The sequence below is a fragment of the Homalodisca vitripennis genome, unplaced genomic scaffold (assembly GCF_021130785.1).
Source record: "Homalodisca vitripennis isolate AUS2020 unplaced genomic scaffold, UT_GWSS_2.1 ScUCBcl_2185;HRSCAF=6691, whole genome shotgun sequence".
In the NCBI taxonomy this organism is placed as follows: domain Eukaryota; kingdom Metazoa; phylum Arthropoda; class Insecta; order Hemiptera; family Cicadellidae; genus Homalodisca; species Homalodisca vitripennis.
Genome location: NW_025778313.1, coordinates 1 through 72,089, shown reverse-complemented (window position 1 = coordinate 72,089; position 72,089 = coordinate 1). Strand labels below are relative to the sequence as shown.

At 33.0% G+C, this 72,089-nt stretch overlaps 1 protein-coding gene across 4 annotated transcripts; it reads left to right on the top strand.

Annotated features, from left to right (window-relative positions):
* The first annotated feature begins 40,201 nt into the window (after positions 1-40,201).
* LOC124371883 lies at positions 40,202-71,190 on the top strand. Of its 4 annotated transcripts, none has more exons than XM_046830252.1 (9): positions 40,202-40,304; positions 46,734-48,245; positions 54,203-54,326; positions 58,216-58,289; positions 60,893-61,033; positions 63,391-63,546; positions 66,349-66,446; positions 68,194-68,445; positions 70,804-71,190. In XM_046830252.1, the coding sequence occupies exons 2-8, from the start codon at positions 46,756-46,758 to the stop codon at positions 68,241-68,243; spliced, it is 2,133 nt and encodes a 710-aa protein (XP_046686208.1). In that variant the 5' UTR covers positions 40,202-40,304; positions 46,734-46,755; the 3' UTR covers positions 68,244-68,445; positions 70,804-71,190. The 4 variants fall into 4 exon arrangements, with proteins under 4 accessions (XP_046686208.1, XP_046686205.1, XP_046686206.1 ...); XM_046830249.1 differs by having other exon boundaries at positions 70,801-71,190; XM_046830250.1 differs by having other exon boundaries at positions 40,220-40,363; positions 70,801-71,190.
* Positions 71,191-72,089: the final 899 nt, after the last annotated feature.

Here is a 72,089-nt window from a genome sequence, read left to right as displayed (position 1 = left end):
CATACAAAAAAGAGCAATGTAGCATTTAGACAATTTTGCGTTTCTTCTAGTACTTTCTTTAACAAGAAAGGGACCAGCAAAATCCAATCCAACGTTGGTGAAGCATCGCGTTTGCTTGAAGCGAGAGGGGGGCAAGTCTGCCATTAGGGGTTTGTGTGGGTTTTGCTTTCATTCTAAAGCAAGTGAGACATCGAAAAATGCGTTTTCGGATGAGATTTCTCGCACCAGGAATCCAGTAGCGGCGTTGAATAAGAGATTGAACTATTTTGGGACCACCATGAAGAGAGTACAGGTTGATAGTGATCACACAATAGAGTTGCGAAGTGACTTTGAGAAGGAATCAAAACAGGGTGCTTCGAAGACTCAGACAAGGGAGAAAACTTCAGTCTACCCCTCACCATGAGGGTATCAGATGATAAAAATGGTGTGAGTTTTCTTAGCGAAGGAGAGCATGGCTTTCCTTGATTGACTGCTTTTATTTCTGGAGAATAGTGTTGCTTTTTGAACGGAGTTTTACACATTGAGCAAGGGCTTCGGTTCGTTCATTTACAGATAAAGGACCAACACGTTTAGCAGACTGTCTGGATCGGATGTTATGAATGAATCTTAGTACATAACTCATTGCATTTTGTAGTTTAGTGAGTGAAGAAAATCGATTTATCCACTGGTACAGATCGTTTGGTGGTATAACGTTAGTTGTTAGTGTATTGCTAAATGGTGTTTTCTTGATCTCAATTACTTCAGAGGAGCTTTTTCCAGGTGATACAGGCCAAGAGGAAATTTCATTTAGTAGAAAAGAGGGGCCATGCCACCAAAGCGGGTGATCAAGTAAGCCAGAGGGCATCAGACCTCTAGTGCCACGATCTGCGGGATTGTTGTCTCCTGAAATGTGACGCCAAACATCAATAGACGTGATTTCCGTTACTTTACAAACACGGTTTTGAAACGAAAGTTTCTAGAAGGTGCGGAGGTGTTCTTATCCAACCAAGAACATTCATTGAGTCTGTGAATAAAAAGATATCTGATATCTGTAGTTTGGTGATATGCTTCTGGTTAGCTTTGACCAGTTGGGAGAGGAGCAACGCTGCGCATAATTCCAAGCGGGGTATCGTTAGTGGTTTGAGTGGAGCAACTTTGGTTTTAGAATGCAATAGGCTACATCCGGTAGTTTTGTTTTTCACATTCGACTCTTAGATACAATACCGAGCACATGCCTTTCTGAAGAAGAGTCTGAAAAACCTATGAGTTGGACGGATATGTACGTACTGAGGATATAGCGAGGGATATTTATTTGTGACATAAGTGGAAGTTCTTTGACAAATTTATCCCAAACAATGTGTAGATGTTTTGGGAGTGGATCGTCCCAGTCTAATTTTCCAACCCATATTTGCTGAAGCAAGTGTTTTAGTGTGAAGATAACTGGACTGATGAAACCGTTGACATCATACACTCGGGCAACTTGAGATAAGACATTTCGTTTGGTCGGAGTTTTATTTACAGGGGCAATAGCGTAGTGAAAACAAATCCGTGGAAGGGTCCCATTCAAGTCCTAGTACTTTGATGGAGTGAATGGATCCAAGGGGATGTGGTCTTTCTCTGTGGTCAGAAGGGATGGTGTTGAGAACGGAAACACTTGAAACTAGCCCATTTGTGAAGTTCGAAACCACCAGATACGCAGAGTTGATTGAGTTCATCAAACAATTGAAGGGCTGCGTGTTCCGAAGAGGCACCACAGACGATGTCATCGATGTAGCAGGACGAGTTTAGCACTTCTGCAGCAATGGGGTAGTTAGGACCTTCGTCGAGAACTAGTTGCTTCAAAGTTCGAAGGGCGATGAAAGGGCTTGATGATAGACCAAAAGTTAATCGTTGAAGTTCCCATTCTTGGACAGGGCCAGAAGGGTCAGAACGCCAAAACAAATGTTGGTATTTGCGGTCAGAAGGAGCAACTTTTATGGCTCGATACATTTGTTTTATATCGCATGTCAGAGCGATGGGGTGCAATCGAAACATAGAGATAACAGTTCCGATGTCGGCTTGGAGCTTGGGTCCAGTCAACAGCAATTTATTAAGAGACTGATTCGTGTCACTTACTTCAGAGGCGTTAAAGACAACTCGAAGAGGTGAAGATGAAGATGATTCTTTTACAACTCCGTGATGTGTGAGGACATATGGAGAGGGCTGAGGGGCGAGACACATGTGACCTAGGTCAACATAGTTTTGTAAATTGTCTGAATAGTGAGCGAGATTTCCCGGCTTTCTTTCAAGCCGTCTTTCCTGTTGGAGATACTTGCGAAGAGCTATTTCTCGTGTGGAGCCTAGGTTCAGAGGGGACGCCATTTTTGAAGGGTAATGAGGCTACATATCGTCCGGTTTCGTCTCTAGAGATGGTTGATTGATAATGATCTTCACAGAACTGATCAGCGGGACTGAGGGGTTTTGGAAAATTGATTTCTTCCATTTCCCAGAATTGTTCAAGGAGTCGATCAGTGCTTAGAGACGATGAAACAAAGAGAGAGTTTCGTTGGTGAGAAGGTGATTCCCATGGGGACATCACCCATGAGAACCCAACCAAATATTGTGTGCAGCGCGGTAGGCTGCCCTTTGATGATGGAAAGTTCATTGGTAAGCATGTCTGTGAAGGCTTGAGCTCCAAAGAGAATGTCAACTTTAGCAGGATGATTAAAGTCAGGGTCTGCTAGATTCAAAGAATTGAATCTCTGCCTTAGAGATTCTGAAAGCGGGGCTGTAGGAAGATTAGATGCTATCTTAGAAATGATAACTGCATCCAACTGTAGTTGGACGTCGCTGTTGTAGCGAGAGGCTATGTTGCAAGTAACGAGGCCTTTTGTGTTTATGCCACATTGTTGACCAATGCCTGAAATGTTAAACATTACACCTTTTGATAGGTAGTCGTAAAGTCTGAGCTAATGATTGAGTGACAAAGTTGATTTGACTACCTCCGTCAATGACAGTTCTGCACGTTTGCCAATGACCTAAATCGTCTTGAATGAGTACTTGAGCGGTGCCTAACAAAGCAACATTTCTTGTGTTAGTTCGCTGAGACTGACAGGACAGTGTTTGAACGGGTGCGGTTGTCTGAGGTGTAGGCGCGGCGGCGGAAGCGCCGACTACTGAGGGGGGTGACGCAGGTGTAGAGATGTGAGAGTGAGGTGCGTCTGAGTGGACGGGCGGCGGAGTGGAGACCCGCTTGTCATGGAGTAGAGAGTGATGTTTCTTACTTTTAACAAAATCTACAACTCGCATTTGAAGTACACGCAGACACATGGTGTGACCCAAGACATGAAAAACATCGTTTAAATGAGCGCACAGAATTATAACGTTCATGTAAGGGCAAAGCAATAAACTGGTCACAGCGGTAAAGTTGATGGTTATTTTTACACATAGGACACTGAGAGGCAGGGCGACAAGGCGACGAGTTAGTCTTCTCTGAATGTGAAGCACCGTGTTGAGCTGAGAACAACGCCTTGCGGGGAAGGGGTGCGGGTGGTCTTGACGTAACTACACTAGCTTTGTGTGTTTCTTTGGTGAGTTCATAGACGGTACACTGAGCGCGAAGAAACTCCATAAGGTCTTCCAATATAGGAAACTGTTTGGATTTCACTTCTAGTTCAAACGCTTTTCTAGTATTATTGTCTAAGAGGCGTAAAGCTAGTTGCAAGAGCATAAAACCAGACAAGTCACTGATATTTAGACTTTTCAATGCTTGAACATTTATGTGAAACACATCTACGATCTGTCTTAGGCTACTTAGACTAGGGGTCTTTACAGGTTGTTGATCAAGTATTTTATTAAGATAAAAACTAGCTAGGAGGCGTGGATTAGTGTAGCGTTTCCACTAGAGTGTCATAGGCTAGAGTGTAGTTAGCTGGATCAAAGGGTATGGCTTCAACAATGCACAGAGCAGGGCCTTCCAGTAAGCTTTTTAAATAACTAAACTTTTCAATAGGGGCCATGGAGGTATTGTGAATTAAATTATCATACAGAGATCTGAAGGAATTAAACTGCTCTAACTGTCCACCAAACTTACTTATATCTATTTGCGGAAGCTTAGGTTTTACAAGTGAGGTTTGTGAGAGCTCTACATCGACAGTTTTAGTCTTAGTAGCTACAATAACATCATAGGTGGCTTTACATTTATAGTACATGGTATAAAACTGCTTGAAGGCGGAACTAGTATCTACAGTGTCCTTGGGGTCATCTAATTCAAGATTAAGATTATCCATCTGTTCTGAAAGGGCTTCAAAAGTCCTGAGTACAAAGACTTTAAATTTGAATACCTAGCGACAAAATCATTAGTTTCACCTGGAAGTTCCTTGATTAAATCAAAACACAGCTGTAAACCTTTGAAAATACCTTTCTCTCTTTTTCACACATTGTTCTAGTTTTGTAGAAGCCATATTTTTTAAACACTAATTAGATACAAAATATGAAAAACACCCTACAGAAGAACAGAATCCTTATTTAACTAAATTAAACCTGCTTACAAACTAATTTAGTAAACCTTGACAAAAATAAAAACAAGTAATCTTCAAACAAAACAGTGACACAGAAATAAGATTAGATTGAGTGATTAATAAAATAAGAATGATTTCCCTCAGTGATAGAAAATTATTAGTTTTAAATAGAAACAGCTGACAGATAAGTTGCTCAAAATAGATAAGAGCGTCCGGTCGGCGGACAGAAATACTCGATCAGCTGAGCGACAATCAGATAGCGGCCGATAAGCAGCGCAATCAATAAACATAACCTGCAGTTCTGTACCTGTCTGTCCTGGCTCTATAGTTCAGTTCACGAAACATAGCTTAAATGCTAATTTTATTTTTAATGCTAATCAGGTTTGTTTCATGAGGCGGTTGAGTTTTGATTTGAACTCAAATTAAATGTTAAAACTTAGTGGACTGTTTTTTGCATGAAACTGAAGCGTTCGTATAGGACCAGCTGATCCGGCCCGGAGGACCAAATGTACGGTCTTTGAGGAAGAGCCGTAAACCGCGGTATAGCCGAAATAAAAACGACTGGTGATGTACCTTGGGGGAGTCTCGTAGAACGGGGTCGTCGAGGTCCTCGGCCAGGGCAGCGGGGAGTCCAGGATCACCAGAAGTCTTGGGTAGGTCTTGTAGATGGAGAGCGGTGGACAACAAGGGGAATGATTCACTCCGAGAGGGTAAATAAAGTAACTATATTGACTTGAAATACATAAAAACAAAATAGAGCTTTATAAACGTGAAACTGTTCATGTATTGGGGTGGAATGCGGGCAGCAGCGTGTGTCCAGTACGCCGCCTGCGGAGAGAATAATGAGCCGCGTCTTCTTATCTTGAAGGGGTTGGAGAAGGGGCTGCGAGTCGGTGACGTCATCTCGGGCCAGAAACAACACCAGCCGTTAATTAAGAAATAAGTACTGAACAATAAAGAATAAAAAAAAACATTATCCGACCTATCAAAACTTAGTATTAAACCCAATTAAATATAAATAAAGAGTGATATAGCATAATAAATACTAATCTTACAAAAAAATATCTAAAAGTGTAAATATTAAACACATAAACATAAAAACCATAACAACAACAAAGGAGTAACATTTACAGCAGCAAAAAAACATTTTATCTACGGGACAAACAACAATACTGTAATAACAAACTACGAGTATTAACGTTGTAAAATAAATAAATTACGGTACAGTCATATCACTAATCGTGTTCTCTGACTTCCCTAAATCCCTTTAAAATCTAGTTATCTTCCTATCCTTACCTTAACTGGTGATGAAAGGGCTGACAGACTAAAAGGTAAAATAATCGAATGAAAATATAAATTTAAACTACATGTTTTGTGGTGCAATAATAGTTTTCAAATTAATTCGAAAATTCTAAATATTTTTAAGAGTATTAGATGTTTTAAAACAATTCAGAAGCGTTGCAGTCTCGAAGTAGTTCGAAGGGTGAAATTAACAATTGAGCTGATGGAGTAAATCCCTTCGTAATCTGTTTGGACAAAGACCTTTGTAATCCGAGCTAAAATACTCTCAACAAGACCACAACTTAATTAGTCTTTGCTAAGATTAAATACTCAATCAAAAAACAATCTCCTCTGGAAGGAAGTTATATTGCGTCATGTTCGCACTGAATTTTACACACGTGACGAATATCATTTAAATTTAGTCTCACGATATTTAATTGCTTATATTAAAAACATATCATTTTCGATACATAAGTTGCAATTAGCTTTAGGAAGCTTGTGCATAATGACTTAGAGTGTAATGGATTTTTGGTTAGGAAAATATTTATTTACTGTTAATTCATAGCCCTCAAGGTAACTTTTATGAATAAATAGAATTTAGAAAACTCCACGATGATATCAGACATTACGATAACAAAATTTAAGTGACTTTTTAATTACGTCCCAATAAAAACTGAAGGAGATTAAAATTTGATTAAAATTCTGCTTCAAACTCTTACAATTTCTCTTGGAACGATAAAAAAACTCCCTTGTTTCCTATCTTCACAAATGGTCTCTTAAAGGAATATCCCAAAAAAGTTTTCCCTTAAAAATTCCGACCAAAAAAGGAATTGATTATCTATAAATCAGTATCGCGTTCATTGACTGAGTCAGTAATATTCCGTGTTTGATTTCAACACTGTAAACAAACACAAGAGCAATTACTACACTAGAGAATGTAATAACTGAAGACGACTTCAACATTCCTTACATTCCAGGAGAACTTGTTAGCTTGGCCTCATTTACTTGACCTCATTAAATGTTCCTTTCAATCACAGCAAGTAAACACTTAGTTACTGAGCTAGTTAATCGTTTTCAGACCTTTACTTGTACAACAACGATCTATTAATATCTGCATCAGGCAAATACAGTATATTAATTCAACTTCGTACTTTGTGCCTGGCTATTTATCCACTGGTTTGAATCTAACTAAAATATTTATTTTTTAGACTATCTAAGACTCTGGCTAGGAGCAATTTATCACTTCCACCTAATAAACAGATGATTGTCAGGTAGGGCAATGCCAGGCCCTACTCAAGACACGGAACCGGGATAGTGGGGGCGGGCGATGACCTAAGCACTCTTCAGAGAAGGCTGTTTTTAATAAACTGGTGAAATCAAACAATGTACCTAATGGTAATAAGTTTTAGATAGTAAAAAAATGTACATTCATAACAGATGTACATGTGGATGTACAACCTGTAGATGTACATACATGTCAGGTGGAAAATTTAGCTTGTTTATTTCTGCTTTAAAATTAAATCTAATAATTAAGAAAAAATGATTTCTAGTTTTGATGTCGATAACAACGAAAAGGTTGGCCGCCTCTCAACCAAACTGCAACTTTTAAAATTTGTAACTTAAAAATGTGTAATGTAGTTAAGACCAATGTTTTATACATATACTGGTTCAAAGTATATAATTTTAGAATTATATGAAAAAAGTGTTGCTAAATTACCATCTTAACTTTTAAACAATTAATTTTGTAAAATTTTAAAATTGCTAGTATACTTGTACCTATCTTGTATCAAACTAAATTCTTGGCGGATTGATAACCTAATTGGCACGCGTATTAATTATTTCTCTCGGGAACTTTGTAGCTGCCGAACCTCGCTACCGAAGCAAACACCTAGCGTGCCTTGTCCGTAAGTAAAAATTTATATTTTCGTATCATAAGTTAGCCCTTTCATGCGAGATATCTAATTTGAATGTAATTCAAAATTTAAAATATAACTATTAAAGTAACTTACCTTGAATGTGTTTTATTTGCCAGATCAGCTTGGATAATATTTGTGGCGATGTCCTTCTGACGAGACCACGTTGTCTTGATTATAAGTTGTCTCGATAAATAGCTAATACCGTCGCGATATTGTTTTAGGCGAGTTGAGGTTCGCTCTTTGAGGGAAGTTATTTTTAAAGTTTTAATAATTATTAATTTCGAAGGCACAATCCATAGAACGTTAGAATATTTAGGCCCATCCCATGGTATCATATTTTAGTTCATTCATACTTTATTTGGCAGCAACGTGGCAATACTTTATTTTATTTTACCACCTAGAATTGGTGCTTTTATATTTATTTGCCAATATTAAACATATACGGAAATTTCGAATTTCGAGTATTCATAACTACGACCTCAGCGGTATCGGTATACATATTTTTTTTTTTGTTATTTTCAGAGTTAGTTTGTGATAATTTTTAAACTAGAGTATCTATACTTTCTGATCCGAGAGTGGACTTTTTCTTGGAGAACTCAGATACATATATTTTAAAATATTAAACTTTAAGTACTTACTCGGACATGAAGTGTATGAAGCTAGGAAAAATATAATGCAAGAAAATAACCCTGCTGTCTTATTTTTAAACACCTTACCCAGTTAGAACCTCCACCAAAACTACCACGGCTGGTGATCGATTTCCATATACAATGAAAATTAATTCTTCCAAGACTATTGCAAGAAATGTACTAAAGCTGATTCATAGTGAGAAGGGCAGTAAAATTATCTTTCTTGACGAGTCCATTAGTTTGTTTTTTCAAGAGACGCGTTCCAGTGTCATTCTAGTAAACAGAAAGGATATTTATAAACAGATGGTCGTAAACAAGCCAATTACAAAATATGTAAATATACAACAGACAGAGGTCACAAAACAGATTATCACATAGACAAAACAAATACCGCCCGGCCAATATAATTGTGTGTTGGACACGAACACTGGATAGACCTTGGGCAGACATTGTCAGAATCCGTCGGACGCTTCATTATCGTAGTTCAGTTCTAGAATTCCGCGAAAGGTGAGTTAAAAACTGCACTAGTTATTTTAATGGTTCTGAACAAAGAATATATTTTGTGTGATTTTTACATGTAATGTGATCATTTTAGCTTTAAATTAACTAAGTTAAGATTAAGTTTGAGGTTATGGTGGTACAGTGGGTGTCCCATTAGGTTCGGTTTCTCCTGAAATTTTAATCAATTTTTAATCACAGTCACCTGCCTAACTACATGAGAAATATAAAGTTTTTTAATTCCACGTATTTAGGTGCGTCTTATTATCTGGCCAAAGAGTGGTAGGAGATGAGGATATTAAACTTACATAATATGTATATAAAAGAAGACTACACATATAAGAATCGAGTGAAATTTTTATATTTCATTTATAAAAATTTTTAATTTACTTGGATAATACTCCATTAAAAAATGCAATATTATTAAATTATATTTTTTTAGAAATTCCGCTTTTTAAATCATAATTCCTGAAAAAACATTTAGTTTTCTGAAGTTATACCATATACATATTGTAAAAAATTCACACTTTTATGAATAGTCGGTTTTATTTAGGCCTGAAAAGTGACTATAATACAATGCCTATATTTCTTATACAGTTATTAAAAACGTTTTCAATAGTTTTCTAAACTGGAGAACATAAGTTGCAAGCTCTGATGGTGGTAGCGACAAGTCTTACAATTTCTTTTTGAGTTTAAAATTATTATTATGTATATACATTTATATGTAATTGTTTATATAACACAGAAATGCTAAACATCCCAAAATGTGTGCTATGGATTATTTGGAAGAGGAATAGGTTAAATCTATCAGGTGTTTTGTATTAGAATTGCTTTATTAATCTAAACAATTATTTTTTAATATCATTAGAGGGATTAAACATAGTAAACAACACGTGAGCAATTTAAATTTCGTTTGGCTAAAATTTTATAAATTGGATAAATATGTGTTTGAATATTTAAAACATTATATGGTTTAAGTGGTTTAAATGTATGGTCCAGTAAATCTACCAGGAATAGGATGTTCGCTCCAAAATTTGCAACAATAAGTATTTGATAGGAATTGATTTGAAAAGGTTGATTAAATAATAAACAAACGTGTAATGTTGTATTAGAAGCTTTTATCAAGAACATGTACAGAATAGATGTTTTATTTCATATTATTTATTTCTAAATGGTTGTAAATTTTCTACTTTTATCATTCTTCTCATAGTATCAGATAAATACTTATCGGATATTTTAGACAATCGTTCCTATGGTTATGATAAATGTATTGTGAATTGTAGTATTTTTAGGATTATTAATTTTGTGCGTTTTCTATTTAAACATATCTTTATTTAAAACCCTTACAATATTGACCAATTTAGTATGAATGTCAAATTAATAACTTATATTAAAAATTATATTTATAGTTAACATTTTATAGATTTAATTTTAAGATGGGGCCAATTTAAAATTTGACTTGCATAAATCAAAAGCTAGGCATTTTATTGATGTAAACAGTTTTTAAAAAAATTTCCTACAATTTTTTTAAGTAAATCAAGTAAAATATTAACAGACTTATTGCAACTTTAGTAAAGGTAATACGCGCGTCAAAGTTCCCAGCGTTATAGTTAAAATTATATAGGTTATTATATAGTTTTATATAAGTATATAGTTATTATAAAATGATATAGTTAAAATATATAGGGAAAATCTTTCTCAGGAAGGAAGAGAACTCGCCTATAAAAGTCATCACCAGCCAAGACGACCTTCAATGAACTGTAAACAATGTATGTGCAAGTTCACTTTTGTTACTTTTGGTTTTGTTTTTTGTTTTTTTTACGATTTAAAATGGTTATGATGGCGTATAATTTAATTTAAATTCTTCATATTAGGTAATATTAACAATTTGCTACTAAATTATATTTCAACAATACAAGTATTAACCTTTTAGGCAGTATACATATATATTTTTTTTTCCAAATTTGAATATTGACTAACGAGGATAAAATATTCAATTTAGTAATACTACATCAAAATATACGTAGTATGAGATCAAACTTTGATTTTTTTATTGCAGAATTAAACAGTAGGGATTTATTTCCTGAAATAATTATACTGTCAGAAATATGGATAAATGACAAAAACGAGCTTAATTATTACTATATACCAAACTACATAACCTTTGCAAAATTCAATGACGATCAAAGGGCAGGCGGGGTTGCAATATTCGTAAAGTCGAATATAGAAATAATTTCCTGTGAACCAATTAACCTTCAATAAGCCGATATATTAGCATTGGATTTTAAGTTTAAATCTTTGACGTTTTGTTTGTATGCCATTTACAGGTTACATAGTTTTAGTAAACAATTTTTCTTGAACGAATTAAATACTCATTTTTTACAGTAGTAATAATTTTAATGCAAAAAAGAATTTCCTTTTTATCGGAGACGTCAACTTGAATTTGCTTGAAATTAATACTGCTGTAGATCAATATAATTCAATTCTTTCCTCAAACGGATTCGAGTGTTTGTTAAACGAGCCAACTAGAGCAACACCTGACTCTTCTTCTTGTATAGATCATGTTTATGCAAGGCTAGCAAACAAAGACAGAACGCTACCTCACGTTGAGGTTATAGACGCCAACATAACGGATCACAGGTTTAATTATTGTGAACATGCGTGTGCGTGTGGGAGCAGAGGACAGTCATGGAACAGCTGATTCTGCCAATCCTTCCCCACCGGCATACCGCTTAGACTATGACAATCTTGCTAGCGCGGCTCGATTCACTCGACTGGGCGGAGGTTTTATAATGACCAAAACCCATCGACCGCTTTTGAGACGTTTCATAATATTATTCAAAGATCAATTTCAGAAAGTAAAATCCAAACGTCCGAAAATCGTAAAATTTATTCTAAAATTAAACCATGGATGAACGACTACATTTGCAGAAAAATCATACATAAAAACAAACTGTATCAATTAGTAAAGAATCATCCAAATAATGAAAAGCTGAAATTACATTTCAAAAAATACAGAAATAAATTACAAATGGAAATAAGAATTATAAAAAATTATTATTACGAAAATATTTTTAGGAAATGCAGTGGTAATTCCAAAGCTACATGGAAAGCTTTAAATGAGGTGACAGGACAGAAGGCTAAAAGAACTCCCATACAAACTCTAAATATAAATGGTAATTTAGTACATGATTCTAAAGTTATTTGTAATGAGTTTTAATACATTCTTTCTATCTATAGTAAATCAATTAAATATACAGAGAGTCAAACCTGCAAATTTCGACTCTTTATGCTATAGAAATTGTTTTGAAACAAAATACTCTTTCAACTCTATGTTTATGGGCATGGTCTTTGTTGAAGATTTAAGTGCAGTAATAAAAGATTTAAAAAACAGTACTTCACCAGGAATAGATAACATCAATTCTTTTTTAATTAAGTTAATATACCCAAAATTAGTAAACGTTTTATTGTATTTAGTAAATTTAAGTTTTGAAAAAGGTATTTTTCCAGAAATTTTAAAAACAGCTGTAGTGATTCCTTTACATAAGAGTGGCCTAATTACCGACTGTAATAACTACAGACCAATCTCTTTACTTTCTACCTTTGCTAAAGTGTTGAAAAGTTAATGAAGAAAAAGCTAATTAAATTTCTAGAAAAAACTAATTTTTTCAGCAACAATCAATTTGGTTTTAGGAAAGATTTAAATACTGAAGCAGCATTAAAAAGCTTCATAGATAATGTGTATACAGGAATAAATTCAGGGCAGAAAGTTAGTGGTTTATTTTTAGATATTAAAAAAGCGTTTGATACTGTAGATCACACAATTCTCTTACAAAAGTTATACGGATGTGGTATTCGGGGGAATATTTATTCTTGGTTTGTTAGCTATTTAACAAAAAGAAAACAATGCGTCAAAATTAATAATTCTTTTAGTGACTTCGGGTTTATACAATGTGGCGTACCTCAAGGGTCAGTTTTAGGCCCAGTACTTTTTATAATCTACATAAATGATCTTTGTGATTCAAATTTAAATGGAAATATTACATCTTTTGCAGACGATACAGCTTTATCGTATGTAAAAAAATAATTGGGATGATATAGAGCAAGAGATGAATTCAGACCTTAAAGCACTGCAGTGGTGGTTTTCAAAAAATAACATGTTATTAAGCCCAGAGAAAACTAAGTACATCAATTTTAGTTTAAAAACAGATCAGCAAATTTTTAGTAATTCAATTTTGTATCGATGTGTCAATTGTTTGTGTAGTAACAGTCAGTGCCAACAGAACTGTGCTGTAGTATCCCAGTGCGAAAATTTAAAATATTTAGGAGTCATGCTAGATAGAGAAATCAACTGGAAGACACATATTGAAATTTTAAAACGCAAACTAAACAATATTTTAAGATTTTTTTATTTTTTACAATACATTTGCACTGAAGAAGTGTTAAGAATGCTGTACTTCTCTTTGGTCAATAGTAGGCTTGACTATGGAATATTTTGTTGGGGTGGAGCCTATGAAACAAATCTAAAGCCACTTCTAACTCAACAAAAGAAATTCATAAGGTTGATTAAACGAAAACGAAGAATGGAGAAATCTTTTCCTCTTTTTGTTGATTTAAATATTCTTCCCCTTAAATATATGTTTGTTTATAAAGTTTTAAAAATATTTTATGTCATAAGTGGCAATTTACCAGAATTAAAAAATAATTACAAAAACAAATTAAGAAAGCAAGAACCAATACCAGTTCCAAAGCCTAACCTAGCATTTTTTTCAAATAGTTATTGTTTTTTGGGACCTAAAATGTTTAGTATAATTTCTTCAATTATTAGTTGTGAGAATATAAAGTTATTTTCAAAAACATTAAAGAAGTGGTTATTGGGTTTTGATAAATTAGATTTTCTTCTCTGCATAGATTCCTAGTTAATTAAAGAAAGTAACAGTAAATTTTAGTTTGAATTTATTTAAGTGGATTTTCATTTGCTTTGTAACTGCAGCAGCACACTTTTAATAAATTTTTTTTAGGAGCTTATAAAAAAATCAAAGTTTTATTGAAATTTTCTTTGAGCTAAAAAATATTTTTGTAATAAAAGGAACCTCTCCACAGGCACTTGCCTCTAGAGGCCCTAGTTATTTTTGAAAATATTTCTTTTAATTTACGAGTGTTTTTGTTTTAATTTTATTTACAAGAATGTTACATTTTTATTTAAGTTTGCTCATTAGGTTTGTACATTGTGTATGCATTTGGTTGTTTACTTACTTTATTGATGTATTACATTGTGTATACCAATGTATATAATGTGTTATTGTAATATTTTCAAAAATAAATTCTATTCTATTCTATTCTATTCTATATTATAGACATTTATGAGCAATCATATGTAGGCGAGTAAAATATTTATATACACAGTTTTTTATATACATTAACGTTGACTTATATATGTGAAATTCGGTTATGTAATGATTTTAAGTTTAAAAACGTGTTTTAATAAAAAAAAACATATGCATAGTGTAAGTACATACAGAATATTAAACATATAAAAAATGAAACTATGATTATTAATGAGTGTATCATAGAAACTATCCCTATAAAACCCCGATAAATTGTTCTGTAACAACCTGTATAACTTTTAGAATTATAAACAATATTACTACAGAAACATTTACTCTCCAAACCTCTCTAGGTGTTTTTGAAAAAGAAGCGGGAATCTCAAAGCTGTTCATTTTCATTTTCAAAGATTTTATAATTCCTTGATTTTGGTATTTTTACCATTGCTTGATATTTTGTAGCCATAAATATTTCTCTATCCTTTTCAGTATAGGAATGGAATAAATATTCTTGGTAAAATTTATATTCTTTTAAGTGCATTTATTTTACAAGCTACATTCTGTGAACATGTGCTAACCAAATAAGTTAACAGTAATTCTGGGTTTTTTAATGTTGTTATTTTTTTTACAGAACAATGAACTTGAATGCTGGGATGCTGAGATGCTCGGATTGTGCACGTAGTGTAGATAAGTGTACAGAAATACGTATTCAATACGGTGACATTCATCACACCTGTTTCGCCTGCCAGACCAGGTAATCTGCTTTTAAACTTGGATGATATGATATTTTTCTTTTCAATACATTTATTTCATTCAAATTTATCTAATTTAACACGTACCTAACGTAAACAACATATAATTACTAGGTAAGGAACTCAACCGTTCTGGTAGTATGTTCTACTAGAAACTTATTACAAATATACATTCAGACTATTTATCCTGTCAATCTTATAAAACTTTCTGGATTATCAAGGGCGAAAGTGATGCTGAACAAGTTCAAACTCGATACAAAAGATTATCTTATAAATATCCCGGACAAGTTTATTAGCCAACTTAGTGCACCATTTCGTTTCAATGGTGATCTTCCAAATCCAAACAAATTCACACTCCGTTTATTATGGGCCTAGGAAAATATTGTTTTTTGTACAAATGAAATTGGAGTCATGTACTTAAAAATAAACCAAATTCATTTTTCAGTTGTTCCAAAATCCACCTACTTTTTCCGACTGAGCCAAACACACTATTTTGTTGAAAACAATTTATTTTAACCACAAGCTATAAAAGCTTGCTTGTTGAATATGCACATTTTCTGGATTTCAGTTAATTATATAATAAAGAAATATTTTATGTGCTTCGGAGACGTTTCCATATAGGTTATTTACAGTTGCAGCAATTTGAAAGTAATTCTTCAATTTCATGAGGTGACTAAAAGCCAAAATTAAAAAACTTACATTACATTAAGGACTTCAACGGAAATCCACCAAAACCAAACGTGCTATGCTTGTGGTTTGTTTTTAATTGAAGTTAGCGTTATTATTCATATATAAATAATATACTTATAAGTGTTAAGATTATTGAGACTTATCAGCCTTACCACCCTATTAATAACGTTACAGCCCATTTAATACAATTTTTTTACAAAATGTAGTAAACTTATAATAGTGAAGTATACGAGATGTTATTTTACAGAGTGTGTGACATGGCAGAAGATGATGACAATAAGCACCGTTTTAATTTTTGCAGCCGGGCCGAAGAAGAAAAGGATAAGATAGAAATTAATGAAATCGTCTGATGATTATCCCTTTAGCTTTTGCACTGCAGGAACACTCAAGCAGATGCTCATCAGTTGAAGTATTTACCACAAAGATAACTATTTTACTAGAACATCCTTTCCTAACTCAAGTATATAAGATATTGTTTAATGTACATAAAGAAAATAAATAACGTTCCTGGAAGTTTTTTATTCTTTGTGTTTATTATTTTATAGTTCCCATTCAACATCCATTTTAAAGACCCATACATGTTTTTGCATTTCAGTTTACCTCACATATGTATAATTATTTTGTATTTTACACTGGTAACATACAAATATTATCAGCTAAGTTTAGGAAGCTTATCCAAAAAATATAAAGTTCACCACATGTAACTTATTTGCATTACGGACATAAGTAATAATAATTGTATTTAGACGTTGTTGCACGTTCTAACATTAGACACTTATATGCCGGGTGTCCCACGAAGAGATTTAAACGTTTGATTTTATGTTACTTTTATGCACCGAAAATGTTCAAACTACACATTTCATTAAATTAAATTTCAATCAGAAAATTTGAACATAGCTTATTAAAAAAACCTACAATTACAGTCCTCAATTATTCGAACTGTAATCTATCCACAGCTACACACTGATAACAGCGCTTAACAAATTAATCGTAAGCTCTTACAAAGATATTTTGCGGTATCTGGAGAAGTTCCTCTTCCATTGATTTTTTTTAATTCCTCATCATTATTAAAGCTACGAGTATAAACTTGTTCCTTTAAGTAACCCAATAGAAAGAAATCACACACAGTTAAATCTGGGGATCGAGATGGCCAATCTAAAAAATCACTTCCACGACCAATCCAAGGACCATGAAGATTGGATTGAGTAATCGCTTGGATCATTTAGTAATGATCATTGACAGGATTTGCGAAATGAGGAGGAGTACCATCTTATTGGAAGATTGCTTGATCCATTTCTGGAACCGTGAAATGAAGCAAGACATGTTCATTTAAAACCTGTTTATACCTATTCCCAGTCATTGTACTGGAAATGTCGTAAAGTAGCACACTATAACAACTGACAGCTGCCCAAACAGTAATTCATTTTCATTTGAGTGTGGACAAGAATATGTGGATTTCCGGTGTTGTAATAATTACAATTATCCATATTTACAGCACCATTGCGGTAGAAAGTGGACTCGTCTGAAAATCAATTTGAGTATGGCAATTAGGACCTAGCTCGTGAAACTCAACGATACGAGAACAAAATTCTACTCTGCTATCCCGATCATCTTCAAGAAGATTATAGACTAGGTGACTTTTGTAATATTTTATTTTGTTTTTCTTAATAATTCTCTGTACTTAAGACTTTGGAACACCAGATTCAAGCCCAACCTTCCTTAGTGATTTTGATTTACCTGGAGAGCAGAGCATTGATGCGCATACTAGTATTTCTCTTTCCTCATTTCGTCCTCTAGAGTACTTTTTTACGACACTTTCTAACTAAAGATTTTTCCACTTAGTTATTGTTGGATTGTTAGGTGGTTCATCAACTCCTGTGTAGGCAAACTTAAATTTTATAATTACTTCTGTAATGTTGCAAAAATCAATAGCCCACACACAACACTTCACTTTTTGTTCAACATTAAAAGCCATTACTCGAACTTAAATATCAGTGAAACTGTAATGGAGGAGGTTAGGTTACGTTTTTATAGCACAAGCAATATTCATCAATCAAACAGCTGTTTTGAACAATGAGCGTTATTAAACAGCTGTCCTTTAAAACTGTAACGCAGTAATAAAATCAGGTAATTCCAGAAATAGTTTCTGGAATTACCTGATTTGATTACTATTTTTTTAACATTTATTATTTTTAATCAATTATTATTTTTTATAGGAAGCAAAATGGTAAAATTTTCAATATGTCACGATTTTTTTTCTACAACATTACTGTTAGGGAGCTTTAATTTTCACAGAATATTTTTAAAACCGTACATGTGTATCAAGTCTGAATATACTAAAATTCAAGGGTTTCTGTTTTATGCCTACCATAAAAACAGGCTTGATATAGTTTTCTTTTATTGTTTTTTTTTTATTTTCACGGTAGAACTAATTTAACAGAGAAAACAATTACAAGATGGCCATTCCAAAATAATAAACATTAACATTACTCGTGAAAAATATGAACAGCAGACAACAAAGCTAACAGACAATAAGAAGTCATTTTTCCGCTGTCAAAACCATATAGGAAGCTAATAATTTTTATAGCTACTATTCACGTCATTTTTTGACTGGGAAATGTTTCTACTCCAAACATGAATGCTGTAAAGGCATTGAAAATTAAAGATTTTTTATTTAAGAGAAATGAATATTACCAATCAACATTATATAACATGTGTTACCCCAAATATGAGTGCAAAATCTTCAGAGGGATCGCAGATACAAGATATTCTAACACCTATCGCTAGACAACAATGTGGTGACTAAGCCAGACACCGGATTAGTCAAGTGTTTACAGCCAATTAATTATGGTTGAGAGCGCATGTTCTTAGCCATAATTGTTCAAAGCACTTGACTAAGCCAGACAACAGATTAGTCAAGTGCTTACAGTCAATCATGGTTGAGAGCACATGTTCTTAGCTATAAATTGGAGTACTTGAATAAGCCAGACACCGGATTAGTCAAGTGCTTACAGCCAATTATGGTTGAGAGCGCATGTTCTTAGCCACAATTGTTCAAAGCACTTGACTAAGTCAGACAACAGATTAGTCAAGTGCTTACAGCCAATCATGGTTGAGAGCATGTTCTTAGCCACAATTGTTCAAAGCACTTGACTAAGTCAGACAACAGATTAGTCAAGTGCTTACAGCCAATTATGGTTGACAGCGCATGTTCTTAGCCATAATTGTTCAAAGCACTTGACTAAGTCAGACAACAGATTAGTCAAGTGCTTACAGCCAATTATGGTTGAGAGCACATGTTCTTAGCCACAATTTTTCAAAGCACTTGACAAGTCAGACAACAGATTAGTCAAGTGCTTACAGCCAATCATGGTTGAGAGCGCATGTTCTTAGCCACAATTGTTCAAAGCACTTGACTAAGCCAGACACCAGATTAGTCAAGTGCTTACAGCCAATTATGGTTGAGAGCACATGTTCTTAGCCACAATTTTTCAAAGCACTTGACAAGTCAGACAACAGATTAGTCAAGTGCTTACAGCCAATCATGGTTGAGAGCGCATGTTCTTAGCCACAATTGTTCAAAGCACTTGACTAAGCCAGACACCAGATTAGTCAAGTGCTTACAGTCAATCATGGTTGAGAGCACATGTTCTTAGCCATAATTGTTCAAAGCACTTGACTAAGCCAGACACCAGATTAGTCAAGTGCTTACAGTCAATCATGGTTGAGAGCACATGTTCTTAGCCATAATTGTTCAAAGCACTTGACTAAGCCAGACAACAGATTAGTCAAGTGCTTACAGTCAATCATGGTTGAGAGCACATGTTCTTAGCCATAATTGTTCAAAGCACTTGACTAAGCCAGACAACAGATTAGTCAAATGCTTACAGTCAATCATGGTTGAGAGCACATGTTTTTAGCCATAATTGTTCAAAGCACTTGACTAAGCCAGACAACAGATTAGTCAAGTGCTTACAGCCAATCATGGTTGAGAGCGCATGTCCTTAGCCATAATAATAATAATCTTTTTCCAAGATATATCTTCTATGTATTGGATTTTTTTTAACTATTTATTTAAAAATCTTATAAGAGTATTACACTTTATAAACGAAATTAAAAACCATTAATTTTATTTTGTATTTAATGCAGTACCTTCCAAATAAAATATACAGTTCAAATAAAAAAAAAACACAGCAATTCAATAGTACTCACTCCAATTTTATATCTAACTCATTTTTCTAAAGTAGTATCCATATTAATATAAATTTGAATATAATAATCGATTTTATTGATACTGTGATATTCAATACAATACTAGTTTCCGGTGCAAATAGATGCACCGTCCTAATGAATAGTCATGTGTCGAACCTAAACTAATTACAGTAGTTGCATTAATTGTTCTTATCGACACAGTTCTTTTTTATATAAATTTTTTATATAAGTTTATATAATTTATATAAATTATTTATTTCATTTCGGAATGAATTGCGAAGAATACTAGTCATAGGAGGACTAAAGCATTCTTCATTATTTATGGAATAATTCCATCAAGAGTATGGGTGTCAAGAAGCAAAATAATTACTGGCGCGACCTTTATTATTGGCATAAGTATTCAAATCCACATTCTTCTTTTTTCTTAATCCTTATATATATATATATATATATATATATATATGTCATTTATAGACTCAGAAACATTATGAAAATTTGTAATTATATGTATTTTTCCACTGAGAAGGTTTATATGCTATGCACATTGATGTAACTCACCATCAGTAAGCGCTATAAATAATAAGAGTTTTCAAAGCGCCTGCATAATATAAACTGCAATTATGATACAGTTTTGTATATTTGATACAGCAAAACACTATTTGAAGGCGCCAAGTTATGATATATATTATTTGTCTTTAGTTAGACTACTTTCTAATAAATGCGTGTATAATGGCTTTAAACAGTTTCTTGTTTGTGGCAACAAGGTAAACTCTACACCGTCGTTGAAAATAATATTAATTTGAACCAGAAGTGCTCATAAACGGGCAAAAGTTACGAAAATCTTGCGAAGCCGTGGGAAACAGCTAGTGTAAATTATAAATATAAAAGTGCCCTTTTTCGTTGTTTTCACGCAAAAGCTATTTTACTGATGGTACTGAAATTTTACATGGACATTCTTAGGGTCCATGGTATGAATATAGTCCTACTCTTATTCTTAAAACCCCTCCGGGATAGCCCCACTTATATTTGAAGTAGCAGAAATCCCAACTTAGTTTGTAAAGTTGCGAAATATTAAATGAAGGGCCTGTTAATTGTAATAAACTGTTCTGTGTAAACATGTTTTATAACAGCACAAACATGTGTTTAATTAATTTAATGACTATTTTCAATTTGTTTGTATTTATGGTCTGAAAGCATATAGTAAGCTTGATATGAACAACACAACTTATTTCAACATTTTCTGCAACCTTAGTTGAGCACAGAGTAAGGAAATGTAAAAATATTAAAAGGTTTAGTAAAAATAGCTTATGCTTTGAACTGTACAGTTTTAGCAAATATTAAGTAAAAGACAAAGTTTAGAATAGAATAGAATATGATTTATTTTTTAAAATATTACAATAACACATTATATACAATGGTATACACAATGTAATAAATCAATAAAGTAACCTAAACAACCAAATGTATACACAATGTACAAACCTAATGAGCAAACTTAAATAAAAATTTAAATTTCTTGTAAATAAAATTAAAACAAAAACACTCGTAAATTAAAAGAAATATTTTCAAAAAATAACTAGGGCCTTAGAGGCAAGTGCCTGTGGAGAGGTTCCTTTTATAATAAAAATCTTTTTTAGCTGAAAGAAAATTTCAACAAAACTTTGATTTTTTTTATAAGCTCCTAAAAAATTGATTAAAAGTGTGCTGCTACAGTTACAAAGCAAATGAAAATCCACTTAAATAAATTCAAACTAAAATTTACTGTTACCTTCTTTAATTAACTAGGAATCTATGCAGAGAAGAAAATTTAATTTATCAAAACCCAATAACCACTTCTTTAATGTTTTTGAAAATAACTTTATATTCTCACAACTAATAATTGAAGAAATTATACTAAACATTTTAGATCCCAAAAAAACAATAACTATTTGAAAAAAATGCTAAGTTAGGCTTTGGAACTGGTATTGGTTCTTGCTTTCTTAATTTGTTTTTGTAACTATTTTTAAATTCTGGTAAATTGCCACCAAGTTACTATCTAACTTTTACTATAAATTTAAAGTCTGTTAAAAAACCCCATCTTATTTGTCTTTTGACCTAAGTAGGTTTTTCAGATGTGTATATATATATATATATATTTCTTGATCGGGAAACCAGGCAAAACCAAGTATGGAACAAAAATACTAAGACTGGAGTAAATCATGAAAACTTCTATGTATATGTATTTTTCCACGGAGAAGGTTTATACGCTGTGCACATTGATGTCATTTGCCACCAGGAAGCGCTGCAAATAATAAGAGTTTTCAAAGTGCCTGCACATTATAAACTGCAATTACGAGACAGTTAAGTATATTAAATAGCCAAACACTATTTGAAGGCGCTCGGTGACAATGTATATTATTTGTTTTTAAAATATATTACTGGTTGAACTTAAAGCTTGAGTGATAGACTACTTTATAATAAAGTACATCTACGTGTACAATGGCTGTAAAAAATACACTTTCTGATATATTTTCTTGTTCGTGGAAACAAGGCACGTTTAAGATTGGCATCGAAAATATATTTCATTCGAACCAAAGTGTTCAACACGTGTTTAGTTGGAAGCGAAACTTGAAAGCAACTGTGCCGCCCTACATTCCTGGTACAACTTGTTACCCAGAGCTCATTAAGAGTTTCTCTCAATCGAGTTTAATACGCAGATTATTGTTGTGAGGTTACTTGGAACAGTCTTAGTCCAATTAGTTAATTACCTAATTAGTATAGGGAAAAAACAACTATCCTTCAAACAGGTCCTTTCTGAATAAATTCATTCTAAATATAGAATTATTATAGCCTGTTCACAATAATATTACAACTATAAAAACATAACTCCAATTTAAAAAATATGTTTATTGCAATTGTCTGTATACACGGTAAATTGGAATTAATTTCAAAATGTTATATCCCATTATTGAATCACAAATGCTGCATTTGAGTGTTTAAAGGGGTATTTATTTATTTATGGCAATATACAATTTTACAACCCAGTCACCATGTGGCTGCATATGGAATCAAATAATTCTTACAATATGGATAAAAAGTGAAACTATAACAATCATTAAGTAGGGAAACCCATCAGCAGTGACTTAATAAATATTTTCAACTATTAAGACAACAAATCAACAACCACCCTCAACAATAATAGCTAAGTATAAAATAACTACAAGAAAAAACAACCACCCATGAAGTATGAGGCGGCAAAATAGATCAATAATAACTTTATATCATAGGGCACGGTAGTGAAGTGCATCATACACAATGGCATAAAGTAAAATCGTCAAAGTAATCAACAAAACAACTCAACAACGAATGCATCACATAACAATACAGTTTATACTTAATACGCGATAATGCAAAACAGATAATAAACAAAGAAACGGAAAAAGCAGCCAATTAAACTGTAAGTGGCAACAGAAAATACTGTTTGGTTTTAAGACAACAGTAGTCGATATGATCACTAGGCATCGCACTGTAACATGAGGGCAAATGATTTTCTCAACATGATAACCAGGTTCTAACCTTGCACACACTATGTCTCCAGTTCTCATTAAGCGGGGAACTCTACTGTGGTAAACTTCTGTCTAACTTGTGCTTGACTGTACTACTCTTCCCTCTCAGTCAGTCCCAGATTATGCTTGAGAGTATGGAAGTTGCAACCATGCTTCATAAGGAAACCCCAATATTCCCATTGAAAAGAAAAAGCTCTCCTGATTGTCCTGACGATTACAGAGGAACATGTTCTGAATAATAATCTCTTTACGCATTAGTTTAGCTATTTTTACATCATATCGCAATCATCAATAATTAATCCATTTACATTGTTTCATCTACACATTCACACACCAACATACTGACAATTCATACAAACGTTCAAGACACAAGCGCTCTCAAATATCCTAGCGGCTTATCATGAATCCATCCACAGAGTAGAAAGCCTTGGACACGAAAAGAAGTTTTAGACGCGTTTTAAATTGATTTTAATTATTGGACATTTTGATTTCTTCAGAGAACCTGTTGCTTGATCTGACACCAACTTCTTGCGATGGCTGTTGCGCTAATGTCACTGCGTTTATGAGTTCGAAAGTTGTCCCTGCCTCTAGTTTTATATTGATGAACGTCTCTGCCACGCACCTTGATCTGCAGTACATGGCCTCAAAAATATAGAGGCAGGGCAAAGTCAGCAATCCCAACTCCACGAAAGATTCCATACTACTCTCTGTAATTCAGATTTCCAATGATTCTAACAGCCTTTTTTGGAGTCTAAAGGCTGCTCCATTTTGGTTTTCGCACAACTTCCCCTAAGTCTTATTCCATACTCAAAATGAGGATGGATTAGGCCATAGTAGGCCATTGTTAAAACTTCTGGGGAACAGAATTTTGTTAGATTGCGCAGATTAGAGATGCCTGAGATAATGATGGTTAATGGTAGTAAACCTAATCCACCCAACCGACTAATACGCTTTACCTAGGAAGTAAGCCAGTTCTGGCCCAATAGCAAGCGTAAAAATCTCCTGATAATCCTGATGACTCCTGGAATACATGGTCTAAATGATTTTTGTGGACTTTGCAATTTGAAGGGTTATGCTGAGGTAAAATTCCTTCTTCAGAATAATGGCCATGAGTGTAACAGTAACATACTAATGATATTTTCAACCTGGAAGACACGTTTAGCTTTTAAAATCACTTCTTCCTGTCTCACGATATATAAATAACTACTTGAGTTAGACTTTAAATCTGTCACATAATATGACACCAAATAATACGAGTATGAAGACAATATTGCGTTAAGATTTATTTAATAGGCACCATCAAGATTGACGATGGCGCATTCCCCTCCATGATATGGTTTGGCTGAGCGTTAGAGAAGCTTAATTATACTCATGATATCGCGAAAACTTATTGACTTATAACCTTGGAATTTCTCACATGTTTGTATAACTTTGTATAACTCAGTGGGCTGGGTCTTAGTTCTTCTTATGTCTGTCTTTCACAGGTTAGGCTATCTCTAGAATAAAGTGTGCTGAAAAGTTGAAATTTTGCACGAAGGAAACAGGATTTTTCCGGACATTTGCCATCGTTCAGAGAACAACGATTTCATGTTTCACTGAACGATGGCAAATGTCCGGAAAATCCTGTTTCCTTCACAATCCTTCCATCGGCCAAAAAATAAACCTTCAAACAAAGAATTTGCACGAAGCTTCATTTCTGCGCAGGCAAGATCGAGCTTGATCATAGTGCATTGCAAGACGGCATTACTAGTTTGTACTAGGTAGCTTTTCGCACGATGGGCTAAATTATACCGAACCAGATGTTGTAGGGATATAATTCACAGCCTCGAAACTTACCAATGCCTATAATGCCTGTAATAATAATTGTTATTGTCGGCCCTGAAAGGTTACAATTGATTTATTAGTGTAAAATCCCATATACTTCGATGTATACCTGAATGATTGGCTTCGCTGACGCTCAGCCAAATTCCATTGGCGGATACGAATCATCATTTACGTATGAAGACAAATTGTCATTTCTGTACTTTAGCTTTTCGAGATATCATGCAGACAGAAGGACAGGCAGAAATTAAATTTTGCCAGTCTTTTGAGTGACTTCGCTAATGCTCAGCCAGTTACGTCTATTTCTGTGGCAAGCAGGACAAACATTAAACTTGATGTTCAATCAATTAAATTACAAATTTGTGGTACGCTGTTCAATATATAGACTATAAAGTATGAAAAAACACTTTAAATTATTTGTACGTTATTTAAGCACTATTGTTTCAGCGAAAGAAATTCAACCGTATTTATCAAATTTACTTTTGCCTCAAGCGGAGGATGAGACATAAAGAATGCTGTAATAAAGCACCTTCTCTCACTTAATTAATTCTTCTCTCCCCGGAGAAATAACTTAAACAAAACTCTTTTTATCGTGCAATAAAACAAGAAAGGTGTAACAAAACTTTACAGATTAGCAATTTTACAGCTTTGACAGATCATGAAAATGCAGTTTGGCGAATTCAGGTCACGTTTATACCTGCTGGAATATAATAAATGCAAGTTATTAAATGTTCTTTATCGCATTGTTACATTTTTATTATCTTGGATAGTATGCAAGTCAGTCATAATTTCCTCAATTCTTTTAATAAATTATTCCATTGCTGACCATTACATCCATACTCATTTACGTAATTATATTCTGTAGAGGTAAATAAAAATTAAACAGTTTACATAAACTCTTATAACATCAGAAATATATTGCACCTATATGGTTCATACTAACAAGTAGCCTACTTGGTAAGCCGGAGAGTTTTATCCTTCCTATTAGAATATTAGAGGTTTTACTCATAGCCACGGTTGCAGCTTCCGAATGATTTATGCAGTCGTGTATTGTATAGGCTAGCAGTAACCCGCGGCTTCACAAGCAGTTTCGTAGGATTTGAAAGTGCATGAGAATTCTGGTTCGAGTGAATTATATTTTCGATGCCATGTTCAGTTTGTGTTGTTTCTATGATTAAGAAAAAAAAAAAAAAACAAAAATATATATATATATATAGTATATAGTAACTAGATAGTACTTTTGTCATTTATATCTGCATTACAGTAATGCCCAAGCACTGTATATTTAATATCTGCTAAAATATGTGGTAAAATCATAGTTTTTATAAAATATTTTATTTTTTTATATGGATTTTTCTTATCTGTGATCAACAGCGATTGCAGAAATGAGAAGTATTGCAACAACTATCTAGCTTACTCTATGCTTTCACACTATAAATAATATAAACAAATTGAAAATAGTAGTAAATTAATGTAAACATATGGTTTTGCTACCATAAAACAATGTTTACATAGAACAGTTGATTACATTTTACAGATTTCTTCAAGTAATATTTAGCAACTCTAGAGACAAAGATAGGATTTCGGTACTTTTTAGTCCAGTGGGGCGTAGCCCAGAGGAATTTTAATAGGCCTATATTCATACCAGGACTATAAGAATGTCCCCATTTAAAATCTCAGTTCAATCGGAATAGTTTATGCGTGAAAGCAAAATAAAGAAACAAAGACACTTTCACTTAACATTAACTTAAATGTTTGATGGCTGAAGTACTTTATGTCCTTTGCATCAATTCTCATTTTTTCTGAATAATTATACATATTTATAGTCCGGAAGAGTATGTAGAACATAATTTTGAGAAGTTCAGTCTCCTTTTCCATCGAATAGAAGTTTGACTTTTTTGTAATCTCTCCAATCCTTTTCAGGTTCCATATGAGTCCCTTTAAAAACGTAAAATTTAAATTCTAGTTAATTATGAGCACAGGTAGAGAATAAATAATACTATGAGTCATATTGAAATCATGAATACATATTTTTTTGTGCTTAATTTCGAAGCTATATTTGTATTTTGACTTTTTGTTAGCACCATTACAATGCAAATGTTGGACATCATAAATTAGAATTTTCTCGGTTTTAAAATTGTATTTTAAACTAGTCCCAACACAAAAATTCGACGATAGCTTTGGATGTCCCTAAAAACTACACTGGGGACATGACGAAATCAACAAACTGTTATATAAGCAGTAGGCTATTACACATTACTCAGAAAAATATCCTATTACAGAACAAATTACTCATGAAAGCGAAAATGTGGGTTACAAACTAATGTGAACTTGCCCTATTGGAAGAAACATCAACATCATTCAGGCCAAGAATAAATCGTCGTGCCGATGTTCGACATCAAAATTTACTCAGGTCTGTGTCTGCACATGTTGTACAATACATTCAAACTTTTGAAAATGTATTTCTCTAACTGGCATCAATAAATTTTAAAATTATAAATAAATACTATATCAAATCGTTGTTGAAAAGGTACGAACAAATCCAACATATTAGCTCTTCAAACAAAATCACTCTTAAGAATAGGTAATGAATAATACGTTCTTTACCTGGGTTTAGAAAAGATGCATGTTTTATTTACCAATTTTTATTCAATACCTTATTGGTATCTTTAATGTGCTTTTAACCATTTTTATTCTTTTATTTGTTTTTATTGACTGAGTATTAGCGAAACCTATCGATCGAGGGGTTGGAAAATATTTATTTCTGACTGTCTGATCGTCTGTCACACGATATTTGTAAAAGAAAACATGCCTGTAGAAATTATGCATGAAGACTTAGTGGTCTAAATGTACCCAAAACATGTTTTTTTTTATTTCTGCCACTAATTAATCTTTTTGTTCATTAAAGTGTCTCCCTAGGACAGGGTTTAAAGAAAATATATTATTAACCCCCTCCCACCCCTTTTCAGAGGAAAGGGAGGGGGTTCTTTCAAGAAAATTAGAATTCTTGTTTTACACCATAGCTGCTTTTGTATTGCACCTATTCCAAATGTTTAGATATTTTTTTAAAGCTAATAAATAGCCTTACAAAGTGTAGTATGGAAGTTTGTGTAGTTATTAAAATATCTTAGTGACATTTTATTTTAATTTTTTCAAAAAATTATAATTTTCTATAAATGGAAAAAATTATATTAGGAGTATAATTTAAAATATACTTGATCCCATACTACACTTTGTGCACTATATATTGAAGAACATATGTACAAAATATGAGGTCTCTAGGTCAATAAATAAAGAAGTTACGTTGTAAAAGGTGTTGGAAAACACGGAAAAAACAAACTTACGGGAAAAGGCAAAAAACTTCATATGTTTATTATATATGAAAAGTAAGACTATTTACATAATCATTGTTTTTGTGTTTAGTGTAAATATATTTTACACTTAAAAGAGTCCAGCCCCATAGGTAACACCTTCTTTTTTTAATTTCTTTTCTTCCTTTTTCATCTTTTTCAATTTAACTTGCTGACGGAATTTTTTATACTTCAAGTTTTTCTTACTAATTTTGTTTCTAGAATATTAATTTTTAGTTGATTGCTTAGTGACTAAATCAAAACTAATAGTCTAAATCACTAAATTGTTCAACAAAACACAACAAACACATGTCATTCACAAAGTGAGGTTAGAGTACAGTAACTGGAACTAACAGCTGGTCACTGACAACAGCTGATCTACTGAGTGATTACCACACATAAAAAAGCTGGGATCTTAGTTCTGAAACTATGACATTCTAATATACTGAATACAGCAATAAAATACATTAGTAATGAATAGTTATGTGATATATTATGAATATATATATGATATAAAGATTGTCACTTATAATGGCCGCCTGGAAGAGAAAAAAATCAGCTCTACACGCTAATAGATTTTATTTATAAAAAAAATACACTTTTTGCAATGATAATTCAAAACCAATAATTGATTATTGTGTCCAAACATTTTAGAAACTAAAAAATAAAATAATTTTTTTTTTTTAGAAAAAATCAATTTTTCGGGTACGTTGCCCCCTGAAGCTTAATTCCCATTTAAGGAACATTGCATTCTATGATGGTTCATGTCAACCCATGAGATTTAACTGAGAGTTTTACATTATTTGTTCTTACCGGTAATAATAATGGCAACTAGAACATCGCAAAATAAAAATAATTGTAAGCAAACTTACGATAGTGTGATATTTTAACATGAGAAAGAAAATCGTACTTTCGAAAGAATTTCGAATATTAGTTTGTAGCCTATTGAAATTAGCTATAAACTTGAAATTTTGCATGCAGAATCAGCGAAGCATTTTACTTTTTGTTTTTTTTTTCAAATTTATATAAATTAATATCGATATTTAAAACACGTTCACATACATATATTCAAAAAAGATTATATAGATTATAGATATGTATGTGATACAAATCTAAGATAGTGGCGGTTTCCATTAAACAAACAAAAGTGACCAAAACTAAAACAAACGGTCTGGTCTTGCTACTGTATCTATTATGAAAGGTACATTTAATGTACCGCTTTATAGTTCATCTTCCTGTGACAATTTGTATGGACATAAATTACATAATCTAAGTTAAAATAAATTGCAAACGTGTTTAACAAATTTAGCAGCATCACTAACGGACAATGGGTCGTAAAGCAGGCGATAATAAAACCTCGCGGGAGAAATAATTCCAGCAAAAACTCGCTTCGTGCAATGAAAACAAGAAATATGTAACGAACTTCGTAGATTAACAGTTTTACTGTTTTTATGGATCGCTAAAATAACGTCTTGCATACTTGGAGAATATTTTGAACGGTGTTTCTTCTTATGATGGAGGAATAAAACCACTGTAATAAAAAGTTATTACTCTTACTGTTTTATGTTCTGTTTTACGTGACTTTAATTATAGCTTGCTATACAATTTCGAATGCTAAATAAATTTTTTTAATATTTTTTTTGTTATGGCTACTCTAAAATGTTTTAAGGCTATTTTATGCTATACAGTAGTAAAGTTTTTTACTACATTTTGAGTATTGGGAAAATTATATTAATTCAATACACTTGTCACAACATACCGAAGGTCTTACTTTATTCATGCCCTGCAATACGATGTTTTATAGATATTTTGCATGTAGTTTGACACATTTTCTGACTTCTGCATATCACTATAATGCATAGGTATGATTTTTCTCTTTGGCACGGTTTTCCGTCTATGTGTTAGATTTAATATTAGCCTGAGAAGAGATCACATGGAAAATCTCGAAACGTAGCGCTGCTGAATTTTGTTTCCTTTAGCAATGTCAAATGTCCGTAAACACCCTCTTATCCTCCAAGTGGTTCTAAACATTCTAAACATTCAAATACATTCTAAACAAATAAAAGACATACAGACAAGTATTCAGTCCTTTATACAATCGTAAAGTATTATTTGACCGATCATTATGAAAATTGTTATGTATATGTATTTTATCCGGTAGAAGATTTATATACTACGGCCATTAATGTAAATCGCCACCAGCCGGCGCTGCAAAACATAAAATTTTCAAAGCGCCTGCACACTATAAACTGCAATTACGAGACAGGTACGTATATTAAATAGCCAAACACTATTTGAAGGCGCTAAGTTATTATGTATAATTGTCTTTAAATTAAATTTTTGGTTGAACTTAAAGCTTGAGTGTTAGAACACTTTATAATAAAGTACATGTACGTATACAATAGCTATAAGCATACATATTGACCGTGGCAACAAGGGAAACTTTACATCAGCGTTGGAAATATAATTCACTTGAACCAGAAGTGCACATACAAAGCGTGCGAAGTCGATAAAATTAAGGCTTTGGACTTTGTCGACTACGAGACTCCAGGTGGCTTAAGGTACAATATTTGAGTCTAAGTAGAAATATGGTAATTCTGTTGACTTGCTGATCGTCTGGGGTCTCGGACCGCTAGAGAGTTTCAGAGAATATTTTCCGTCAGATAACATTGACGCTCCCATTAATAATTTATCAATTGCATTGATTTTGTTTTGAATAACAACAATTTGTTTAAGATTCCAGAACACAACTGCAGTATTACAATTCAAAATTAGTAAAAAATCGAGAAATTGTAGTTACAAATTTTTTAAAATTTCATTCTTTATATTGGTCATAAATTATTTAACTCTTCAAAATTAGGACGCTATTTGGTCGTAAAGGCAATCTACTGTTTGAGTGAAGTTCTCGGGTTTATTTTATTTATTTTTTTTAGTGATCTGTTTTAGGTTACTTTGCTTGGTTAAGGTGCTTGGTTGTAGTTTTTTTTTCTCTCTCTTCGTTTAATTAAACAGGCTCGGGTGAATTCCCATGACGCCTCGTGGTTCTCTGGGGTTAAACTTCTGCCATACATATGTTATTTTGTGTTACTATGGATTTTCATTGAATATTTATTTTTCCAGGGAGACATATATCCAGGAAGACATATATGTTGGTGTACTGTCTTTGAAGCTATATGTGTTTTTTTTATTTGTTTTAAAAATTGGTTGAGTTCCTTGTATATTTCTATGTTATGAAGTTTTAATATATCAATCAAATTCATATTATGTGATCTAAGTAGATTATTTAATATCTTAAAGCGCAGGTCTCTCGCAAACTCGTAGGCTGGGCATCGTAGAATAACGTGGTCAAGGGATTCTCGTTCAGCGAGGGTACAACTTAAACAAAGTGGTGTGAAATATTGTTTGATGTCAAACAACTTTGTATTGACCCGAGCATGTCCAAATCTCATTCTATTTTACATTGACTATCTCCCACCTTTTGAAGTTTGTCATGATGAACCAAGGGCTATGGCCTGTCGTACTTTCTATTTCTTTGTACCATGCCGCTTTTGGTGTACGTTGGCATACCTGCTTATATGCTACTGCATACTGCCTTTGTTGATAGGCTTTGAAGTCAGATGTTGGGATGTAAATATTGAACAATTTTGTGCCGTCTGCTATGGCTTGTTTTACTAGGTTATCTATATATTCGTTATGATAAATACCTACGTGTGCTGGAACCCAGTGAAAAGTGACGTTCTTGCCAATGTCTATTACATTATGAATGATACTCACCGGAATACCTTCCCCTTTGGAGTAGTTGTATACGTTACTCAGTGCTGTTATGGCTGCTTGTGAGTCGGAGAATATTATGATGTCTTTTTGTCTGATGGTGGCGAGTGTGAAGGTTGTTTGCAATATGGGTATAAGCTCAGCTGAGTAGCTGGATATTCCTTCTTGCAGGGAGAATTTACCTCTGATATCCAATTCTGGAATGTAGAACGCTGCACCAGCACCATTCTCGGTTTTTGATCCATCTGTATATATTTTTTAGCGATTGTTTGTATATTTTCTCTGAGGTTACTTCGAGAAAACGTTGTTTTACAATAGTGTTGTTGCTTACCTTTTTTGGATATTCGAGTGTGAAGACAAATTTTATTTCATTGTCCATTGTTAATATAGGTTGTTTAAAGTCCCAGAAGGTTTTACAGCTTTCTTTAAGTGATAAGTTTGGGTCAAAAGAATTGATTTTTGTAAGGGAGTGTAAATACAATGGTTTAGTCTTCCTTCTCCAATATGGTCTACATTCAGTTAGCATGTTGAGAAACATGAGACTTCTGTATGCAGGATGACATTGTTCTGATAATATTTTATAAACTAACTTATCTGTAAGTATTGATCTTCTGATATTTAATGGTAGTATGTTAGCTTCAGTTTGTAGAGCAATGATTGGAGTGGTCTTAAATGCCCCTAATGATATTCTTAAAGCTTGGTTTTGTATTGCATCTAGTTTCTTCAATTCTTTGTTATAGACATGACCAAACAAAAATGATCCATAGTCTAACTTACTTCTTATCAAACTTTTATAATTATTCACTGCAAACTCTGGTGTTGCGCCCTTTCAACCACATACAATGGATTTTATAATTCCTATATCTTTCTGGCATTTTAAGGAAGTATTGTTGATGTGATTCTTAAAGTTTAGCTTATTATCTATAAGTATAACTAAGAGCTTAATGCAATTTACAGTAGGAATCACTTGGTCATTAATTATTAACTGTCTTTCGACGTTAGTGTTTTGCTTGCGTGTGAGAATATTATTACCTTGCTTTTAGTAGCGTTAAACTCCAAGTGAAGTTGGTTGAAGTTCCTTTGGATTCTGCTTAGTGCGTTTTGAACATTTGATCGTACTGTTTCTACAAGTTTTCCAGATGAATAAATCATTATATCATCTGCAAATTGAAGTGATTTTACAAGGTTTGGTATATGAACATTTATGTGCGCTATATATAGTGCAAACAATAACGGACTGAGCACACTGCCTTGGGGCAATCCTCTATTAGTATACCTAGTTATGATAAAACTTAGGACTAATGAGAGTCATTTGTCTGTTTATGAGCCATGAGTTAATATAAGTCACAAACTTTGATGGAATGTTGTAGTACTTCAACTTGTTTATCAACTCTGGTATAAAAACTGTATCATATGCATTGGATAAGTCTAGTGAGGTTGCAATAGTTCTTTCATTGAAGGTTAGTGAAGTTTGAATATCTGCTACAAAATTTATCAAGTAATCATTGCATCCTATTTTTTTCTGAACCCATATTGAGTATTAGGTAAGATGTTTGACTTTTCAATGTACCATTCCAATCTATTTTTAATCATAGTATTGAGCAGTTTTAAAACACATGGTATTAATGCTATAGGCCTATATGAAGTTTCCAATTGTTTGTCTTTATCTTTTTTGAGAAGTGCTATAATTTTAAATTGTTTCCACTTACTTGGTAGATCAGTGATTCCATTCCAAATATTGTTGAATATTGTCAGTGTGTATAGTCGTGCATTATTTGGTACGTGGCGTAACATACTGTAGGATATTTCGTCCAAACCTGGTGCAGTATCTTTCCTTTTAGATTCTATTGCTACATTCAATTCCTTAATACTAAAACTATTTTCTATTTTTTCAGAGTTTTCGGAAGAGTTATTGCTAGAGCTACCTCTTACTTCATGTTCCATTGGTACATGATCTGGGACTATGTGACACATAAATTTTTCACATAAGTTTTGGTCTGCTAATATGGATGGTGTACTTACGTTTGTATAAGATTTTAGTCTTTTAACTATTTTCCAAGCAAATGAGGAATTATTTTTACTACTTATTTCCTGATACAATTTTTCCCATCCTTCCTTTTTGGCTTTCCTGATAATTTCCCTGGCTTTCAATTGTGTGGTTTGATAATATTGATAATTAACTGCTGTCATGTTATTTTTAAACTTTTTTAAAAGCTAACCGTCTAAGGGCAACAGCTTGAGAGCATTCCTCATTCCACCATTTTTTTGGTGTAAAAACCTGCTCTGTTGGATATATTATACCTTGGTATTGCTTTGTCAGCTGCTAACTCTATGATATTGAGTATTTCATCCCATTGTACATCTAGTGGTATAGCTGGTAGTTCGTTTACCTGTTTTTTCTACAGTTTCTGTATATAGCGCCCAGTCAGCCTTTTTGAAGTTCCTTTTATTGCTTAGTTTTACACACATGGAATTAATGTCATAGTTATAACTAATAGGGCAAGTATTAAATTTCATAAAAATTGGTAGATGGTTGCTTCCTAATGGATCATTACTTACCACCCATTCTTCTAGCAAAGCATGAAGGTTGGGAGTGGCGAAGGTGAGGTCAATGGTGGATGCCTGATGGTACATAGTTGGTACAGTGGCGTGTTTATTATTATTTAATAGTATGAATTGAGATTGGTTGTATTCATTAAATATTCTACATCCCCTGTTGTTTGCTTGCGTGGCATTCCAGTATGGGTGGTGAGCATTAAAATCACCACACAGCAAGGTATAACCTGTGTCCTTACTGAAGAGTTGATTGTGCCAGAGATTATTGTTTATCTTCTTATTAGTACAGTATATATTATAAATATTAATAGGCCTATTGTAATTATTCACCTGTATAGCCTGAAGTTGGGTTGTGCTATCATTATGTTCTAAAATGATGTTGTAGGAGATTGTATTGTGAATAATAAAAGCAGTGCCACCATATCCATCCAATCTATCAAGATGGCATATTGTGTAATTATTATCGGATAGAATATCATCCTTTTGTAACCAGGTCTCTTGTATAACACCAATGTGTATTTCTTTTTTTGCAAACATTTGCATTATCTCTGCCCATTTAGGCTTAAGAGATCTAGCGTTCCATTGTATTAAGTTAAGTTTACTTACTGCCATTTTTATCTGGCGATTTAATCGAGTGTTGTTTACTATTTGATGAGTTTCCTAAGTTAGGTTTGGTTTTGTTAGTTAATGAGCACGTCTTTGTTTGAACAGTTGAATCACTGTTCATAAAACTTACTATAATTTCATCAACTTGTTTAAGATTTGTTATTGTGCTTGAATTAAGCTTACCTCTTATTTCCTCGAGTTTTGTTTTCAGGAGTGATGAAAGATGTGATCTTTCTTGTGCGCTGAGTCTGTCTATCTGAACCGGCTTGGTGGAGGGTTGTTTTGATCTATCAACCGTAGATCTAGGCGTATGCATGACATTAATCCTATTAGGCCTAATACTGTTAGGTGTATTGACCTTAAATTCTCTAGCAGGGGGTTGGTAGTTGCAGGTGTTTGGTTCTCTGATTGACAACAGAGGTGTGTATTTGTTGCTTACAGTTATCTGGCTACTTGGAGTAGAGGCTTTGGAGGATGGAAAGCATGGGTAGGATTCATCATCAGCTAGGTCCAATTGAGCGGCCTGTGTATAGGATAAACTTTTTGTATATTTACCTGTTTTTTTTGTAGGTGATGGGAAAAAATTGTGAGGAAATGTGATAGCTTTCCTTCGTGATACTCATTCTGTCTTTTATATTTTTTTGTCGTACGTATTCGGGGCAGAATTTAGAATTGCTGCTGTGTTGTGCACCGCAATGTATACATTTACGAGGTGTTTGACATGGCTCTGTATGGAAAGGGCCTGCACAGTCCCTACAGATTCTATCTCTATTGCAAGGGGAACTTGCCACGTGTCCATATGCAAAACATCTATAACATTGTTTTACACGAATCATGTAAGGGTCTACCTTCATGCGAACAAAATTCAAATATACATGGTTAGGAAGTTTCTCAGATTCAAATGTAATTTTAATAAAATGAGTGTTAATGAGTTGTTCATTAACTCGTCGTCTGATCCTCTCAGCATGTATGATGGGATAGTTTGATGATGCCTCTTGCATTATTTCCTGTTCACTTACCTCCGGTTCAGCGTACACTACGCCTATGGTATGAACTCTAATGGAGGGTACAAATACATTATATTCTAATAGATGTTGCGAGTTAACTAGGTTATTTGCTGCCGTAAAGTTAGTACACACAATGGATAAGTTTTTACCTGCACGTGAGATGTGTTCAATATCCGTGTAGTGCTGTTTTAGTATTTTGCCAATGGTAAATGGATTCATTTTATTTCTTTTCTTGTCTTGTACAATAATCTCAAAGGGTCCAGTATTTTCAGGTTTATAGAGTCGTTGTATATGTGGTTTTTTGTGTTGTTGCATGTTGTGATCAACAGAAGTTTTTGAGTTGTCATTGTTTTCTTTTTCAAGTTCTATTTTTTTTTTTTAATTTTCATTGTCATTTTGTAAAGTGTAGTTATGTTCACTGGTTATTATGGATGCAATCGCCTGATTTGTCTCCATGTCGCTCAATTGAGCGTCAGTGGCTGAACCCGTCGACATGACAGGTCCAGTCTGAACAGATTTCATTATGAACTATTGAAATTTGTATGAAATGTATTTGAATAATATGTGAGAATAAAAGTTGGAGGGTTAGTACAGGGTGTTATTACAATTACCAATACTCACTATGTTACGTATTAGTAAATACTGGTAGGAAAACTTGGTATGGCTGGTAAGTATGAGCAGAAGTTTAACCTATAATAATCGAACTATGCAAGCACTTCAGCAACCAGAACTCGAATGATTAGTAAAGTTAATTCACCGTCTTATTAGTGACGTGTAAACTGTATAAGAATAACGTTCTTTATGTAGCACAATGTTATTGTAGCACAAATGTAGCACAAATTCCTTGTGTTTGAAGTACTATGTAAACAAACCGAAGGTCCAATCAGTTGAGGTTGTAGTTAATCATCTATATCTGTTCACAAAATACCTTTTCCAGCTGGAACATTCAACTTTCTTTTCATATTCTTTCGTATTGGCTCAGTTTCTTTTTTCCTATTCTCTTCTAGATAGCTTTGGAATGAGTTGATCAAATTTTGGGTGATATTATAATCTTCAGGACCGGTACCGGTGCCAGTATGGGCAGTACTGGTATTTTTGCCTTCATTCGGGAGTCTCTTCAAAACTTCACTTCGATTCAAAGGCGAAACACCTGCGGCTTTGAAGCCACTTTTCAAATTCTGGTTGATATTGTCTTCACCTAATGGTTATAAAACATTCCTTCAAGAGTCTAGGAAATCTGTCCTTTGGGATGGTACCACGGGTTTTTTCTTTCCATTCAGTCAGAGTTTTTCGCTACTTAATTTTAAGCGGCCTGAAAAATGCTACGTCTAGGGGCTGGGTATAGTGGATACTATTGGGAGGCAAAAGTACAAAACTGATGTAATTGTTACATTCTTTGATAATGTGTGGCGAGATATGGCTTGAAATATTGTCTCCAACCAACACTTTCTTAGCCTCCTTGTCAAACTTTTGAAAATAAGGTAAAGCTATCTTTGTGAACCAGTCCTCAAAAATGTAAAGGGCAAACCACCCAATTTTAGATCTGTTGTAGATTTCCCCTTTAGGGCCGTTTTCAGTCCAAGAATCTTAAAATTTTATAGCCTTGTAACATATATACGGAGGGAGTAGAGCCCCAATGACACTTCCGGCGAACATGACCGACGTACTAGATTTTGAAAAATCTATAACACGTTCAGGGTGTCGTGTACCTCTCCTTACAATCACGTTTTTACGACCTGGGTCGTCTGTGATGTTGGTCTCGTCGTAATTGACAATCATTGAAGGTTCAGCATCCTTTAATGTCTCAGTTAGCTCGTCAAAATAGATGTTGACAGTACCCAATTCACAGCTGCCCTATTTCTTTTGATGTTTTGGCACAGTCTTTTAGATAATTCAGCACAGTTCCTTTTTAGAAAGGAGTCAATGAAATCCACTCCTGGCATATTGTTTTTGAACTTCGATTCATTACTATCACTTCGATCCAGATAACCCTTAACTATCGATCTTATGTCTAGGCTTGTCAAGGGAAACCCCGAATTCCCAACCATGGTTTTGCACTCCACTAATCTCCTTTCCTCTTCAGAACTTAGAACACATGGCTTCCCTACTTTATTTTTTTTACCTTTTAATGCAGCTGTAATAGCACACTTGGATATTCCATATTTCTCTGCAGCTTGCCGTAAGGATAGGCCTTTTAACATCTTCTACTGCAACTTTTAACTGGTCGTCTGAATAATCTTTATATATTTTCTTGCTCCAACACGTCTCTGATAGTTTCTAGTCATCTTTTAACTGGAAAAATGTAAAAAGAAAATAATTGAAAGATTTTAAAATACAGGTATCGTATATAGTATGGTGGTTTATGTTTGGGGTAACAACAGCCACTTACTCTTTGGTGGTCTTTGTTACCCCAGACACGGAGAAGCTGGAAATAAACAAAAGTTTTTTTTTTAATCTTTTCAGAAAAAGTCTGTGAAATGGAAACATTAATAAATAGGAATGTTTTAGGTTATGTTTAAGAGGTTAATATTAAAAAAAAAAAACAATTGCAGATACATAGTTGGTAACCAAAGTTAACGAAGCTGATAAATGTTAGGGTAAAATTAGGTTAAGTATCAATAATTTGTATACACTTACTTACATTTAATAATCACAATGTAGTCAGCTATACCATTAAAAACAGACTAACGAACTGAACTAGTTGATGTCATAAACGTCTCTCAACCTCAATTAGTGTTGCCGATATTAGCGCGGGAAAAATATTCTGCAAAATGGCCTGAGTTACCCTGGTGGCCTATGTAACCCCCGGTTTACGGTAATTGAAGCAATTTGGGCAGCCCGTCCTCAGACCGGTTTTTTGACAATTTAACCAAGGCCCGGGTCCTTAGGGAACCCGCATGTCTTTTTGAAGGGACCGTGTCGACGAACGGCGTATGGCGGGAACATCACGGGGTCCGACCAAATAGCTTTACTGGGGTCCAACAAACCTGAGTTCGGCCCTGAATTTTGGTTTCAGCTGATTTCAATCTGGGCTCAAACCTGATTCGTGTTATTTCGGACATTTCTCGGCTTAAGATTATATATAATGTCATCTGATATAGTTTTGAGGCCCTCTTTAGTGGTGAGCGAATAAATTTTATTAACAATAGCCTGCAACACATTAGAGTTGGTATTAGGTTGGGATGCTCCACAGTCCATGCAATCAGTCATGGACGTTTTTTCTCATTATCAACAGTGTTCCTTTCGGGTGAGTTGTACAATATAGTTTTTAGTCTGTCTAGTAAATCGATCTGCAATCTCAGCGCGAAAATCTTCTAGTTGGCATGTTGCAGCGCCAGTGCCACCTTTAAGATATTTTAATAAGATATTTTGTTAATAATTGAAGCAATTTATAACAATACCACAAGTCCAGCTTATAACTGTGCTGTCAGCTATCTTTTTTTAATCCCGGGCAGATAACTTGGTGCAGTCAGGATGAAATGAACACTTACAAAGCTCTTATCATTCAACACCCTTGTCAATTACTTTTTTGCAACATATTATACACACCTCTTTGTTATCAATGTAGGATGCCATTATAATATATTGCTGGTTATTATCGTGATTGAACAGCTGTCTAGCATAGCTTTGGTTTTTTTGACGGATTAAAGTATGAATGCAAAATTAACAATCGTTTGATATAGCATGCTAGAGTTACGGGGAAAGAAATCTAAAAGGCTGCGGGTTTTTCGGCCATGTGTTTATTTTCAAATAATTTGGTGAGACGAAAAACAGCTTGACAAGCAGACGACATACAACAACAACGGTGCATTGACAAAGGTTAAGCAAGATGTTTAATCCAAAAGGCAAATAAATCAATTTGTAGCAGGTAAGTGATCTTATGCATACAAACGCAGACAAATGTGGAGAATCGCAATCTAATTGGCGGTAAATAACATTGAAACCAATTTTATTATGAAAGCGTTTGAAACTAATGACAATAGGAATCGCACAGCTATTTTTTGTGTGGGTTGTGTGAACTCAATTGTTTTTATAAGTTTAACGTGTTCTGTAAGCCTTTATAACCTTCAAACAGATGTACTAACTGGCAGTTTTTGTATCTCTCTTTTGAAAAAATACTTCCATGCCAAAGATGTTTGTGTAACCATTCTTGGCAAACAACTCAAATATGTCAATCTACAGCAATAAATATTCTAGTTGCAAGTGCGAAACATTTTAAATAGGCTAATATTAGCAACAGGCGATATTTATTACTTATATAATTGGATACCAAGTAAGTAGTGAAAGAGTATTGATAGGCTACTTTACTTGTATTGGAACAATCAGGTAGGGTACGATAAGCGGACCTGGTTTTTTTATATTGAAATTGGTAAACGATATTACTTAATCATAACCATCGATATAATCAATTGATACCAATTAATTATTACAACAATTAACTTAAATAATCTATATCAACAGCTGTAAACAATTTCAAATAATACTCGTAATATAATATTTCAATTTTATATAAGTAACATTTGATTATTAAAAAATGGCTATCAATTTTAGGAAACTACATGGCATTGCTTTGAAAGATTATAAGACATGTTTTTCGTGACTTCAACATGTTGGGACAGGTTGGACCAAAACACCCATTATGTGAAATTTGTAGGAAAGAAACAACTGTCACTGTGAGAGGAGTAAATATGGTCGTCTTCAGTTTTCCTTAATTTTGGTAATAATAATTTGTGTAATCATAAACTGGACTCATAAAGATGCATTATTGTAGTGCGATATAGTTCACCAGTAACTGAATAGTGGCAGACTTTAGTGGTAGATAGTTTAGTCTAGGTCAGTGACGCTCTAGGTGTAATTGGAGAATTACCAGATTGTGTCTTGTTCACGAGTGCCAATGTGTAGGCCTACGATGGTAACTATTTATTGTAATAATTTAGCATGTTCATGCACACTATTTTTCTTCAGTTAGCCCAAGATTGAGTAATCGAATAAAGCTCTAAATTTTAAAGATCTACCCAGATAGAGTAGGATTGAAGAAAACACCCTGGGGATCTATTGTGACAACCTTAAAATCTAAACAACAAGTCATATTGAGAGTCTTAATCTACCCTGTAGCTTGAAGACATACAAAAACATAGCAGACAATGACATCAGCTGAATCAGTGTGAATAAGGGACAAAACTGTGCATGTCTGAGTTATGGGTGATTCATATTGCACACCAGAAATAACTGTATAAGGAAAATAAGTCACCATTGAGTTATGCCGCAATGAACGTGTTAAGTTTTCTAGGACTTAAAAATTATCTTTAAACCTTTTCTGTAATTATTTGCTTTACACACTTCACATTATTTGTTGTTTTTTTTTTTCAAATGCTTAGAAAGTAAATAAGAAAGCAACATAAAACAATGTGGAAAACCCTAAAAATAATTCTTTTAAGGGAAATAGTGGCTGCATTGTAATAAGCGGTCACTGCGACAATCGAATCATCAATATTTTTGATTATCTATTAAGTAATAAAAACTCAAAACGTTAACCCGAATTACATTACTTATTATGTTGCAGCCGAACTACTTAGAGTTGAACAAACTGATAATAGTCCCTCCAGGCATCACTGATGATGACTAAATGGAAAAAAAACCCCTGTAGATAGTAGATTACATGTTGGTAATGTATTGAAATTCTAATCGTGAATTGTGATACTCAAAAATATAAAGCCACCAAACAATAATTAGTTATTTTAACTTATTGCTGTTAGAAGATAATAGACGTGGTTTAGAATTCTCCGTTAATTTTCAGTAATGTTCTTACATGTTTATTATAGCTCATAAGGCAAAATTTTTATCTTAGTTATTTCACAATATAAATAAAAATTAACTATTTGATAAAATTGAATGTTAAAAAGCAGATCCAATTTAGATAATGCTTTAAAAGATATTTTTCAGTAATTTCTTTTGCAGAAAGTAAATCAAGCATATTTTGCAAAGGAGCATAATCTTTTACCTTCAGGCATTCCTTTCATGTAAACAAAAAGATCAATGGGCCCAAAATTCACTCTTAGGACACACCATATTGTATTAAGATAATATTTAACTCAAAGTGATTCTTAATATTTTTGCTATTAGTGTAAGTTGATTTCTCATGTTTGATCCCATAAAAAATACTTAAACTAATTTTAACATATATTCCTCTTATTACACAATAAGTACAAAATATATAGTGTTTTTCGTGACAAATATTGAAAATTTTACTTATTTCCATAAATATATCAATATTTATGAATTAAATTTTCTCCATTCTAAACCATGTTGTCAACCCAAAGTTGAATAAATTGTTTTCTAGGTTTTTTAATTGATTTGCTTTAGCTTATCAGTACATTTTAATTTATGATACATTTAAAGGCCTCTAGTTTATCATCATCATCATCAGTCATCACATCAGTCTCTTCTCTTTCCTAGAAATGAGTGTTATTTTATTAAATTTTAATCCATCAGAGAAAATGTTATATGCCTTTACCAACTATACATTTGCTTACATCTGTATTTACTGTTTCTGTGTAGAATTAGTTAAATTATTTGGATTTTTAATTAACTAATAAACTATGTCTTGACATAGTTTATTAGTTATTAGCAGATCTTGGCAGGAGATAACAAACTGTATGATTTATTTTGTATTTGTAATTAATTATGCTCCTTTGAACAAGTGGTTAGTATTCTTGGGCAGTTTAACCCAATGTTAAATTAATTATCAATCCTTGGATTAATTAGATGACAAAGCTTACCGTGATATTGAGGTTAGTTGGTACTTATGGAAAACCATGGCAATTTGGAAGTTAATTATTCTTAAGCCCTAGCACAATATAGAATTGAGATATACAGTATTAGCCAAAATAAACAGTACTGAATGGTGATATTTTATTATGGTAAACACAGTAACGTTACATATAGATTTTACTGATAAATACAATTCAAAGGAAGCTAAATCGGTTAAACTCGGGTATTAACATGTTCAATATGACCCCATTTAGTTTGAGGCAACACTCATACCCTTCTTGTAGGTTTTGCATCATTTTTATGAATAGGAGTTGTTCCATTCTCATAATACACATTGTTATTCTTTCTTTGAGTTAAACGATGGTAGATGGTGAGTCCTCGCGGAAAATGTTTTCTTTCAACATTTCCCAGACGTCCGGTGTTTTAAGATCGTGGAAGTGGGCTGGGTAAGGAAAATTTGTTCTAAGGGAGATGAGACGGTTGTCAAAGGTTTGTTGGAAGAAAGCAATGTTGTTAACGGCAGTGTGACTGGTTGCGCCATCTTGTTGGAACCACTGTGAATTTAACGGCAGGTTTCGTGCACGACAAAATTTCCTGAGATCTCTCATAAACCAATCAAGAATGGCCCTATATCGTTTTGGTCATTAGGCTTCTTTTCAGTACCTGTAACATTTACTTTAACACTTTTTTTTTACAGACAGTAGTTTGGCGACCTGAAAGGCCCTTTCGCTGTGTCAAAACACTACCTCTTCTTCGAAATGTTTCAACAATACTAAGAATCACAGCATTACTAGGTGGGGTTTTGTGGAAATGTTCCTGAAAACGTAATGCAGTGTATGACAAGCTTGGCCCACCCGCACGTCCAGTATGAGCGAAAATAATGCTCTACAATAAAAACTTTTTCTACCGTTGATAGAACCATGTTAGCAAAAACTAACGTCAAATAAGAAAGAACTAATGAACACAAAGCCATGGCAACAATTGCCAGTTGAATCAGGTTATCGAGAAGGTAACTACAGCTGATTCAGTTTCAGTACTGTTTATTATGGCTAATACTGAACTACCATCTCAAGGGTAACAAAATTACAATCTTGATAATTTAAATTACACTCCTTACCTTTTTATTTTCTGTTTTCATATTTTTAACAGTGGGTACAATCTTCATGCAAAAATAATTTTTATATGTTGGACAAAAAATGATATTCTGAGTCCAGCCCCTAGTTTTGAACCTTACCAACATAGTCTTTTTCAGGCTTCGATCTCATTGAAGTACACTTTTGCTTTGATATACACATCTGTTGGCTTGATTAAAAACAAATTCCAGCTTTGTTGGAAGGTTTCATATTTGGCTGTCATCTTGGTATGTTAAACTGTAAAATTAAGGTAAATTAGGCCCTATTAGTTTAGATGGTAAATTTGTACAACACTTACAGTACAATTTATTACTTTCAAGGTTGTAATATTAATTATATCCATAAAATTTTCAAATATTTAGGAACTCTATCATCTTGAAACCTTACAAGACAAAATATTGTTTGTAAACATATCCACTTATTGTATACTCCTAAAACAATTCAGTATTATTCTATACCTCCAAAATTTTTGTATGTTTGTTACTTTGAAAACTATTAATAATTCAGATGCGACTATGTCTTTCCAAAGTTTGACCAGTCGCCATATGAATGTTAAGGAATATAGCAGAATATACTAAAATAAAAGCTGTTTAATATTAAGTAATATTTTGGGGCTATGGCAGAAAATAGTTAAAGTTTGTATACAAATGCTAATGGGGACTAATTTGAAACTTTTTATTGGTTGAGACTAGTTAAAAAAGATCCAAGCTATGAGCAAGAACTATCACAAGTTTAGTCTTGATACACTAAATCGTTAAAAACACTATGGCAGTTAAGGTATTCACAAGCTCACATTATGTTGCATTTAAGCCCACACATACATATATCAATTTTTGTTTTATGGGAGTTTTGGTTCTGGAGGCCATGGTCAGTGAAAATTCAAAATGATCTCCTAAATGATTTCTATGAAATCTACCAAAAACACAAATTTTCAAAAGTATTATGAGATATATAAGCTCTTTCAATTGTTGTTCTTGTTAATTTACATATTTTGTTACAATTAGAATAAGAATAAGAATAAGAATAAGAATAAGAATACGTTTATTTTCTCCTTTTCTCAAAAGAACACATACATTAACAATTTAAGTATAGAATACAAAAACAACACTTGCCAGGCTGCCTCCTAAACAAAATAAACTTTTACACTTATATAATGCTTAGCAGCTAAAAAAATAAATAAATAAAGAGTAAAAATTTAAGTATCTAAACTAACATTTTAAAATATAATAAATTTTTCGAGGACAATTAACTAAGGAGAAAATAAATAGGGCCCCTAAGGTTTGAAAACCTGTTTTGGGGTTCCATCATAATATTAAACAAAATAACTAAGAGAAAATCCATAGCGGCAACTAAATTGTAACAACGTTGTTTCCCTAACATTACTAAAAATCATATGAATTATAACCACACCACTACTACATATAAAAACAAGAGATGTGTGCTTAGTTGTTAAAAAGAAAATATATAGAAAATTAAAAACCATTCTGCTATAGTAAATGTACTTATAAAATAACGTTACAAGATATACCACTTAAAACTAACTTAAATTGCTACTGTTAAATACCCTTAGCGGTTTTATTTTAATGTCAAAAACAGATCTTCAATGTTTTTATAATTATATAGCCATTTTTTTGTTTCCTTCAAAAACTTATTTAAACCTTCTATCTGCCTAATGGTTTTCGGTAATTTGTTAAACAATTTTGGACCTATATAGTTATATGATTTGACATAAAATGTTGTTTTAGGCTTAGATATTTGGAATTCATTAGCATTTCGTAATCTTTGCTTAAAAATGTTTAAGTTCTTTAAGTTCCTATTCCCGATAAAAAAGTTTTTTAATACTGCAAAAACGTACAAATGTCGCAAAGGAAGAATTTTTAAGTTTACAAAACAAGGGTGAGAAGGTTCTCTAATACTTTTTTTCGAGATTAATCTAACAAAATGCTTCTGAATTACAATTAAAGAGTTTAGGGAAGTTTTATAAGTTCCACCCCAACAAACAACTCCATACTGCAGTCTACTTTGAACTAATGAAAAATATAAAGAGATTGATAAAAATTAAGATAAAAATTACCAAGGTACTTCCAATATTGCAGGTATTTCAAAGGTATTCTAGAAAAATATTTAGATATGACAAAATGTATAGATTTTGCTTTATTCAGTTTTGTATATCATTTACTATTGTATAACATATCTTTTCATAAGTTTCAGTAGCCTTGCATAGTTTAAAAAATGATTGGGGACGGTACATTTTATTAAATTGCAAAATTATTTCCTCAAGTGTTCACCAAGTATGAAATAGCCATTTTGGTTCATAAGCTTGACTTAGCTTTATTAAAAGTTACAGCTCAAGTTGTAACTTGATGATTAACTTCTGTTCTATATTGTTTCAGATATTAATCCAAATCATCATAGATGGACCGTCATAGACAAGCATCTTATGCAGGCCGTAACACTGTCCCTGTGTTTGATTCTCATGATAGTTCAAGACATGAATTTTATAGAGATGTAGGTCATAAGTTTTACGGCAATTCAGAGAATCTTTCACGTGGAAATTCAGGATATTTGTCATGTGACAGTTCTGAGCATCAATCTTCTGAATATTCAAGGTATAAAGTATCAGATAATGCAGAGTATAAGTCTTACGGCAGTCCCCATCATAGACTTTCAAGCACTGTAGATCGCAAGATAACTGACAATCGAAGTTTTGACACTTCAAAGCGTTTTAAGGATTCAGATCACAATTCAAGATACCAACCTTACAGATATTCACAGAATAAATCTTACGGCAACGAAAGGCAAGAGCCTGATGCATATTCAGAGCTAAAGCCTTATGGAAATTCCAGATATCAATTTCATAGAGATTCAGGTTTTATGTCTTATGACAATTCAGAGCATCAACCTTCTGAATATTCGAGGTATGAACATTTATATAATGCTGAGTATAAGTCTTTTGGCATTCACAATAATCAACCTTCTAGCAGGTTAGATCACAAGTTTTCTGACAATCCAAATCATAGTATTGACACTTTAAGGCATTTTCAGGATTCAGATCGCAAATCATATAATGATTCAATGGACCAATTTTTTGACAGTTCAAGGAATGTGTTCAATAACAATCCTGTGAATAAACAGGATATATCTAGCTTTCGAACACAGCCAAACCCATTAGAAACTCAAACATCACTTTCATTCTTGCCAAAATCTGACCAAATAGACGTTTCAAGTATGAGAAGAGACACATATAACGACAAAAGGCAGATAGACACTGGGTATCAAGAAGAGAAATATATAACTTCAAAAATGCCAAGGTATGAGTTTGAGTCCAGTATTAGTCGAGAATCTCCAAACATTTGGCGTTCTAAGTCTGACCAATCTTATAGAGATTTCAGAGATCTTTTTGATCTGCAAGACAGAGATGAAGTACGAGTAAAAGATCAGTTTGGAGAGATCAGTAGACATGATGAAGAAGAACAACGGGGACAATCTTCCGAACTAAAAAAGAATCTACAAAACATAACCCCATCAGTTCCTATTGATGATTACACAAATACCAAGTTGCCAAGTGAGACTGACCCACAAGCACAAAGATTTTTCCCTCATGACTCAGAAAATGATTTACAGACAAAAAGTGACTCAAACAATTCTGTGAATCAACTTGAGTTAAAACAAACTGAGGAAGATAAATACAGACCAGAGCAGTTGGTACAGATATTTAACACTGAAGGTACGGTACCTACAGAAAACCTCACGCATTTGTTAAGGGAACTGGTAATTTGCTATTTTGTCTCAGAAAAAGGTGTCCCTATGGGTAAGAAAGACAGTTTTAAAATTATTAATGAATCTTTCAAGAGGTCGAACGTCTCCAAGCTGGATTTTCAGTTTGGCACCTCCGATCAAACAACGTAAGTAACTGTTTAAGATGATAATGAATATAATTGCAAGATCAAATTACTTTAATCTACAAAACAGTGTAATTTGTAGTTGTCTAATACTTGATATATAAACAAAAGAAAGAAAGAATTTTATTTCTCACAATATACAAATATCAATACATTGTCAAATAAGTATGCATGTAACATTAAATATAATAGTGCAAAAAACTAATTATATAATTTTTTCATTATTTACTATGTTACAAAACTTGAGCATTATTTTACACTTGCATGTATAAAACTAGACATTTACATAATAGATAAAAAGAGAATTACAGATTTATAGACCTTCCAGGCTTAGCCTGTTTTGTGATGATCGTTTTATATATTTATATTAAATTTGTATAAGTGGTAATAGCCTAATTTAATTTCAATAAACATTGAATCACAAAAAGTACTCGCTCCGCCGGTATATGTGAAAGAAACGGGCAAATACAAAATAATTGAAATATTATATATATATAACGTATATATAAATGTGTGTGTGTGTGCGCGTGCGTGTGTGTGTGTGTGTGTGTGTGTGTGATGTCGGTTGCCTGTTGTGTGTTAAAACAACAACTAGACTGGGAGAGTCAACTTTTTTTTACAAAATACTTGAGGTGTTTAATACTTAGATTTAATTGAAATTGGAAGTACAGAAATTGTTCTGAGTTTAGGCTTATTTAATACTTAGATTTAATTGAAATTGGAAGTACAGAAATTGTTCTGAGTTTAGGCTTATTTTGAATAAAACAATTTCACACATCTTGAACGAAAACTAAACTGATGAGTAGCAAAAATAATAACCGTGATGTTCCATTAGCCAAAATGAGCAAACGTCGTACATCTAACTTAATCAGCTCTCTGTTGTTGCTACAAAACAACTTTTCAAAACTGTTGAAATAGCACTTTCAGTTTTGTCACGGAAGAGGTAAATACTGTCTATATATTTGCATACAAACTACAAATTTATGAAATAAAACTTTTTTGTCTGTATTTTGATGAAAATTAACATATTGCATTGTGTGATAGTACTTTTGGATGGTTAAATGAAAGTTTTCTAGAAGATTCAACCAAACAACTCATTTGATTATTTCAGCAATTAAGTATTTTGAACAGTTTAATCTTTCAATTGTTCAGTTTAAAAACACCGTTTGTCCAGTCAATCTGTTTGTTTAGTTTCAAAATTGATGAACGTGTGTATGCATGCGTAGATGTGCGTTTACACATAATGTAAAGCCTGAATGTTTAAATATTTACTATGTTCAACTTTTTTCAAAGCATACATTTCAAATTTAACTTTTGAAGCAATCTTCTCAAAGTGGAAGCTCTGGGCTTATGTATGAATAACTTTAGCTTTAAAATGCATAACTCCACAGCTAGTAAAATGAAATTAAACTTGCCAAAGTTAAGACTATGAAATCTCCTGAAAAGAACATGATAACTGGAAAAAATAATATATATCTAGCTTATTTACAACTCAACGTAAAATAATGATTTTGAATGTAATATCAGTATGTGTAGTAATGAAAAATAAATCATAATCATAAATTAAAGTAACTTTACAAACTACTGATTTAGGAGTGAGTAATAAATTAATCATTCATCCATTATAGCCCTTAAATATGTCACTGGTGATCCACTCAGCATCACACCAGCTGACCACGCATCATTTCTGCGACCCCTGCCCTGAAACGAGAATGCATACCAAAATTCAAAGTGGTGTTTTCTTATAGTGAGTAAAAACCAAGTTGGACAGGTTTTCAAATTAGAATGCAATTATCAGGTTTTTAATAAGATCAATAATTCTCACTAAGCCAAGGTTATCGAAACACTTAAAAAACCAAATAAATTTTGTTATGTTCTGTTCTCTTAGGACAAGAAGCCTATAAATTGCACATAGTCCTATAAGGACCTTTGCAATGCTTCCAGAGTGACAGGATATTCTGTATGGGTAAGGTTGGAGGTAGAGGCCACTTGTAAGAAAGTTCATAAGGAAGAATTTAGGGCACTAATCTCAAGTAATTTCTCCTCGAAAGAAGGGGAGGTCAGCTCTGAACCAGCCTCTAACCCCACCAACTCCCAGTGATGTGATCTCCCACAGTAGACTAGAACTATTGAATTACTCTTGCCAGTAGCGTAGCCAGAAATTTTGTTCGGGGGGGGGGGCCCGAAACCGGGGACGTTTTTGTGTGTTATTTGCCAATGAGTTCACTGGTAAAAGGTAAATACCAAAAATATGGAGCTTTAGTAACGCCTTATAGAAAGTGGAAAGATGTAATAGGCAAATTCAACTCTCACAGCAACTCTAGTTCCAAAAATTTTCTTGTATAGCTACAGAAACTTTACTAAGTTCATTTCTAGCCGAATAGAAGGCACCAAAATGATGTTGGATTCACTGGATAAGAAAGAAAAAGAACAAAACAGAGCTTCACATCAAGCGTATAATTGACACAACTATATTCTTGTGGAGAAAATGAAATACCCCTTCGGGGACATTGGGGGCCACTGACGGCCGAAACCCCTTTAGAAAAGGAGGCCAATTTTCGAGTGTTGCTCGGTACAGTTCAACTAACGGTCGGAAAAATGCACCGAAAAACTCTATTGATTAGAAGTTCGGCTACTTTGGATATCGCGGATTGAGGTGTTTATGAATGAGTTATAATGATGATTGTTTGTATATAATTATCGGAAAAAAAGATCAGAAAAATCATTTTCGGTCGGAAATAAAGTACACCTGAAAAACTCTAATGATTAGAACTTCAACTACTTCGGACTTCAGTGATTGAGGGTAAAATGTGGCGTTTTCGACTGAGTTAGGACGACGATTTTTGTTATCATTAAACTGTACTCGAACTACCTGTATAATTATCGAGAAAAAAATCACTTCCGGTCGTTAAAATACCGAAGAAAAGCTCTCTACAGATTCAAGTTTTGAAGATTTTGGATTTCACTGGTTGAGGTAAAAGTGGTACTTATAATTATGTTAGGACGTTTATTTTAGGTATTAATTTAACGTCAACTAACACATATATAATTATCGAGAAACAAAACAATAAAATCACTTTCCGGTCGGAAAATAACGAGGAAAAGCTCTACTGATTCAGATTTTGACATTTTGGATTTCACTGGTTGAGTCGTTGAGATAAAAGTGGTACTTAGAATTATGTTAGGACATTTATTTTAGGTATCAATTGAACGCCGACTAATACCTATATAATTATCGAAGAAAAATTGAAAAAAAAAATCACTTTCGGTCAATAATACACCGGAAAAAACTCTACTGATGATAAGAAGTTTCCGACTACTTTGGATTTCACTGACTGAGGTATTATTTCATTTTCCTTAGTATATTCCGATCGGAGGTGATTATTTTTGTGAACAAATATGGTTGAATTAGTCGGCGTTCAATTGATACCTAAAATAAATGTCCTAACATAATTCTAAGTAACACTTTTATCTCAAAAAACCATCCAGTGAAATCAAAAATGTCAAAATCTGAATCAGTAGAGCTTTTCCTCGTTATTTTCCGACCGGAAGTGATTTTATTGTTTTGTTTCTCGATAATTATATGTTTTAGTTGACGTTGAATTTTTAAAATACCTAAAATAAACGTCCCTAACATAAATTATAATAGTACCACTTTTACCTCAACCACTCAACCAGTGAAATCCAAAATCTTCAAAACTTGAATGTAGAGAGCTTTTCTTCGGTATTTAACGACCGGAAGTGATTTTTTTCTCGATAATTATACAGGTAGTCGAGTACAGTTTAATGATAACAAAAATCGTCGTCCTAACTCAGTCGAAAACGCCACATTACCCTCAATCACTGAAGTCCAAATTAGTTGAAGTTCTAATTAGTAGAGTTTTTCAAGTGTATTTTCCTACTGAAAGTGATTTTTTATATTTTTTTCGATAATTATATACGTCTACAGTTTAATGACACCTAAAATCAAACGTCGTAACTTAATTCTAAGCAATCATTATACGTCCTCAAGACGAATTTGAACGAAGTAGTCGCTAATTTAAACTGTTCGCCGTGTTACGGTTCAGGTTACCTTTGCGACGTCACGTGACCGCGCTCTATAGAAATACCGTGATTACACTACACTATCCGAAAGGCCGAGCCCAAAAGAATCGTTTGATACTTAATGATTTAAACAAAGGTTAATTATATTTTTAAAACGGTCGCTTTTAATCAATTAAATCAATCAATTTAATGTTTGTAGACAAGAATAAATGATAACTGTCCTTTTTTTCTCCTGCTCCATGCTTTATTTTTTAATATGTCCTTAAAATTTCGGGGGGTCCAGACCCCCTGGACCCCCCCCTTCGCTACGCCACTGACTCTTGCACCCCAGAATCTCAACATTTGCGGTTAGTCATGTGCCGCTCCTGGACATCCATTAGGACACATCGGTTCTTGCTGTGCCCAGTGGTAGGTTTAACTGGAAGGTATAAACCAACCAAAAGTGATCCCTGCTGGGTTAACAAATAAATTGAACACATATAATTTTTAACTCAAACATGAATGATTGATCCAACTCAGCATTTCATTCAGAAATTTACATTTACTTGCAGTATTCGGGTAATATAAATGTACAATTAAAAAGATATAATATTATTTCTTAATATGTATAAATCATGGCATCACCACAAATAATATTTTGATCTTTGGTTTTATGCAGTTTTGAACTAACAAAATGTCCTTATTGTATTTGAAATTTAAACCCATGTAGTATAGTCCAGTAATAACCGTTTCACTGCAAAGAGATTATTGCAATATCGTAGTTTAAAAAAATTATAATTATCATTAGACGGTGATTAGCCTATACTTAAGATCTTAGGAAATAGTAAATTATTATTTGTAGTGCCATGCTATGCTAATCTATTGTAATGATTTGCCTGATGTTATCAATAACATAAAAATGGTTCTCTATGCTGATTATACAGAGTAGTTGCCTCAGATAAAAACAAAGATCAATTGGTAGAGAACTTTAATTTATTGAAGGAATGGTTTTCAACGAATGGGTTAAAGCTTAAAAAAAAAACTCAATTTTTCCATTTCCATATTAACTACCGAAATTCTTCCCATAGAGATTCCTCTTTTTTCCTTGGTAGCAGCAAAAAAATTTCTTGGAATCAAAATAGACCCATGTCTAACTTGGCACCATCACATAAATGAGTTGCTGAAAAAACTTAGTAAAGCGTATTTTGCCCTTCTCACTCTTTCACAAGTTATTGACAAACACACTCTCAAACAGGTTTACTTTGCCTATGCTCATTCTCATGTATCATATGAAACGATCTTCTGGGGAAATTCCCCTGCCTCTAAAAAAAGTGTTTTTTAACTAAAGAAAATGATAGGACTGATAATTCTGCTCCTTTTCATGACCCGTGCCAGAAGCATTTTGTCTACCTTCTCTTTTTATTCTTAAAAATCTTCTTTACATCAAAGTGAACTAAGAAAAGTTTTTCACCACCACTCTCATTTCACAAGAAACTCTCAATTGCTCCAGTATCCTATTCACAATACAATCTTTCCCGGAAAGGTCTCCACTTTATACATGGATAAAAGTCATATGCCGCTTTTAATAAAGGAAAGAATCTCTTCAAAATGCTCTCAAAATACTTTCTAATTTCTCACTGTTTCTACAGTGTAGCTGAGTACTTTGCTTCTCCGTCAGGACTTGCTACAACAAAAGAGGAAACAATTGTACAATTTTTGGTGTATTGGTGTGTGCTTATAAGTGACAGTTGTATAAATAAATGTAATAAGCAAGTAAAGAGCAAAGGACCCAATAGTGAAGATTGTGGCAATATTGTTCTCTTTTTCAAAATATTAAAAAAGTTTATTTTTGGGTGAAACGTATTTCTATAATATCTATCTGTTAGCTTCATAATTTGAATCAATGTAATCAATCAGACAAAACTGAATTTTTACAGATTCTGTTTGGTGTTCTGGAAAGATAATCTGGTGCTCAAGGTAAAAGGCAATAGAGAGAGTCTCCTGGACAAAACTCTGAAATTGTTAATTAACAGACTCCTCATGTGCTGCTACTCCATAAAGGTAGGCATGAAATGTGCACTTGTTGGTTTGTTTTCAATTCATAATTATTTAGTGAGAATATTGGGGTTATTTGGAAAGTAAAAGACGTTATGTACACACTTTCCGTATACGTTAGTTGTCCGGTCAGTGCCATTAATACTCGTACTTCAGCATTACATTGATAGCTGTGATGAGTTGCATTGTGAGCCTTTTATTCTGGTGCTGGAAGTTACATTGCTTTTTTCAGGAGTACCAATAGAACTTTGTTTTTCTCCAATAAAAAAACCAAGACAAGTTAATATGTTTTCAGTAAAAAAGTGTAGATAATTAAAATTTTGTAAGAATGTAAATTATTTTAAATAAGAATAAATAATCAGTAATAATATATATTTATGATATTAAAGGCTTATTTTTTATGTTTGTTATTATAAATAAAATAAACAATATATTTATTTTTGTAGGTAAATCAATGATTTTGTTGTAAATAGTTGTGTTAAACTATAGTTAAATTTTAACTTTTCAAAAAGTGCTTGGGAAGTAATGAAACACGTTACATCACAAAAAGTACTAAAAAATCAAATCTGAAACTCAAAATTTATGGTAAATTAACAGACGATACCTTTCAAGTGGCTAGTGAATTCAATAATTTTTTCTCAACAGTGGCTGTACCAAACCTATTAGTGCAGTCATTGAAGCGAAAAAATACGGTCTTACCTCCAAAATTTTTTTACTGTGAACCGATTTGCATGAAATTTTGGAATTAGGCTCCTCTTACACTTAACTTCAAAAGTGAAAATGATCTGAACTCCGCCTATTATTTTTAAGGGGTGTAAAACAACCCCTTAATGGAAAAATCGACATTGAGCCATTTTATCGCTAGAAAACATGTTTAATAGTAAGTGGTGAAATTTTAAAGTGTTTTCTAATACAATTACCTCATATTAAAATCATTTTCAACCCCTTGAACATCTTACAACCCTTGCAAACAACCCCTAAATCGAAAAAATCACAAAAAAAATACTTTGGTATGATATATAAAAAGATGTAAGTATAGAGTTAGTAATATTTTATATTTTCTATAATAATTATCAAATTTTTAACCCCCTTTCAACCCTTGAAAACTACCCCTTGATTAAAAAAATTGTTTAAATTTTTTTTTATAAAATGAAAAGGATTTTAATATTATTCCACACTCTCGAAAATGATTATCATATTCTTAAGCTTTTCTACCCTTAAAAACTACCCCTAAAATTAAAACAGTAAATATATATGATTACATATTATTTAAAAATAATGTAATTTAGAGTAAAAAATTGCCATTTTATTGGATAAAATATTTACAAATTATACAAAATTCACTCAAATGTGTTATATATACATATAAGAAAGTTGGTATGTATTCATGCCTACATTTCCAAAATATATGAGCCATATTATGTATATATATACACATTACAATAGTTTTGGGTCTCTATTATACTGCGTACTTTCATATTGCTCCAAATATTCACAGTCCGAAAATTTTCAGTTACTAAGTAGAATAAAGTATGATAAGTTGTTTGACCATAACTCCTTCAATTTTCATGCTATCACAATTTATAAAAAACCATTGTAAAGTTAATTAAGAGAGCTACAACATCCTTTATTGCAATATATAGTAAAAAACCTTTTTCTCAAACGGTGAAGGGTTAAAGGGCTTAAGAGAGGCTGTGATTGCGCTGCCACGCGCTCTTTAAACAATCATTTTTCCGTCAATTTTTTGTTTTACAGAAAAATCAAAAAATCCAAATTGTTTGTCAGAAATATTACCTACTTTTCTCATACCTACACTTTTATTCGTATATATCGTCATTTTTTGAGATATTATGAAAAAAGGTGGTTTTTTTTTTAATTTGAAATTTTTTTTAATCGTGACTTTTTTGAAAAATATGTGTCCTGAAGCAGCCAAACTGATACAATCTATTAAACTCTTCATAATAAAGTTGATTCTAGGCGGAATACGATTAATTTTAATTTTGGTGGAAATGGCACTTATGAAACCCATTGATTTAAAAGAAAAAACATTAGATGCTCCTCTTATTTGCAATACAGCTCACTTATTTTACGTGCAAAAGACTTTTAATAGTGCTCATTTTAAAGCTTATTTCAAGCACTATAAAACTCTTTTTTTATTAGAATGCCTAAAATGCATCTGCTCGCCGCTAGATGGCATTGACCACATCGATTAAATTTCAGACAAAAATAAAAAACGGCTTTGATTTTTAATATCTAGCTTAATATTGCACTTAGAAATACTTTATAAAAAACAAAATTGTTCATTGTTTTACCTGCTACAATTGTGTTCTTTATAAAAATTTTTGATAAAACGTATATTTTTGGAGATATTTGCAAAAAACCGATGAAAAACGTGAAACAATTGCGAATTTTCAATTGCCAATAACTTGAAAAGTATTGGATTTTTCGAAAAACTTTATAGATGATTTTTTGCTTAAAATTAGGCCTTCTATCGATATCCGAGGTTATTTTGAAAAAAATAAATTCACTCCCGAGAAGGGGTGGCAACCACCCCCAGGGTGGTTGCGGAGTTCAAATCATTTTCACTTTTGAAGTTAAGGGTAAAGATGAACCTAATTCCAAAATTTTATGCAATTCGGTTCACAGTAAAAAAATTCGGACCAATAATGCTTCAATGACTGCACTATATCTTTCAGAAGTGACAAACATATCGAAAATTTACTAGTGAGACCGGTCTTTTTGATTTTCTGTCTCCTGTGGGGGAGGTGGAGATGACAGTGGTTTAAGAGACCTAAATCCGAAGAAGTCCAGTGACATCAACGGAATTTCAGTGTGGCTGATTAAGCATTGCCTCAAGCACATCTTGACTCCACTTACTAAATTGTTGAACCTTTCGTTCGCCCAAGGCATTTTCCCTATAGCTTTGAAGACAGTAAGAGTGGGTAGAGTAGGATGTACAAGAAGGATGATCCTTGCACTCAGTATAGAGTCGCAGTGAAGGTGTTAAAGGCTGTTTAGATTCTTAATTTTTCAAGAGTTCCGTCTGGGTATTATTACTCAGGAAGGGGATTGTAAGTTTATAAACAGCAAAAATAAACCAAGTTTGTCTTTGAATGTTCAGTGTTTACTTTTTTTAAATTGAAATCTAAACTGGAAATAAATATTTATTTAATGAACAGTATTTAAAATTCAATTTTTCTCTCCAAAATCACTGTTAAAATAGAACTAAATAATCACAACATAAAAATAAATTGCACTTGAACATATTCAATCTCCCAAAGTAAAGTTTAAATAAAGTGATTCTCTGCAGTTAAAATCTTAGTTTTAACCTGTAGGTATTCTGTAATCTTCATGGTGATATGTGAAAAATACAGTTTGATAAAAATAATATTAAAATCAGAAACTAGTTGTATTTAGAAGATATGTTGAGTGTTCAGAAAACTCCTGAAAAAATAACATAAAATATAATCCTATTGCAATTGCCTAAAATGTTTGCACTTAACGGTTAAAACAGTTTTAATTCTCTCACTTACGTAAAGTCATGTGCAATTCCTCTTCAATACTTTGTATAAGACTCTCCTTTTGCAACTGATGCAGCCTAATAATCCATTTGCATAGCACATGTACAATTGACCAGTGCAGGTGATGAGAGAACAATGCTTCAGACAAACAAGTCACCAAATCTTAACATTACTTATAATTAATTACAGGATTTGAGATAAAATTTTATATTTATTTCAGATTCTCCTTCTTAAAATAAATACTTATAACTATGTAGAGTTGAATGGTACAGAACTTTATCAATAAATAAAAAGTGTCTTAATAGCAATAGATTTGATATGATTTAGTACGTTTTTTACCCACAGTCTATTTTTAAAATTGGTTTTTTTTTCAGCCAAATTTTAATTTTTTCGGCCTGCACGGTTTGGACATGAAAATGTGCAAAAAGGAAATTCCTGGATTGTACAGGTAAGGTTGTTTTGGATAATTAAGAATGTTTTGTTATTTTTATGAATTTTTTCCTTTGTGTTCTCCCGGTATTCATAGAAATTGAATCTATAAAGCGATAAGTTCTAGATGGAATTTTCAATTAATATTATAAAGCATAACATTGTTTTCAGTTAACATTTGTTGGCCGAAGATGGCTCAACACAATGAGACTTATATATTTTAAAAATGTAATGTTGTAAGCACTGTTTCAACACTGTGTGAACTGGAAAACCTAGATGATAGTAAGGACACCCTCTACGTAATCCTAAGAACTAAGAGAATTCTCCTGTAAGTTCAGGAGGTTATATCCCAAGGTGAACTATGCAGATCATATCTAGGCCTAATAGTATATTGAACTTTTCAATTTTCTACATTTGCTAGAGAAATATAGTGTACAATTGACAATACCTCTCCACCTAGAGTACACTAATTTTGTAGTTTAGGAGTCTTTGATGTTGAAACAACGTAAGGAATTCATTTTGAGCTTCTTCGTCGCCGCTGTCTGTGGCTGTGTCAGATGCCAGACGCTGCACTAAGAGGAAGGTGAACTCATCATTCACATAGATGATTCAGTAGAAGCCACCGTGGCAAGAAGCGTACAAATCATTTCAAACTAAAACGATGAGGATCTGTATTATGCTTACCCAAAGAAAAAAAGCAGAACAAAACATAAATCTAAGTTTAAGATTAGGAATGAGAAAAGTGATGATGATGATGAAAGATGACTTCCTGAGAGCAAACTATTATGAAAACTACCTGATAACAATGATTGCAGAAATAAATGCTTACTTGCGTTTAATAAATTTCATAGGGTTCCATCATACTGTATTAGCCAAAATAAACAGTACTGAAATGGTAATATTTTATTATGGTAAACACAGTAACATTACATATAGATTTTACCAATAAATACAAGTCAAAGGAAGCAAAATCGGTTAAACTCGGTTATTAACATGTTCAATACGACCCCTGTTCAGTTTGAGGCAACACTCATACCGTTCTTGTAGGTTTTGCATAATTTTTATGAATAGGGGTTGTTCCATTCTCGTAATGCACATGGTTATTTTTTCTTTGAGTTAAACGATGGTAGATGGTGGGTCCTCGTGGAAAATGTTTTCTTTCAACATTGCCAAGGCGTAGGCATCCGGTGTTGTAAGATCGGGGAAGTGGGCTGGATAAGGAAAGTTTGTTGTAAGGGAGATGAGACGGTTGCCAAAGGTTTGTTGGAGGAAAGCAATGTTGTTAATGGCAGTGTGGCTGGCTGTGCCATCTTGCTGGACCCACTGTGAATTTAACAGCATGTTTCGTGCACGATAGAATCTCCTGTGGTCTCTCACAAAACGATCAAGATTGATACTGATACAGTACAAGTCTCTCCATTGTTGCCTTCAAAAAAGTATGGTCCCACAATACCCCTCCCAAACACAGAGCACCAAATGGTTACTCGCTTACTATGTTGTAGCCTCTCTACAGCAATGTCAGGACGTTCAAATTCAAGGAAACGTGATGTCTGCTTGTTTATGAAACCATTAAGGTGCACATGACATTCATCTGTAAACCATACATCACTCAGAAACTCAGGTTCTTCATAGCATATTACTAACATTGAAGCACAGTACTGAACTCTGGCTAGTTTGTTTTTATAGTTCGTTTTTATAGTTCAAAGGTTGTCCAGTTTGTATCCTATAGGGGAAACCACCAGTGTTTTTGAACATTCTTCGCATTGGCGTATTGCTAATATTCTGTTTAAAAGAAACTCACATTAAGCTTCTTTTTGTTGACTGTAACACTTATTGCAACACTCTTGGTTTTCATTTGTACAGACAGTACTTAAGCAACCTAAAAAGCCCTTTCGCTGTGTCAAAACACTACCTGTTCTTCGAAATTTTTCAAAAACACTAAGAATCACAGCATTACTAGGCGGGTTTTTGTGGAAATGTTCCTGAAAACGTAATGCAGTGTATGACAAGCTTGGACCACCTGCACTTCTAATTCCATATGGCGAAAATAATGCTCTATGATAAAAGCTTTCTCTACCATTGTTAGCACCATGTTAGCAAAAACGAACCTCAAATAAGAAAAAAGTAATGAACACGAAGCTGTGGCAACGATCGACAATTGAATCAGCTGATCAAGAAGGCAATTACAGTTTATTCAGTTTTAGTACTGTTTATTATGGCTAGCACTGTATTACTTCATTGTGCTTTTACAAATAAGGCTGACTTCGATTTTGAAATTGTTTATGAAGTTGTGGGTAATAGCTAGTTATTAATAAAAGCACATGTTTATTTTATTAAAATATTAACCGATTATGTGAATGATAAATGAGTTGTTGCAACTTCATCTAGGTTAAATTCTTTCTATTACTCCACTTAAATCCCAGAAGCTGGTTCATTTAGATTAAAATCTTGTTTCTACAGTAAAAGAAAGTATACATTTTAAAAATTACTGATTTGGCAAGTTGTGTTCTTTAAAATACAAAAAACCTGATAATTTTCTATTTTTCAAAGTTTTACATAGTAAATGTTGTATTGTTGGTAATTTTAAATTTGTTTGTAACTTGATAACCTTTTCACATATAGAATTGTCACAAGGAAAGACGCTCCAACAGCTAAAGACGCTGTCTCATACATTGACAAATTTTTCAAAGTGGACACTGACTGTGAACTGGTATTCTCACGCCTAGAGGATTTCACAATCATAGACTTCGAAGCTATAAAAGAGTAAGTAGAGAGATTTTGCTAGTTTTTAATGTTGAAAGCAGTTGTGGAAAGCCAAAAGTTGGGGCTTTGTTATAAATCTTAAAATATAATTCGGTACCTGTTTACACAAAGTAAAAAGTATATTTCATTTCTGCGTCTCCAATCTTCTGAAGTACTGGGAAAAACAATTTTCCCCGACTAATGTTCAAATAGTATTGTGAGTTTTGTCCAATAACAAGTACTAAACCCTGGTTGGATTGATGTATTTACTGTGTATACTACTTTTTTACCTACCTTTGAAACAAGTGTATTTTCAAGTATTTATTCATTAGAAAATTTATTTCAGGACTTGATCAATGTAGGCTCACTGTGCATAGACTAAAATTAAAGTAATGAATAAAGAACAAATAATGATGAGGTTATCATTAATATGGGGACTTGAATGTGCACAGTAAGTTATTGACTGCTTCACACAAGTCTTGTTTTATTAGAACAAAATATAATTGACTAATAATATTTTTTGTTAGTGGAGTTAGTTGATTGCACATGTCAGAAACCCTGACATGACAGGAATGACACAAAAATGGCTTAATGCTGAAATATGTATAATTTTTATTTAATAATTGTTTAAGAAGGTTTTAGTTCGATTATTTCATACTAATTGCAAAGATAACCCTATATTGTGCAATTAATAATATAAAAGACATTGGTATTAGTCTGTTTAATAAACTTTCACCAGCTGCTCATCTGGGTTGTTTGTTACAAAGAGTAATTTACTGCTTGAAGAATTTCTACAATGTCGAGGTTATACTGAAGTTTAACTTGGTTTGGGGTTTTGATTTTCTTGCGTACTGCTTATTTTGTCTTTATTGTTTTTATCCTATTGAAACTCGTGGAGTGCATATTATGTAGATTAATGTTAGTTTTAAAATACCTTAATTTTGACACCAAATGTCTTTTTGGACTTCCTCAAGGAAGATCTCTGTGCCGTGAAACATGTCAACGTTAACATAATCAACTCAAGTTAGAAGGTAAAATAGCATAGTGCTATTGTAAGTGTCCATGTTATTCTGTTGGCAACATAGAAATGTAATCACTAGTGGTTCTGAATGAAAATGAAAAATTAGCTTTTCTATTTTGTTAACATAAAATAATTGTTATTGTGTGAAAGTTCTAAAAAATATTGATTTTGTATAATGTTTTGTATAAATTTATACAAATTTAAAAAAATAATGTGTGATGATATTTTCCAGTCATAATTAGATGTAAAATTTCATAAAGTAAATATTTCATTCTATTGGAGGTTAAGAAGGGCACACAATTATATAATACTTTCAAAAGATCCACTTTTTTCACAAAATTAATTAAATAAAATCGCTTAAAAGGAGATCGCCTTTCCTTTTTGTAAACCTATATCCATACAAATCTGAAATTTAGTTTCCTACCAGTCAAAATACTTTCATCCATACTTTGTATGTGATTGAGAGAACTGATGTTCAGAAAATATCATGGGCAATTATTTTATTAAAAGATTACAAGTAAATAAATAATATTGAAACGTTAAATAAACTGTAGCAAATTTATTATGTTACCATATTTCCTTTAGGTACAATATCGTCATACCTTCTTCTTTTTCACTTAAAGGACTAGACTTGCAGCTCGTTCCTTATCCAGGCCATATTATTACTACGCCACATAACATGTCATAACAAGCTTTGTTGAGTTTGCATGCAAAATTTCAAATCTATAGCTCATTTCATTCTCATGATGTCCTACTGACAAATAGTCAGGCAGAAAAATCGTACAATAAAGAAGTTGACAGAAATATTACGTATTATAGAACTCATTCTTGTAGAAACGAAGTTTCGTACAAAATTTTAAGTCTACAGATGAAATCTTTCTCAACATGTCTTGCCACATGGCACATTCAAATTTTTGTTCATTAAATTAGGGTTCATGACAGTTTTTAAATAATAAAAAGTTGTATGTTTTGGGATAGTTAGGCTACATGTGTTGTTACATGTTTGAATAGGTATATTGAGTTGGTTTTAAAATGTATTTATTATGCTAATGCCTCATAACCATCATAAGACTAATCTAAAAGTATTCGCTAATGCTCAGCCAAATGTCATGGTGACATGCATGATCGTACTCCATGTTCCTCATATAGAATTTAAGCTTCATGCACAATTTCAGGTCTATAGGTCAGTTTGTTTCACTATATTCTGTGGCCAGACAGACAGAAATGAAATGTTTTCAGCCCCTTAAGTGATAGGCTTCGCTAAAGCTCAGCAAATTTGATGTTGATACATTGTGGTTTTAGTCTGATTTACAGTTTTGAGTAAAGAAATTTTGTAATAGTTAAATGTTACGTATAGGTACGTGACATCCAAAGGACTCGACCATATCTGCGATGACGTACACCACATGACAGTGTTCATGCGACGCACTCCTCAATACTGGAGGGACAAGATTTTAGCCAGTGGGAAGATGTACAATCATAAGTACTTCATCCACCCTCCAACTTCACAATCGTAAGTCATGCATTTTCTAAATGATGTAGAAATTTATTTACAATCATCCAAAATTTATTATGGAAGTTATTCATCTGATTTATTTTGTCTCTGTTATTCTTGATAATAATTCAAGCTAAGCCAGACCCTGTCCTCTGTTTCTAAATAAAGATAATTTCAACAATATCAGGTGTTCTATCTGCACTATGGTATCAGAATAAGTCATCTTCTGGATTTTCATTATCAGAACCATTTTTACATTCGAGTTTAAGTTTCACAGAGGACGTCATCGTTCTCTGTTACTGATATGATTTCAACATCAGTTTTTGCACCAAAGCTATTGGTGGTCTGAAGGCCTACCGCAACATTGTAAGTAGCGTAATAATGCAACGGTTAGTTCTGTAATGCAGTCTGGCTTGGCAAAGATTAGATCGTCCATTGTGAGCAGGTTAGTTCATCCTACTGATGACGAGTTGTTGTAATAGTAATCCTGCTCGGAACGAGAGGATATATCACGGAATTTCAATATATGGCAGTACATCCATTTAAAAATTAAACAGAATTGTAATATGTCAAAAGAAAGGTTTAAGGGCAGTTTTACATTTGAAAAACAAAGAACCTGTTAAACTCCATTTTATTGCCTTACAAAATTTAACAGTACAGTATGTACGTACTGAAGTGTGTAATGTATGTCAGAACTAAAAAAAGTAATTTTGAAGCCTACAATAACATACATGATTATAATACGCAAAATAAAAATGACATAGTTTTGTCTCAAAATAATTTATCATTTTTTAACAAGAGTGCTTCCTATATACAATATAGTTTTGAATATTGATTCCTAAAGAAATTTATGCTGTTCACGATACTAGAAAATTTAGATCAATGTTAAAAGAATTTTTGACATAAAAAAGCATTCTCTGAGTTTTAAAATCGTCAAAAACTAGAACTAAATTATATAAAATGATAAATTTAGTAAAATATTAACTAAGCTCATTAATATTCGTTTATTTTTTTTATAACATTAATTCGTTAATAGTTTAGAATTACTTCATAATGCATTGTGACAGTATTTATTGTATGGAACATGCAATATGGATAAAGATGTTTTAACTTGACTAGTAGATCATTGTACTTTTCAACCAAACTGCAACATTGAAAATTCATAACTTGGAAACTTTGATTCAATTAAAACCAAATCTTGATACAAGATGGAAAAAGTATATTGTTTTTGAGTATATAATTGTAGAATTTTAGCTCTTACGACTCACTATTTAGTGTTGGGCCTAGGTCTAGGCTATCATCACTGTCACTGTAACATTTTCCAGTATTGGAAGAATTTCATCACCGTCCTAGGTCTAGGTTATCATCACTGTCACTGTTACATTTTCCAGCATTGGAAGAACTTCATCACCGTCCTAGGTCTAGGCTATCATCACTGTCACTGTTACATTTTCCAGCATTGGAAGAACTTCATCACCGTCCTAGGTCTAGGCTATCATCACTGTCACTGTTACATTTTCCAGCATTGGAAGAATTTCATCACCGTCCTAGGTCTAGGCTATCATCACTGTCACTGTTACATTTTCCAGCATTGGAAGAACTTCATCACCGTCCTAGGTCTAGGCTATCGTCACTGTCACTGTTACATTTTCCAGCATTGGAAGAATTTCATCACCGTCCTAGGTCTAGGCTATCATCACTGTCACTGTTACATTTTCCAGCATTGGAAGAACTTCATGACCATCTTAGGTCTAGGCTATCATCACTGTCACTGTTACATTTTCCAGCATTGGAAGAACTTCCCCATCACTTTGCATATTTTCATCAGTACCAAAATCATCGTCATTCTCTAACTCAGCAATATAATTTCAAAAATACAAATAAAAGACAAACTTGGTAACAACGTAGTGGAATACAGTTCACCTTACTTTTATTCAAACGGAGCTAAACACAACATTCAATTTGAATCACACCTTCTTACTATAGCTATGTTGAGTATAGAAAACTCGGTTGCTCCACCGTGCTTAGAGATCATGTCAGAAACATCGTAGTGCACTCAATTGTGCACCTGATGAGACAATGAGACTGCCACTTCACCTATTTATAGATGTCTCTGATGTAAAAATGATGTAAAGGGTCGCTTTGAGCTTCTTCATTGCTGACTTTCTTTAGATCTCTTCAGACAAACACGACTGAGATTCCAGAAGTCAAGTTGAGACAACGTAATGTACCAGATGCTGTAATAAAAGGAAGGTGAAATGGTGCTAAACTCAACATTCAAATTAAATTATCATCTTAACTTTAATTCTTGAACATGCGCAGCCTGTCTGAAAAAGTCGCCATTGTTCATGGTATGGACCTCTTAAAATCGTTATCCAAGACATTCTATTTTGTTAACCATTCACTATTCAATATTTAACACAGATTTATTTAAGCATGTCTTGTTTATTTATCGTGGCTGGTATCTGCTTGTTTGAATGCACTAACTGCCAGACTGCCCAGAAAACGCTGTCTTCAAACAATTTGTGTCTATAACTCTTAGAACTGATGAAAAAGTTGTTTTGGAAACCATTAGAAAAAGTTATGTATAATGTAGTATTTCCAGTAAAGGTTTGTGAATTGTTCTTCCTTCTGACTCTTCCATACATCTATAGAGTTATTTTATTTTTAATAGTGATAAAAAGTAAAGTTACTACAAGCCAAGTTTACAATGAACATTTTTGGAGTTGCAAGAAAGTTTTAGAAAATTAGTAATATTAAACACTGTACTAGTTGTAAGTTGATTTTTCTTGGCCAAAATATAAAGAGATAATCTTTCAGGTCTGTGAAGGGTCTAAACCCACTGTTGCAACAACCAGTTTCGGCAGTGCCTCAACCGAATGTCCTTGAAAAATCTGGAGTTCAACAGAATAAAACAGGTAAAGAGTAGAACACTTTTACAATCAAAATTTTGTCAATTACAATTTTTTAGAACCCATACATTTTTTTTTAAGAGAATTACTTATTGAATAACCTGCAATGTTGGCTCTTGACAGGGTTATGGAACCGTAGGCCGTACCAGACTAATTTGAGGTTGAGTGGTAGAGAGGGCTAAATAGCCCTAACTCCGCCTCTTGAATAAAGGCATATTTTCATTTCATTTCATTTCATTTCATTTCATTTCAACCCACCAGATAAGGATCCTGGCTCATTTAAAAAACATCGCAGAGTCAAAGAAATCATACAAGAATATGATTCCTGCGGACTTGACAGGACTAAGTTAAAAACACGTCACATACATTGTAGTGAGGAAGGGGAAACTTCTAATTTTCTAGAGACAAGTTTTATGCAGATGTGGGTGGCTCTTGTCATTGCTATCAAAAATTCCTTTTTTCTCTATGTCAAAAAATAACTGAGTAGTGGATATAGATATTTCTATTTCGCGCAAAACACAAGTAGTATAAAGATCTTGAGAATGTTGTACTTTGCCATGGTAAAAAGTAGCATTGAATATGGAATCACTTTATGGCGTAATACATATGAAATCTCCTCAAATCCTATACATTTTGAAAAAAACATTTTCTAAGATTGATTTCATTTAAAAGTAAGTTTGAACTCTCATTCGCATTATTTTTATTACCAAAAAAAATGTTTTTAAGTATCTCTTATTCAAAGTTTTGAAATTGTTTAATGACAAAAGAGGAAGTCTTCCCCTAAAAAAAACATACACGCTGCAGCTTAGGCATACCAACCTCTATTCAGTTCCTAGGCCAGTTTTTTTTTTAAGAAATTGTATAGATTTATTTTTAGTTTTAGACCACTTTATGAAAAGGTAACAGTAAAAATGGTGAGAATAAGGTACGAAATGAAGGAAGAATATTCATGTAAAAAGTAAATAAAAGAATGCCTCCTAAAACAAACCTATGCAGTTAAAAAAAAAAATGATAAATTTAACATATGGTTTATGAAATAAAAGATTAAATGCCATTGCCAGAAATATGATTTTCATTCATATAAGTGTAACCTTGCAGTGGTTTGAATAATTTTAAAAATTCCCCTAACACATAAAAAAAGCTATGAACTCTTACGAGAATAATAATTAATATGAAACCCTGAGGCACAAGATGTATATATACTATAAAGAGTAGTGTGTGTTACCAAAAACATGATTTTAATTTTACTAAGCATATCTGATAATTTACCAATAAAAAAATATTAAATCCACTCCCAAAGGGGGGAAAGTGGAACTTATTTATTGGAAAAAATTTTTTAAACTTGGCCTCTGAAAATAAAATTTTGCTTACAGTCCTATTTGAATTTCAAATTTAAAAAATTGTGAAATACGAAGTGTTTGAAGGTCATTATAATAGTACATATTCAAACAAATTTTATTTTTATTTGGTGAAACATAACTATTTGAATAAGTAATCCAAAAATGTTCACACCGAAATCCAAAATGCGCCTACAGGCTCACGTAGATTGTAAAATATGAAAATGTTAAGACACAGGGTATTTAAAATCGGAGAAATAATAAACATTTCAGAGAACTTCTAGAGGTGAATGGTATATTCCCAAAACCCAGAGAGCATAGTATATAAGGCGTTGTTTTTTTGTATAGTAATTAGTAATGAAACAATGATTGATAGCTTATTTTTCTTTTTGTACAATTAACTGTCTGTCCTGCAGTCCCCGGCCCAACAGAAGAGGAAAAGAGAGACAATGTTTGGAACGTATAAAAGACATACATGAGAAGTATACAGGCAGGAAGGCCAGAAAAAAAAAGACCAGGAGGCAACAATATATGAGATCCATTTCTGATGAGAAGGTGCGGATGGGAATACCTCTGATTGAGATCCACGAGCTTCGGTTTGTGGGAAAGAAGCGTAGAAAGAAAGCGCAGCGCATGAAGGAAGAATTGGCCAAGATGTACGCAAGCCGGTCAGTTGAGTTAATTTCATTTACTTTATTAACCCTTCAACGCGTTATTTTTTTTCATGGTCATACTCCCTCCTGCGTTGATTTTTCTGGCGGTTTTTTTTTTAGAGATTTTGTGTTTTATAAATAATATAAGCAAATTACCCAAATTTATAATTATTTTATTATACTTCTATGTTGTTAGTGTTTAAAATTAGCCAAATTAAACAAAATTAACCTACTTTAGGTTAATTTCCCTAAAAGCTAGCTAACCTACAAACCATCCCCAACTCATGTTTATAAAACACAACAAATTTTTCCTGTCAAAACGGGATTTCCTTCTTCAAAACAATATAGTTAGCTTGTAAAACTAATAATAATAACTAAACAAAGGAACGTAAAACACACAAAAATATGTCAGTTGAACATAACCATCACACTAACAATGACTGTAAACAACAACAAACGTAACCTGACAAACGATCGGCTGCACGGCAATGACGTCGTCTTGAATGCAGCTGATTTCTCAGATATTTTTTTCTAAAGATCGATTTTTTTTCGAGATATCGACTCAATTAATCGAAAGTTTGAATCTTCTCCTTTCGATTGGTATACATTTTTCATTGAAAACATTCGATAGTCGTCTGTTACAGCTACAAAATAACCGACTACTCCATGACGTACTCAGTACGGCAAAACGCGATCTCAAGTAAAAGTGTCATGACGTACCTAGTACGGCAAAACGCGTTGAAGGGTTAATTACTAGTGATATTTTATGTTATAAGATTTATCCATAAAAATAACCCCTAGTCAACTAAAAATTATTCATTTAGTAAGAGTGATTTCGTTCACCGTTTGGCTGGAAATCTGATTCATGGTGATCATATTTTTTTTAAACATCACTTAGTAAAAATCGGCTCACAGTGTGTGGCCGCTGCTTGGAAAGGTGACCGCTGAGCGATCCTGTCCTTGCAAGCAGCCCGCCTGCCCGGCCATTGGTGGTGGTTCGGAAGTCACCTTTAAGGCGTTGGTCCCCAGGTTAAGTGTTAGAGAGGGCTTCTTAGCCCTAACTTCGCCTGGTAAAATAAGACATTCTTTACTTTACTTTACTTTTAAAACGAATTTTGAAATTTTTCTGATAATTCACATCCACTCAATAGATATTTATCGCTTGCGAAGCTATTTCATAAATGCTCTAAAGGCCTTTCTTGTATTTCTAGAACACCTATATTCCTTATCTTATCATTTGTACATTGCTCAGCTTTTACTCATTATTACGTTGCTATGTCGTTATTTTATGGAAATTTGAATTATTGTTTACTTCTACTATAGCGTCTATTGTCAGCCATTTCTTTGCTACTTAGATTAGTATGATTCTAGATGAGTTTGTAATATTTTTTAGCTCTCGAGCATTAGTGATCAGCCTTCTAGAATTTTATAATAGACTGATTGGTACTATTGGTAGGCTGTTTTTTGGCCGTTGCCACAAGAGGCACATATAAAATTAATTTACCTTAATAAATTAAACAGTTATGCTCCTTAAAGGTATTTATTTAAGCACGGGATCACATTTAACAAACCGCCAAGAGAGGACTCTTAAAAACGCAATAAGGAAATGCATAACGTGTACTCCATCAGACGCACAACGTGCTTTACAAATGCCCGATGTGTACGCGATTGGTACACAACGGCAGTTATACAAGATCATGTGTATGCGATGGGATCAACATGAACGTGTTAATAACTACGACACATCAAAATTCTTTCTGACAGGACTTTTCTCTTTTGGTCAGATGATTTTTGTAAGTTGTTGGAAAATAACCTGAATTTGAAAATTACATTTATATTCTTTATATATATCTTTACATTTTTTCACAAACTGTGTAGTTTGGCTACACATGAGCCATGTGTGGGTCGGTTGCCCGGACCTTGCCACACATACTACCAAGTATTGTATTTCTATTCGGTTGTTATCAAGCTAGACCATTAAGTCTTGTGTAGTACATTTTTTCTTACTTAACATTTGTCAGTTAAATTGAAAATAAAATTTGTAAATGCTGATTCGATAACTATAGTTGTAGTGGATTATATCGGGACCATAAAAAAACCTGTTGAAGGAGAAATAAATACAGTACAAATAAGTAATAGTACAGTATTGTAAAAAACGCTTTGTTAATTTTTTTTATATAATATGGATGGGAGACATCTTCCATAATTCTAATAAACTGTATTAAGGTCCCAAAAGTGGTCATCATTGTTCTTATGGACAAAACTCAGGCTCATTTCTCAACAACAGGCATTTAATGATATGGTCAAAATTTGTGTTTGGCTTTAGCACTTACAATAATAACCATTATTTAATTATACTGATTTTTTCAGAAGAAACTGAAAAAGGAACAACACTGGGTGGAGAAACTGTGGTTGGAGTCATTTATGGACAAACCAAAAACCAAAATCTAGGGGGAAATCAGATTTCCTGTACAGGATATTCTGACACGGGTCATTAGGCCTGGAAAATATCCAGTTTGCTTTCTCCAAGGAAGAAGACAAAAGAACCAAAGATGTTGCTCCTGGTGGCTAATAGAACATTAAAACAAATTATGTTAATGACCGTGCAGTTGGATTTTTTTTCTTGTTTTAACAGTAAATTGTTTTGTATTAATATACTAAAACTGAAATATTTTGTACTTACACTATAAAATATTATGTCATAGAGAGTGTATACTTCTAAGGAAACTTTTATTAAATGTGATCTCACTGTTATTTTTATGTTTTGTAACTTTTGATGGTTAGTTTTTTTTTCTTTATTATTACTTGAAAAGAGATGTATTTACTTATATTATTACTTGGAAAAAGGTGTTTTTACTTATATTATTACTTGAAAAAAGGTGTTTTTACTTATATTATTACTTGAAAAAGGTGTTAATTTCACAGAATTATTGCGAAGTAAAAGTGTTAAAAGGTGTAAAAAAATTTCCTCAATATATTATGAATATATATTAATAAATATATACTGATTCTTTAACACCCAGAAACCCCTGAAAAGATAGGGACATGATATTGTCCGCGACAATAAGGAATGATTTTTCTCTCTGACCTTAGGGCTGCCATCCAAAGTTCCGAAAATACCTATAAGAAATGCAAATTAACATGAAATATATGTTATTAATTCAGGTTGTTAAAATTTGATCAATTGCATTGTGTAAACATTATGTTATGACAGCACAAGCGTATGTTTAATTTATTTAACCATAATTTTTAGTGTTTAAACATCCTAATCTTTTTCTATATATATATATATTATATATATATATATATATATATAAGAGAATGTTTGTATATATGGCACTGATAGACACAGAAACTATTTGACTGATCATTATGAAAATGTGTATGTATTTTTCCACGGAGAATATTTATATGCTATGCCTATTGATGTAACTCGCCACCAGGCGGCACTGAAAAAGATACAAGTTTTCAAAGTGCCTGCACATTATAAACTGCAATTACGAGACAGTTACATATATTAAATAGCCAAAGACTATATGATGTTATATTTGCCTTTATAATAAATTTCTGTTTCAACTTAAAGCTTGAGCGTTAGACCACTTTATAATAAAGTACATGTACATGTACAATGGCTATAAACATACTCTTTTGCCAGATTT

Excerpts from the sequence above, each read along its gene's own strand:
- LOC124371883 (XM_046830252.1), top strand. The coding sequence starts at position 46,756 with ATGGACCGTCATAGACAAGCATCTTATGCAGGCCGTAACACTGTCCCT. Across the intron at positions 54,327-58,215 it reads TGTGCTGCTACTCCATAAAG|CCAAATTTTAATTTTTTCGG; the intron begins GTAGGCATGAAA and ends TTTTTTTTTCAG. Across the intron at positions 58,290-60,892 it reads GAAATTCCTGGATTGTACAG|AATTGTCACAAGGAAAGACG; the intron begins GTAAGGTTGTTT and ends TTTCACATATAG.